Here is a 72,089-nt window from a genome sequence, read left to right as displayed (position 1 = left end):
GCTATTGGGCATTAGTAAAGTATTAGTAAGTGCTTAATTCATTTAGAAAGCATTATTCCTCCTTAGTCTGTATCAATACAGATATACATGTGATGTCTCATCACATGGAGCAAGGTGTGAAAAAAGGCATGGGTCATTATCAGCAGAGATATTGGGTGAGGTGACCTCGATAGGTCATCATGTGACTTATTGAGGTCACCTGATTATGTCTACTGCACATATGCATTCAAAATTATAACCCTAGATTCATCAATTGATGTATGATGTGCTGTTCTGAGTTTTTATTGAATTTGACTGAATGAGGAGGAGGAGGAGGAGACCATCCAATACTTCTTTTATTTCAGCCGTGTTCACCAGACACCGTTCTTTCTAATTCAGGAGCACTCTGGAATTGAACCTGACTGGATGCTGACTCATCTCACTAAAAGCTCACTAACACAAACCAGAGCAACACTGAACCTCAGGAATGAACTAAAGAACTTTCAAACATCCCAGTAATCCTCACTAATGTTTTATCATGACCTTATTCATATTTTATTTTAAATGAAAAACCTTAAACGTTACATTACCCAGTTACCCAACTGCTCATTTTCTCTTAAACTCCTCTTACAGACTTAGACTCTCATCCTACCAATGTTTTAGTATTCTGCAAACCTCAAGTGGACTATGTTTGCATCACTCATTTTAATTATCTATATGTGTGTGTGTGCATTTAAATACTTTGTTAATCACTTTCTTAAACTTTTTAAATGATACTATGAACATGTTATACATGTGACTGTTAATGGAGAATAAATATTTATATCTGGTGATTGAACTGGTTCTTATGTAGTGCTCTTCTATTCTACCTGAGCACTCAAAGCGCTTTATAAAACTTGCCTCATTCACCCATTCACACCCATTCTTACGAGCATGCTTTTTTAAGTAGATGACTTACTCTACCTCCTGAGCCACAGCTACAGACTAAGGATGACTAATGCTTTATAAATGATGAATTAAGCACTTCCTAATATCTTATTAATGCATAATAGTGTGTCATTATAAAGTAACTACCTGATAAAGACCAATATGTGTCATTATCCTTAAACCAAACTTACACTGAAGAATTAAACAAATAAAATCTAGATTTTAGGTCGTTTTGTCTTCTAACTTAATGTATTGGGGAACGCATGCAACTATTCTGATAAATCTCACAAAGCAAACGGCCATGTGAACATACAAACCACGCTCAGTGGTAACCTTTTATGTCAAGGTATCCCTCTTTCTGATGACTCTGTGTGGACTGGTGATGTCTAAAAGAAGAAAAGAGAAAAGAAAAGAAGAAAATATCCTTTTCTAATAATACCACTACTAACATTTATCTGCAGGTAGATAGGACAGTATGTTCTGTGCCTTCTCAAACAGCCACCAGTTGTTTCATATTACATTCCTGACTGTGCCATATGGTGGGATTAAAGGGGAATTGCATCAATTTTACATGTCAAAATTAATGTATTTGCATGGGAGGAGCCTCATACAGCTGGAGGAACTGTGTCATGTTTGAAAGATGTTAGCGTTTAGTTAGTCTACAAATTGTAAAATCAAGGTATTCAGTTGAGTGGGTATAAAATCCAAATGCAACATTTAACTGAGTGGCTCATTACAGTTTCCGTTTGGATTTGTCAAGCAAATTAACATTTGATATTAATAGATAGATGAGAACACAGTCGATGTTAAGAGGTTAAATATTTATACTGTGCTTTCCGACTCCACATTAAAGTAAAGAGACCCTTTCATGCCAGGATACGGAAAAGGTGAAGACATTAATTATTCAGTACAACCTTCATAAATCTCACTGGTAACTGCTGTGTTGGTGGCTGTCATGATAGCATAATATCATTCATGAAAATAGTTTGAAGAAAACAGTTCTTAAATTGTTTAGCACTGACTTTATTGTTTGTTATTAATCAAGTGAATTCTAGTGATTAAAAAAAAAAAGTATATCTTCTGCCCTCTAGTGGTATAAATTGCACACAACCCAGACAACTTAGAAGACCCACTAATTTAAAGACAGGGATGAAATGAATAAATAAAAGAGGTGAGCTCCTTCACATTTTGCACATCAAGTATTTTCCCACTAATGTTATTATATGAAAAAATGTTCTGGGAGGCTTTTGTGCTTTTCACTGAATTTCACTTTTTGGTGTTTCTAGTTATGGAAATAATTGTAATTGTATTGTATGTAATTATCATAATGTAAATTATGTATGCACTAAGCAACATGAGAAAACAAATACAGGCTGTAATTATTATATCTGCATCAGCTTCTATGTTTGATTCATTTACTCATTTTATTTTAGGAAATACATCCAAGTAAACAAATTAATTTTCCATCATTGTTACAGAAATTTGCTGTAGAACTGATAGATATCTTTGGAGTCAAGGATTTCATCAGTTCAGTTCAGTTCATTTTTATTTCAAACATATACATTCACCAACATTTCATAAAATCATTCCATGCAGTTGTTTGAAAAGGAGTAGGCTGAAGTATATACTTAATCACAATAACAGCTGCCTAAAGACACTTCACATTTTAAGGTAAAGACCCTACAATAATATAAAGAAAACAGAGAAAACCCCAACAATCATATGAACCTCCATGAGCAAGTGCTCTGACAACAGAGTAAAAGGAAAAACTCCCTTTTAATAGGAAGAAACCTCCAGCAGAACCAGGCTCAAGTAGGTGCAGCCATCTGCCACAAATGGTTGGTGGTGAGGGGAAGAAGACAGGACAAAAGACACACTATGAAAGAGAGCTAGAGATGAATAATAACTAATAATTAAATGCAGAGTGATGTATAAACACATAGTCAGTGAAAAAGGTGACTGAAGAAGAAGCACTCAAGGCGTCACTGGGAGTGGTGCCTTCACAATCTGAAATAACCCACATCTAACTTTGAGGTTTTTCAAGAGAGTGGCGACCCCTGCTGATCTTCAAGTGCCATGAACGAGAGGAGTTTCATCTTCCCTCTCTTTGGATCGATTTCACAGTGTGTTTTGCTACATTAATACTGACTAAAGTAAGTGCTTGTATCAGGAAATGCAAACCATTACATTTGGTAATAATATCTCTCTCTCTCTCTCTCTCTCTCTCTCTCTCTCTCACTGTGTACATATAACCTTTACAACCAAACTTCATGTTTCCACAGACTAATTTCACTTTAGATCCACTCTCACAGGTCATGGCGGCCCACTACGATTATTTATACCATATGCAAAAGCACATCACATACCAGAGGATATATGTGCACTCTGTGTGATTTCAAAAATTAAAATAAAGTGCAGCAGCCTACAAGGAAGAGAGTAACCATGCTAAAAATTGATATGCTCTTTCACTACTCAGGGATTCATGTTTGGAGAGATGGCCACAGTGTCACAATTCTCTGGTGAACCTATCAATGATAAATCATCCATTTCACCAGAACAAAGTTTTACTAATATTACATGACAATATTAACTGTAAGCTGTAACACCTGCAAACTGTAATTTTATGGCAAGCTAAAATATCAGTAAGTTGGACACCAAATCTACTCATAGCGTTATTTAAAAATGAAGGCTGTAAAAGCAGTTCTCTCTCATACACACACATATAACTCTCTAGATGAACAATATATGAATGTTTTAAGTCTGACTGAATAAAATAAGTCTTGTAATACTTTTCTATGTTGAGCATTTGCATACTTTTGGCCAAGCTACTATTCAGTGAAGACGTGTCTCTAATCACTTTTTATCATTCTAAAATTGTATAAATTCTAGCTCTTCTAACGTGTTTCCTTCTTACGTTTTCTGTTTTAATTCACTATTATTATTGTTTCATACATTCTCTGACTGTTGCAAGCTTACGTGTAGGCAACCCCCGACCCCCCCCTCCCACTTGTTCTCAGAAGTGCTCACACACACACACACACACACACACACACACACACACACACACACACACACACACACACACACAACTCAAAACATGCACCCTCTGCACTGACTGTGCTTCTAAAACTGGAGGCTGGTTTGAGGAAAACCTCATCTGAACCCACCTGTGATGTCCAGTCCTGAGGCATAAGGGTCACTGGACAGACCAAGCTCTCTGATAAGGTCTCAGGCAAACCAGATGTCGAAATATTTGCGCGGTGAAATTTGGCTACCTGTGGTAAGTAAGGAAAATATTAACCCGACAGCTTGAACATGTTCTTCCCGTGATACCTACCTGGTGTCAAACAGTTTTCCTCTTCTCATTCTTCCTAATCACCTACTGGGCTCTATAGGCGTATTTTCTCTAGAGTTTTTGTTTTTTCAGGGAGCAGGTCAAGTTCCTGATAAATACCCCAAACTTTGAAAACGCCACCTACTGACCAATCATTTCTCAGGAAAGATGGTGGCAGCAGATAATCCTGAGGACCGCTGTGTGGAGATGGTAAGAAGGTATCTCTTTTTAACAAACTGTCTAAAACTGACGATTTGCGTGATTAGTAGAGAAAATTCCGATTCAGAAGAGAGAACCTTTTCCTTTATTTAGGTCTAAGTAAAATACTAGTTTTAAAGTAGTTTAATTTGCTCTAGAGCATTAAAAAAAATCCCAAAAGAGCACAAAAGACTTCCTCCCGTGCCTAAGTGAAATAACAGTGTCACTGATTAGGCATTTACCCCATTTAGACATTGCTATCTCTGTTTCTGCCGTGGGCTGCAGCACCTCTGTTTCAGAAAGTTTATTGTTAAAGTCATATTTACTGGTTATTCCCAGTAAATATGCAGCTCTGGATCTGTCCCTGTTTGACAGTCATCCTCGATTGGGAATAACCTGTAATAACCAGCGTCTAGTGTTCTTGTTGGCATAAGTGAAGCCACACACTAAAAAGATGCACCCAGTATGTTAAACTTGATTCTTATGACTGGTCTAGACTTGCAAGTTGAGTTAAACATATTTAAACTGGCCTACTTTCACTAAAAGACCTGTGCTGTAGTTATTGTTGGATCTGAACCTTACCACTGATCATGCCTACCAGTTAATCAGTTTGTTAAATGGTATGACCAGTCATGATAAATGATGAGCATTTAAAAGTGAAAATATTTTTCCCTCAGGTGAAGAGGTTGCCTTTGCTCACAGCTTAAAAATATGTCTTGCTGAACCCCAGGGGTGCAGTTTAGGCTGATGTTGTTAAAGGCAGATCTGAAAATATGAGGTGAATGTTTTAAGATAATAGATATTTTATTTTAATTGTCTCCTCTCCCCAAAACACAAATGCTCATTTGGTTCCTGCTTATGCAAGAGGCAATATTCAAGTTTATTTCATTGTGACTCTTTTTGCATTTCTGACTGCTTAGACAGAAAATGGTGTCCGATGGCAAGCTGGATCCGTGGCTTTCAATTCAGAACCGACTGATGTTCAGGATAATGAAACACCTCACTCTTCACCATTTAGAAAACACCACCAGAGCCTGCAGACTCTCAAACCTTTTCGATGTTCATCAACACAGTCAGTTTCAGTGATGGCAAACTTGGTTTATAGGCTTTTAAATATTTGTTAAATGGTTATGTGTAACATATTCTAGACGCTCGGGTATGTAATTCATTCTCTTCAGAGATCATTTTCCCCTATTTTTTATATCTAGGTCCCATCCTGTGGAAAATGCGAGTTTCACATCCTTTTCAACTTTTACATGGCTGATCCCCATCATGTGGGGCTTGTTCAGGAATCGGCTGGATATATCGACCCTCACACTATCTCCTTCAGATGTTGCTGACGTTAGTACGCAAAGGTCTCCGATTCCCATTTCTTTACACTCATTTATCATATACTGTATTACTAATGCATAATAGACCTAGTTGATGAAATTTGTATTTGAGCCAAAGATTCATTAAAAATCAGACTATACTGTCCACATCAAATGTAGGATGTTTTAATCATGGAAAAAGACTTGATTTGTTGTTAAAATGAGACCGCTGAGTGTGAGTGTTTGACAGGTTTCAGAGACTCTGGAAGGAAGAAGTGGCAAAGAGAGGCCCGGAGAAGGCCTCGCTAGTTCGTGTGGCCCTGCGCTTTCTGAGAACCAGGCTGATTCTGTCGACTGCTGTTTCTGTCTTTACGACATTGTCATTATTTCTCGGGCCTGTGAGTTATCTGTCTTACAATATATGATACACTGGTCCAAAAAATTAAGGAGAATTTTATAATTAGAGTATAACGTCAACTAGGATAAAGCTCTGGGATATTTATCTAGTCAGTTAAGTAGCAGAGGGGGTTATTCATCACTTTCAACTGCTTTGGTATTAATGAAGTTAACAACAGGTGGACCAGAGGGGGAAAATGAGAAACAAGAATGGTTCTACTGGTGACATTTACACTGACATTTTTTTCCCTAATCTGTTCTGACTGATTTTTTTTAAAAGTTCACCAACTTTGCTAGGTTCAGTGTCACTACTGGTAGCTTGAGGCAGTATGTGGACACTAAGGAGGTTACACAGGTAGTCCAGCTCCTCGATGATGGCACATCAGTATGTGCCTTTGGCAGGTTTGCTCTCCCAACACAAATAAAACCATCTAAGCGATTAAAGAAAAAAATATCGCCTTAACAGGATATAGCTATATGGAACTGATAAATTACATTAGTTGGAGAAGTTACCAAGAGTGGCATGGGGTGCATGATTTTATTTTAAGTAGAAAAAAACCCCAAAAATCACACATTTCCATTATAGAGCTAAAATTATAGAGCTAAAAAGCCAAAACCCCTCTCTGCTACAGTTTGACATTAATTACACCCCAATCATGTGAATTTTACACCCACCCTAACTATGCACCAAGCTGCAGTTTAAATGATTCCTGCTCTTTAAGTAACTCAATCCTTTCTTTCTGGCCTTTCAGACGGTTTTGGTCTATCACATTTTAAACTGTATTGGAGAACCAGGACAGTCTGGACTTTTGAGTTGTGTTGGTTTGGCCTTCGCTCTGTGTTTCACAGAGTTAAGTAAAATATGGCTAGCCGCCCTGCAGTGGGCAATAAACCTGCGTACAGCAGTCAGACTGAAAGGAGCATTCTCGTCAGTTGGTTTTCAGAAGGTCATGTCTCTGCAGACACAAAGGACCATTTCAAACGGAGAGGTATTTGTATCATCTTATTTCAGTTCACAGGTGAATGGAAAACTTAAATGTTTATTTTTTTTCTCTGCTCTCACTTTCATCTAGATAGTTAACATTTTGACCAATGATTGCCACAGAGTTTTTGAGGCAGTAACGTTTGGGTGCTTAGCACTATCTGTCCCTGTTGTCTATCTTGTGTGCGCTAGCTACGCCTGCTATATTCTTGGCTACACAGCACTGATTGGAGTCTTTATTGAAGTTTTCATCATGTTTTCACAGGTATGTACATATTTCTTAGACTGAAATAGTATTATTATACAGAGTGAAAAAGAGACAAACAGTATTTAAATGGCTCTGATTTTGGAACAACAGTCTCCAAATGGTTGAGAAATTTTAAAATGTAAATAAAAACTAAATGCATTCATTTAAAATTTCATTTTTCATTTGAAGCATGTTGTGTTTTTTGGTTTTATTTTGCAAAAATATAGGCTAATTCTAAAATTGATGCCTGCCACATGTTCCAAAAGACTGGGAAAAGCTGTGTAATGCTGCAAACTGGGGATTAGCAGCTATACCATAATAGAGGGGGGGCCTTCTGTAGGTGTGACCCTAGTCGGCATGGTCCTGGTCTGGCTGTGGCTCAGATACATGTCTATTGTTTATGGGTCATTGGTTGCTTTTCATACAAATGCTATTTTCTCATCTTTTCGTTTTATTGCCAGTATTCTTTAACTAAGTTTAACACGATTTTAAACTGCAAAATTAGAAAACAATAACTTGTATTTAACTCAGTTGTATATTTAAAATGTTGCTGTCTTATTGCTTGTTTTCAATAGCCACTAATATATTGTGTTTGTGGTGTTTAGCTATTTTCCGGTGTGCTCATGAAAAAAAAGAAGTTGAAGGCTGTAGCGATAAAAGATGGCAGAATTCAAACAATGGGTGAGATTCTCAACAACATTAAACTTATCAAGATGTATGCCTGGGAAGACTGTTTTGAGAAGAAGATTAAGGGTAAGTTAAGTAGCTGTATGTTGGCCAACAGAATTATGTTATGTGTATATAAATAAAGAATTGACACATATGTAGTCGTGCTGCCAAAACCTCCACAGAATAGGGGCGAGACTGCTGTCTTAAGACCTTTCACACACTCTAACTGTCACACCCACATAGAAATGTTCAGAGAATGTTCAATTTAGAGCCCCAAAAAACACATTTAGGCTTTAATAGTGTTCTTGTCTAACCAATACATGCTCTCAGCATATATTTATTATTTATTTTTACCCATTTTCTATTTGTCAATCTCTCTTCATTAGTGTTTAGCTGTTTATGAAATAACTGGAAAAATGCACAGATTTTGATTTCTGTTGTGTTCTCTTACCAGCCTTGCATAAGAGCACTCAATGTGATGTTTTCCCCATCTTTAAACATTATAAGGAACTATGCCTTTATTTGTCTGTAATTTTTAACATGAATGTTCAACTCTAGCAGAATTGGTCTGAGCAAAAAATATTATTGAAGGTAAAGAGAACCGGCAAACTTTTTCTCTCACAGGATTTAGAAAAAAAGAAAAGGAACAACTAAAGTTGGTGGGTTACATCCAGGCTACAAATTGTACCACTACCCTAATCTCTGCCACCTTTGCCACCGTTCTGACCCTCCTTATACGCACTGTGATAGGCTTGCCACTTTGTGCATCTAGTGTGAGTACCACAGAAGTACAGCAGTAATAAAAATTTTTAAATGTGGTTTACCACAAATTGAAAGTTTCCTGTATTTTTCTTTATTTCCAGGCCTTTACCACTTTTGCCATCTTCAACTTCATGAGTTACTGCCTTGCTCTTATGTTTGTGTCTGTGAAGTGGATAATTGAAGCTGGAGTGTCACTAAAACGATTAAGGGTAGATATACTGTAAAGGCTCTTGATCCACTGAATCATATAAACATAATTGGCCACTTGCAGGAATCTGTTTCAGGATGTAATGCTGACTTATAGTAAAAACCTTGTTTTGTTTCATTGCTAAACCTTGCTTTTCCTCCTCCCAGAGGGAGGGCGTATGTATAGGTTCTGCTTGTCAGTTAGTTAGCAGTCTAGCATTTACAGTTTTCAATATATCATTTTCAAATTTTGTGTGATGGTAGATCTCAATAAGAGCTTAAGCATATTTAATTTTGGTGATAATTGGGTCAAGGTTGCTCACACCTAATGTCAAAATTGGTAAAAACTTTATATTACCCAGAATTTTTTATGGATTGTCTTCAAAGCTTCATAAAAGTACACTAGACCTTTGGGGACTTGAGTAACTAAGTTGGTTAAACAATGTTGACTTTGACCTCCCAGAAATCATATGGAGTAATATATGAAAGTGCATGGAAAGAGCTGTATAATACACGTTTTTATTTTTCAATCCAATGCCCTAAAACATCACAATGATACCATAAAGTTCTCAAAATCACACAGTGCATGACTATATCTTAAAATCTAAAGTTTTTAAACCTTATAGAAGCCAAGGACTTTTGTCAGTTCTGCTCCAATCAAATGGGTAAAGATATTCAAATACACCATTTAAGTATTTAATGCTTCAGGGCCATAGGTCAAAGGTAGGAGTCACGTGAATTAAGAAAAGCTCTATGTTCCATTACATTGTCTCCAATTGAATCATCTGATTGAAGATTGAAGAAGAAGCACATCATCTGAATTTCCCAGCAGCCTAAACCTATTGCAGCATAACTAAGGGAGGATTCAGGGTCAGTCCAGCCCTAACTATATGTGTTATCAAAAAGGAAAGGTTAATCTTAAAAGTACAGAGGGTGCCTGTCTCCTGAATCCAAACTGGGAGCTGGTTCCACAGAAGAGGGGCCTTAAAGATGAAGGCACTGGCTTCCATTCTACTTTTAAATACTCCAGGATAGCCAGTAAGCCCTGAGAGCAAAGAACACTAATGGGGAAATATGGTACTATATTCATTTTAATTAATTAATCTAATTAATTTCCATATTAATATTGCTGACATCAGCACAAATGATCTACTTATTAGTAGATAAGTTTAAGTATAGCTATTGCTGTTAGTTGCGCTTTCTGAGTGTTCTCCTTTATTATTATTATTATTATTATTATTATTATTATTATTATTAGTAGTAGTAGTAGTAGTAGTAGTAGTAGTAGTAGTATTAGCAATTGGCAATCTCAACCTTTAAAACCTGGACATAAATTCATAAATTCTGTCCATTTCAGACAATACTGCTTATCCAGAGTCCAGAGCCTTACCTGAGGAAAAACCAACACACGGGCTCTGCTATCGAGGTGGAAAATGCAACACTTTCTTGGTCCGAACTTCACAGGCGGTCAGGCCCTGTGTCTAGCTCAGAAGAAAGTGAGACAGAACAAATGATGAATGAAACATCTCTGAATTCAACAACTGAAACCTTACCAACTCTCAGACACATCTCCTTCACACTTCCTAAGGTGTGCTTTACCTATTTATTTTTGTTGGCTGTTATGTTCTTCTTGTAACTGAGGTCATCTAGGCTCTGGATGAGTACACAATAACCTCAGTCGTATTTCCAAAAGGGAAACCTCCTTGGTATCTGTGGGAATGTGGGCAGCGGAAAAACATCACTGATTTCCAGCATTTTGGAACAGGTTGGTTTCTCATTTACTTTGTTCTTTCCTGCTTTTACCTGTCTCTGCTACCCACTGACATGATTCATTTGATTTTTATTGGCTGGTGTGTTTCAGTACTTTGTTTTTTCCCGTTGCTGTTATGCAAATTAGGCTCTCCAGTTAAGGTTTTTTTTCTTCAGTTTAAGGGATATGTAAACACAGCTTTTCTAAACACTACCTGCTCGATTTTTAGATGTACCTCCTTGAAGGCTCCATCACAGCTGATGGGACATTTGCCTATGTTTCCCAGCAGCCTTGGATTTTCCATGGATCTGTTCAGGAAAATATCCTTATGGGGCAACCTTTTGATCAGTCAAAGTAATTATTTTCTAATGTTTATTTCCAGTTAGTTATACCATACTTTAGTGGGAATTTGTTGTCATATAAACAGTAACTACCAAATCATTTCAAAAGTAAACTAATATGACGTTGAGTAAGTAATAAGACATTAAGGTAAGTAATCTCTAAGTGAGAACAACAATGCCTATTATTGCATGTTTTTTTGTGAAATGTGAGTTTTGTAATTATTTATTTGGTCAAATTGGCTTAAAACGATCACTAAAATGTTTTGTTCTATAAACTATCAGCTGTCTTTCATTGTTACTTCACAGATATGACAGAGTTGTACATGCTTGTAGTCTCAGAGAAGACCTGAAAACCCTGCCACATGGTGATCAGACTGAGGTAGGTGATCCCTACATTGACTTGATGTAAATACACTGAGATCATTTAAAACATTTCCATACAAAGGAAAATTTCTGCCTATCATTTATAGAAATCTACTGATATTCTTTTGGTTTATTAATCTCAAGATGCAAACTGGTGTAAGAAAAAAAATGGATAAGTTTGTATGTACTATTTTGAGAAACTCTACCTTCTAAGAAGGTAAAGTTTCACTGCGTACTTTGTCATTCACTATTAATTTTGCTGTAAGTGGATTTTGTGACATAAAAAGCTTGTGGCTAATGGGCTTATTGGTTTTTTTTTCAGATTGGAGAGCGTGGGCTGAATCTGTCAGGAGGACAAAAGCAAAGGATCAGTCTGGCCAGAGCCATCTACTCCAACAGGGACATCTTCCTCCTTGATGATCCACTGTCTGCTGTCGATGCTCATGTAGGGAAACACATATTTGAAGAATGCATAAAGAAGGAGCTCCAAGGCAAATCCATCATACTGGTTACACACCAGCTCCAGGTAGAAAATTTTACTTTTATTCTTCATAATAGGCTGAGTCTGAGCTTTGATGGTTTGAAGTTTAATGGCAAAAATGCATTCGTAAGGAATTTATTGACTTTCTCTCCAAGAGTTTGGAAAAAAAAATCTTTGAAATAAGTAATTACAACACCTATGTCAAAGAATCTTACAATGGTACAGCCATAAGCTAGCTGTCTTGATTTTGCACAAAGACAGAAAAGGGCTGAAAGCTGACTGGAAATACAGAGACTGGCCTCCCATTCTGTGTACTAGTCATTGGTTATAAATGTGGATACATGTAAAAACAGAATTTTTTTGTTGAATAAATTCAATTATGGCCAGAGTTATGGTAAAAAGACTGTAAACAAGGTATGCTATCTAAAAATAAGATGCCAGTGGCAAAAATGATTGAGCCCTAAATGTGGCTACAAAGAAATGGGTGTCACCAGTTGTATCTTGCATTCAGTAAAGTCTGTTAGAATTATACAAGGATAGATCATGATGTTGCATGACTCAAAAACCATACCTAATTTAATCTTGGATCCTCTCTTCTCCCCTTCAACTTTAATTTATTCTGCACGTTTTGACTGCTTTTTTCCCCCTCCCTGGATCAACTGTTCTCAAACTTTGTTCATCAGCAGTCCTCAGAGTCCACTGAAGGTTGTTCCCTACGAGCAAAGTATAGTGTGCATTGGCTTTCATCAGGAATTGAAAGAGTCTGCTGAAAGGGAATTTCAGGTGGCCAGAGCAGGACTTCTAGGGACTAATCTAAAAGCAGTCATGTTTGAAGCAGTGCAGCCTTCCCCGAAAAGGCCACCTTCAGGAAATTTAAACCTGTTTAGGTTTTTGCCTTGCTTTTATAGGCAGTCTCGGAACTTCTTGGTCACACCTGGTATACAATCTCAATAAATCACTGTGCTGTGATTGTTGAAACTTAAACTTAATGGTATTGTTTTAATCACAAATTGTGAACCATTTTGGTAAGTCACTCCACTTCAGATGCAACAAGAGTGTTTGGGGGGGGCATTTTTCACAGTTGTCTTAACTTATGTCTTTTAGTATTTGGAGTTCTGTGATGATATCTTGGTTCTGGAGGATGGTGAGGTTCAGGAGGCTGGAAACCATCAAGCCCTGATGAATGCAAATGGGCGCTATGCTCAACTCATCAGCAACTACCAGATGGAAGAGTCTAAAGTAAGGATTTCACACAAACTGCAGTACAAATGTTTGTAGCTCTGTTACTCTTACTGTTCACTTAGCTCAAAAGCCTTAGTATCAGTTCTTTGTTGCTTTGAATTCACTGCGTTCTGTAAGCATTATTATGTTAAGTATGCAGACTTAACTGTGAAACTATTGTTGTTCTCTTTTCAGAAGCAGATGGAAGATGAAGTGATGTCCCTGGATCCTGCCAACTTGAATGAATCTGAGCTCAGACCTGGTGAAGATGTTGGAATGATGAACAACGGTATTAAAAACATGAGCATGAAATTATTATTATTATTATTATTATTATTATATGATTTGTAATGCACCATTTAATTCATGGTGAACTATGATAGACTTTTGTACGAAGACACATGTAAGAAATGTTTGCAATAACAGATGTTATGGGACAGGTGCACCATTGTGGCACATTTCTCAAAGTCCATGTGTGACAATTTCTGTGCCTTCAATCTAGCTGTCATGATATGACTCTGTTAGCTACTTTAACTTTTATTGATGTCTTAGAACTTAGAAAATAACTGCATTTTGTGCAGGTTTATGTTCATATTGGAAGAGAGATATCAGGTGAAACTGAAGAGCTTAAAAAGTTGTGCTGTCCGAGTATAGTGTTCATTGATTGTTTTTATAATCTCTAAAATATCTATAATCTGACCATATATATATATCTTTATCAACTCTCTAGAGATACAACTGTATAACCCAAATTATGTCTCATCCTAGTGCTTAGTTACTTCTGAAGTAGTAAATTTGGCAGTCTGTATTTACAATAGTGATTGGCACAGTGGGGTGGGGGGGGTGGGGGGGGGGGGGTGGGGTGGGTGTCTGAGCTTCAATATCCATGATCTTGACCAAACTTTATTAAAATCTTGTGAACATCATAACTTTAGAAACATGTTGCCTATCTTTAATTTGATCCCACAGGTATGTCTACCAGGAGGCTGAAGGGCAGCACTGGCACCCACCAGTATTTTTTGAATACAACATTTCTTAGGTTCTTCTGTGACCGAAATCTAGTCTAATTAGTCAAGATTTAAGCGAACTTACTGATTTGATAACTGTTTTTCTTTAAGCTGTTGTCACACCTGGTGATCAGCTGGTCAGTCAGGAGTCTACCGCTGAAGGCAGAGTCTCTTGGAGAACCTATCAGAAGTACTGCCTGGCAGCTGGAGGTCTGATATACAGACATGCATGTGCAGTGATTAAAAGTTTACTTTTTAAGTTAAATCTACTTAATTTCTATTGCATCAGAGGAAGGGTACTTATGCAGTTTTATTCTGATAAATGTTTTAAATTTGGCAGTGAAGTCTTCTATAAGCTGTAGATGCTGATAATCCCAACATTAAACATGCATTTTTATGACTGTGTGCTGTACGGTTCACACATCCCACCTGCTTTAAAATTCTAACCATGTTCCTCCAGGATATATTGTCTCCTTCTTCACGGTGCTAAACATTTTCACGATGGTTGGTACTACAGTCTTTAGTAACTGGTGGCTCAGTTTCTGGCTAAATCAGGGTGATGGGGTGAGTGTTCTTACTGTTACACACGTTTGATTAGAACATAGTGATATTTTATTTCACTTGTGCATAGTCCTGTCAGAGCTACTTTTTTACATATAAATGTATATCCTTCTGAGAACTGAGGAAAAATGTATCTTTCAGTTCAGCTCATTTTGTGCACTACAGTGGACATAATTAATAAGCTGGGTCTCAGGAGGATATTTTCAGCTGTGTGAATCTTTGCTGTGTATACATGTATTGCTTAACTCACATGGTTAAACTCTGTACATGTGTGTGTGTGTGTGTGTGTGCGTGTGCGGTTTAATTTGGGTAGAAAAAAGAAAACTGTGGATTAGTACGTTTGTTGTCCGTTAATGCTGTGTTTTCTGTTTTGTCCCAGTCACCCAGTAACACAAGCAGCAATGCAACTTTCATGCAGGGTGACATCTCTCAGAATCCACAACTGCGCTTCTTCCAATTAATTTATGGCATGACTGTGATCATCACGGCACTGTTTGCTACCATCAAAGCCTTTGTTTACACTAATGTCACCTTGAATGCTTCCTGCAAACTCCATGACACAATGTATAAGAAGGTACTGTAAAATCTCTGACTCATGGCTGTATACTTTCAAACAAGCATCAATGTTTACTTGTTTAGTATACAAAGAGCACAGCAATTTCAAATGATCATGCTCAGTGGCTAATAGTAAGCGGAGTTTTTGTTTTTGTTTTTCGTTTTTTTAACCTTGCAGATTATTGATAGTCCGATGAGTTTCTTTGACACGACTCCATCGGGCCAAATTCTAAATCGTTTCTCTAAAGATCAAGAGGATGTGGATGCTGAGATTCCCCTCCACGTGGATGTTTTCTTGCAGTATTCTCTACTCATCCTGTACACCATAATGAACATTGTGGCTGTCTTTCCAACCCTGATGGTAGCTGTGGTTATAATGGGAGTCCTGTGTATCCTGCTCCTCTTGTGCGTTTGGTTCTCGTTTAGATTTAACTGGCATATTAGTTTAGTTGGAAATTTGAGCAATTCGCAGGTTGTAGGCTTCCATGGTAATGGTTACATGTTTTAATCAGTAGTTAAATGAATATTTAGCCATGACAAGTCTGTTTGTGATCCATCTGCAGCGTATTGAATAGGAGCACATGTCAGATAAAGAAGATGGAGAACATCAGTCGCTCACCATGGATCTCTCACACCACCTCTTCCCTGCAGGGCCTCAGCATTATCCATGCTTACAAAATAAGAGACAAACACATAGAACAGTAAGATAGCAAGAGCTTTAAAAGGAACATAAATCTCAGCATTGTTAATTTAATGTAACAGCAGTATGTGAGATCTTCATAACAATGTCTTTTGATATTGGTCTTGGCTTTTTTGTGTCATAGGTTCAACTACCTGAATGACGTCAACTCCAATTACTGTTACCTGTTTTCCTCTGGCATATGTCTGCTGACTTTCTGGCTGGATTTCATGGCTACACTGATGTTCACATTGGTGGCTCTATTTGTAGTGTTCAGCAGTAATGAAGTAATCAGTCCAAACAGGAAAGCCCTGGCCTTATCCTACACCATGCTGGTAAATCTTGATAGCAAATGAAACATTTTTTAATGTGACACTGAAAAGTAAATTTGTTGAAATCATGTTTGGATGATACAATTGGTACTTCAGTTGACAGGCGTGCTTCGGCTTGTTGTAAAACGGTCACTGGAAGTGGAGGCAAGATTCAACTCGGTGGAGCGAATCAAGGAATACATCATGGTCAGGCTTTTCTGCCACAATCACATTTTTTTGTTTGTTTGTTTTTCTTTTTAAATCTCAAAGACTTAAATTTCAATATACAGATCATCTCTAACCTCGAACTGTTAATTTTTTGCAGGACTGTAAGTCTGAGGCTCCCAGGCACGTAAAGGAGGCTCAGATCCCACAGAACTGGCCTAGCAGTGGGGGCATCACCTTCAAAGACTATAAGATGAGGTATAGAGAGAATACACCAATCGTCCTGAATGGCCTTGATTTCTTCATTCAACCTGGAGAGAAGCTGGGCATTGTGGGAAGGACCGGCTCTGGTAAGGCCCTGGATTCAGCAGGTGTTGTTCTCTTTGACTTTTGTTCAAATGTTGTGTGTAAAATAACCTAACCTGGATGTCAGTCACTATTTGTGCAGCTCTGGCACACTGTAACAACAGTTTCAGTGTAAATTTTCAGCTATTTCGTGCTTTGCGTCTGTAGGGAAATCGTCTTTAGGAGTAGCTCTATTTAGACTTGTGGAGCCTGCAGCAGGAACTATACTGATAGATGGGGTGGACATCATGTCCATTGGCCTGCAAGACCTGCGTAGCAAATTGTCTGTGATTCCTCAGGACCCTGTGCTATTTGTTGGTACAGGTAACCATGGCCAACCCATACATCACATGTTGGTCTCACCACTGTGGATCAGTAAGTGGTTAATCAGCCATTTTCACAGGTACAACTTGGATCCATTCAATAAGTACACTGATGAGGAGATCTGGACAGCACTGGAGAGGAGCTACATGAAGGATTCGGTATGTAAACAGTGCAATAACTTTCCTTTGCTTAACCTTATTTTTTGTTTTTGCTTTTTGTTTTACAATAGTGAGGTAATTGACTTTTGGAAGCCGTAATGCTTTTTCTTTTATATAATGAAAATGACAGGTGCATAATCCCATCAGTTGTGTTCTTTATTTTCTTAAACATAACTTTTAATATGAGTTTCATTTTTACCCCTTTAGCACAAATCAGTGCGATATTTGTCAATGGGATATAGCTCAGATTTGGACTTGAATGCTACTGACTTGTCCAGGGTCCTTTTTTTTTTGCTTTTACCTCAATTATCCTGGGATTCTGATTGCTGCCACTCTTAACACTCCTAAGAGGAGGCTAATTCAGCAGTAAAATTGTGTTGTGATTCCATCCCCCCCCCCCCTTAGATCTTCAGCCTGGAGGGAAAGCTACAAGCACAGGTGTTGGAGAATGGAGAAAACTTCTCTGTAGGCGAGAGACAGCTGATCTGTATGGCTAGAGCTCTACTCCGTAACTCCAAGGTGCATATGTGTGTGTCTGTGAGAGAAGTTGTTTCTTTCCATGCGCTCCTCCTTAAATCAGTACTTTCCTGCAGTAACAGAGGCTCATATTGTCTGATAGATCATTCTTTTGGATGAAGCCACAGCCTCCACAGATCCAGAAACAGATGCTCTGATCCAAAAGACAGTCAAAGAGGCCTTTCAAGACAGCACTGTGCTCACCATAGCACATCGCATCAACACAGTGATGAATGCAGATCGTATTCTAGTCATGGACAATGGACAGGTAACAAAGACGGTTACACAAAACTAATCCATATGTGATCTTCAGCCTCAACTTACCAAGTGTTCTCTTTGACAGGTGGCAGAATTGGACCACCCAGATGTCCTGAAGCAAAGGCCAGAGTCTCTGTTCTCTTCTCTCCTGGCTGCTTCTAAAACAATGAAGAGATGAACCGGTGTAAAGCTGTGATATCAAACAAGCACAGTAATCCCTGTAATGTAATACATTTACACAACATATTTTAATGTTAATGAAAAGGCAGTGTAACCTTTTTATAATTTTGATCACTCACAAACATATTGGAGTATGTCGACCTGTCCCTCACACTTGGCTGCTATTTAGTTTTCGCTTGTTTAGTTCTCTGTTTTATTAGGTTTAAGCAGCAAAGCTTTTTTTAAGCTTGATCATCAAGCTAACTATTAGGTTCAGGTTTAGGTTAAAATGTACTTTCACAGTATAAAACACATGTTACAAAGGTATATCTGTTAGTGTTTGTGTGCATGTGAATACAATTCCCATTAGTATTCACATGCACTATACACAGTTGTCTGATGTCTCTGAAATAACATTGCTCTGTTTATTATAAATAACTACTGATGATGCTGCCCTATTTGAATGACAAGAAGGCAGAGGAGGGTACACAATGGTGATAAAAGATGATGAGCATTCACTTATCAGTATTGTATTAGTTCTCCTAGATAAGCAGGATGCGTTTTTGTTTTTAAACCTTGAAGTTTTTATAAATAGTGCATTTTACTTTTTTACTTAAATGCATGTTAAATGTTTCATGGCTTTAAACAGAAGTGAACACGAGTTTTTTGATGTAAGTTTTGAATCTATTGTGTAAGTAGGGACGACTCGCTTTAAAAAAAAGAAAGAAAAAAAGAAGCATGGTGAGGGTGAGGGCTAACCTAATACTAAGATAGGTTTTTTGGTTTAATTTAAAAACGTAATTAGTTGATGTAGTAGCAGACACAAGCTCACAAGAACCTTAAAAGAACCTTTTGATAGGCATATAAAAGATTTTTTTTCTTATTTTAAATAAATTTCAGCTGTTGACTGGTTAAAAAGTGCCACAAACTGACCCACATTAAGAGGATGTGTAGCAGGTGAAACTGCTGTAAACTAGGGCAAAATGTTTACTGCCACACATATTAATAGATGCCTTTTCTTAAAATTGAAGAGCTTAAAAATCATTCATTTTAATAGAGGGTTATTTGGAACTTATTGTTGGAAAATGTATCAAAATTGAAATTATAATTAATAAAAAGTCATCAAAACTTGTCTGTCAATTAAGCGGAGGTCAGATGGTTATAAAAGAAGTAAAACTTCAGTGAAAGAAGCTCGAGTCAAGTGCACTTCAGCTGTCATGTGGGGTAAGGACACACGAGGGCACTACAGGCTTCTATACTCATATCCTTGAAGGACTGGGTTTCATTTTTAATATGACCGATCTTCCCTTGGCACAGACACATGTTCTCAAAGAAATCCTCTGTGAGGTTACCTTTTACCCACTGAACTATAAAAATAACTCATCTCTCTGAAGAGAAACTACAAGCCTCTAAATATATAATCATGTATGGTTCAGTTAAAGGGTATGAGTCTTTTTACATCACTTAATTGTAAATATCCACACCTGCTGAACAGATTAGACTGGCCTTAATAATTCATTGCAAGTCGTTGCATTAATGTTGGTTTAAAAAATAATTTGGTTTTCCTAAGCTACATGGGAAAATATGCCATTTTATTGAAACTAGGAGAGGTTTTCTTTTTCTAATCGGTGATTGTATAGAATTCTTCTAAAGTTTTCTACAGTCATTATTTCTAATACTACAGGTGTTTAGATTCATCTGAAGTCAATTATAATTGTTTATAAATAAAATTTATACAGCAAAACTCTTTTTGTTATCATCTTTCGTTTTGTTTGCAGCATCCAGGATCTTGTCTTATCTGATCATATGTAATGCTTGCTTCAGTCTTTTACTATTAATGAATTGTGACTTGCATGAGAGAAACTGAAACATCAGATTAGCAATGAAATAGTACTTGAGGTATACGGACAAGTATTGTACTTCAGACAAGTATTGCACAAATGTTAAGAATTTTTATCTTTACATTTGTGCAGAATAAACTGAAGGTTGAATTGCACAGCAGGCACTGAAGGAAAAAATATACTGGTGGCAGCTCAGTCAGCACAAGGCCTGCTGTGTGTCCTCAGGTGTGACTCAGGTGTGACTTCTGTTTTAATGTAACTAAACTGAACTTGTAACATATAACAATAGAAGAGAGAAGGATGACATGCCCACAGTTTTAAAACACTTAAAAAATTATTTACCCTTATGCAAGTCAGGTCTGTCTTGGAGTTTGAATGATTTGGTTTATGTTTCTTAACAATTAAAAATTTCCATGCAGAGAAATCTCCAGTGGTCTTCAGGCAGCATCTAAAGATTTCAGCTGGGTGCTCAAAGCTTCACCAGCAGTCTTGTTGAAGGAGGAATGTAACACTGAATGTTCTGCTTCGAGCAGATCTTCTCAGCTGCCTTAGAAATTTAAACCAGTGACCTCACAGTCACAAGCTTTCTCACCCCTCCTTGAGGCACAGGCTAAATTAAAATATCAATGGATCAATTATTATACTGGGCCTGTGTTTGGGTGAGTGCCGACTCACATGCTGTGTTTTCCGCCTAAAAAGTCTTATGTCTGCATTTTTTAATATCTTGATCTCCTGTTTTTGAAAGATTGCATCTGTGATTTAAACTAATAAAGTACTAGACTGAATACACCCATGTACAGATGAAATATCGGGGCCTGGGCACCGACATGAAGACCCAGCTCTCCCACAGTAAAGAGTCACTGAAATGAGAACAGATACAAAATTAAAGAAGAAGACAAAAAGTGATGACAGAATGTTTTGCATGTTTTTGCGGATGTTTCATACTTCTTTAGTGTTTGTATGTTTTGCTGTTGGGTTGTATGGTATACTGAGTTGGTCTTTTTGCAGCCATATCTAGTGTAGTTGTGCCTTTATTGTAAGTTTGTGCCATATTTCTGTAGTTTTGCTTCATTTGGAGTCATTTTGCATCTCCTTTGTATCTTTTTTTGCTGTTATTTTTGTCATTTTTAGTGGCCAATTTGTTGCTGCTTTTGGTTGTTTTGCCCTTTAGTGTAATAATGCAGTAGTTTGTCTCTTATTGTTGGCCTTAGCCAGATAGACTACTTGCATCTGTTTGGAATTATTTGTGTTTTTTTTTCACATTACAGTGGCCATTTTGTTTCTGTTTGTGATTGCTTTAGGTGTGTACCAATTTGGTTTTTTTTTGTTGTTGTCATTTTTAAGTAATCGTCTCTTTATTCTTGTCTTTTTTTTATTCATTTGAATGGCTTTTGTGTGTGTGTGTGGGGGGGGGGGTTGTAGTGTGTCTCAGAGTTGAAGGTCAACTAACCCTTTGTGCCCCTTATCCACCAAAGAATATCCAGATTGTTTTCTTGTTTTGATTTGTTTTATTCGTTGGCGAGCTACTTACACTGACATTTTTAAAGTATAAATGTGAACTCATATTTACAGCCCTGTTTCAGACACGTACACACTGCAGTACACAAACAAATCGTGTATGCCTGTCAGTGTGAGTGTGTTGGAAGATCCAAGCACACACGTACAGACGCTGCTATACACACACTCCGGTGGGAGGAGCCAAACCTTTCGCAGCTCTGAGTTTGTCAGTTTCCTAAATATAGCGGACAGGATCTGTCCGTGTCTTTCAGCCGGAGACACTTTGATAAAAAGCCCGTATTTACAGAAGCACCGGGAGGCCAGTGGGGGTAAGTGGAGCAAACACGACTGTCTTTATATGTGAAAGTGTGCTGACTGTGTTCTGTGCTTTGGAGACTGAAAGGGAGGGGAACCACGACCCTTCTTGAAGTGCTGCGATCTTCTTTCAGTGTTTGAATTTCTTCCAAAACTGCCTTAAATGTTGCTTCTGCACTGCTTCATCTCTGTCTAGGCTATATTTGGTAGCGGTTCGTGTTTGTTGTGATCTCATGTCTGAGTGTCGTTTACTGTGAATACTGTACGCGGAGGCTACTGTACATGTTGTGATAAGTGGTCTGAGTGAGAGCTGCATAAAACTTTGATTGGATTGGACTGTCTTTGACAAAGCGTTGCCTTTTCTGCGTATCTCGCTCCGAATATCGCAAAACCCGAGGTGTCCTGAACAACGTGTGTTATTTCCTACAGGTACACAACACCCAAAACTAAAACCATAAATTAGCCTTTACAATAGGGTTCAGCAAAGCAGTCATGTTGGAAGTCCCCATCTGTGTACATGATCACTGATCGAATAGGAGTGAATTATACAAGTTTAAATAGTTTTAAGCCAAACTATCCAGTAGTCTAAAGCAAAAATTAAAAAAAAAAGTCCAAACCATAATTTGTTTAAAAACTAGTTGAAGCAGTGGGATGATTGAAGAGTTTTTACAACTCATCACAAAATATCTGCTGGAAGATTTCAAAGTACACGGTGCTGGAGATCCTGTGATGACCAGTACACATAGCTGCGGAACAAAAAACGCCCCTTCAAAAAAACAATAGATGTACGTCAATAAAAAAGAAAATTTAACAGTAAGTTTTTCAAAAAGGTTTTCGGCTCTCTAAAGCTGACACATTACGCTTAAGTATTTTACCTAAATGGGAAGTGCTGCTTTAACCCTTATTTTACTGCACATGCTCATGTTGACCCTTCTCATATTGCCAGATTTGAGAAGTTGTCGCTTTCAGTCAAAACCGAAAAATTACGTTGCTTAGTAGGTTTATGATTTACTTTCAGAACCACCACACATCAAGAGGGTGAGGTGCTGCTCACAAGAACTGGGTGCTGCCCCCAGGCTGGCTTCCCAATTATGACGAATCAGGAGAATATAGGGCTTTTAGGAGGCTTAAAATCTGGGCTAATATTGCCCTTTTCAAGCAGAGGCTCAACTAAAGGGCAACAGAACAAGTAATGTGAATTAAATAAGAATCTTTAAAGCTTTCAATCATGCAAATCTACACATATAGCACCCTAATAAAAATGTATAGCTTTACATGATATGTCTATTAAAATAGAGTAAACTTCAAATCAGGCTTGAAACTCTCTTAATAATATATCTGTTATTATAACCCTAGTGCTAGAACACCTCGGTCTTACTTCATTCATTCCAAGAGTAACTCATCAGAGCTGAAAAAAAAAGAAGAAGTGTGGCAATCATTTCAACTAGAGATATGTCATGTAGGAAATAAAGCAACAATGTGGAATAATGGCTAAGAAAATCAAATGAATTCAGTGAAACTGATCATAATTTTGAAAAATAAAAGAAACTATTGCATTTGTGTTGTCATGTGAGACTGTAGCCTGTCAGATTTTAGATGTTTTAGTCTGATCTTAGGGGGGTTAAAAATATTTAAAAAGTTAAAAAGTTCTCTCTCTCTCTCTTAACATACAATTGAATATAATGAAACCAGTAAAACTGAGTTCTGAAAAAGTCTTTTAAATATGAAACGTCATGAAATAAATAGTTATGACTAGGGCTGGGCCATATCATACCGTTCACGGTAATACCGGTATAATGTTAAGCAACGATAAGAAAATGAAATATCGCGATAGAATATGGGTAAAACGCGCATGTGCAGTGCCTTTGTTTTCATACGCACATGGTGGCGACGGAGAATGAGAAGGGCGAAAGTGGATCGTTGAATGAAACGGATGAACCAGAATTGGTTTGTAAAAATGGTGCAACTTCAGTGGTGTGGCACTGGTTTAGCTTTCATCCGTCAGATACACAACAAAGCACTATTTTTGTAGAGCATGCTAGCGGGCCGTCGTTATTACCGTGTTTTCTGGAAAAGACGGCACACTTAAAATTAATCCTTTGATTTTTCTGAAAATCGACAGTGCCCCTTATAATCCTGTGTGCCTTATGTATGAATTCTGGTTGTGTTTACTGACCTCGAAACGATTTTATGTGGTACACGGCACTCGAAAATCTGTCAAATGTTTTAGTACGCCTTTGCTAAGCTACGAAGCCGCACCGCTGGATGGATTGTCGGAGCATTACGGCTATCGTAGGCAGGAGCCTCGCGGAGTGATACGTACTGTGCTTCAACATAATATTACCGTATTGTGTGTGTATAACCTCTTTTTAAGTTTTGTGGATATTATACATGGTTATGCTGAGGATATGTCGTCCAATTTTCACTGGAAATGCCTTTTGGTTAAACTGTCAGCAAGGAATTTGCATTTGCACTGTTACATTTTTATATAACTTTAATGCACATAAAAAAACAGCTGCTTGTTTAAGTGAAAATACATTGATGGTTTTTTTTTTTTGCACTAATACAGTTGTGGAGTTGTAAAGTATTTTATCTAGTGTCAATTATATCGTCAGTTATATCGTTATCGCAAATTTTCAAATGTATATCGTCAAAGGGGGTCATATGATTGTTGGTGTTTTCTCTGTTTTCTTTGTATTATTGTAGAGTCTTTCTCTTACAATATAAAGTGCCTTGGAACAACTGTTGTTGTGATTTGGCACTATATAAATGAATTGAATTGAATTAATGGATACTTTACCTAGCAACAGTTATAGATGGCAATTTGTATTTTTATATGTATTTTCATATATTTTATTGAATCCACACAAAATAAACCTCTTTTTTTAAAAAATATTTTTACTGTAGGCATCACACATTTGCACAAAGGCAAAGTTGATCTTTTTGGTTTTTAGAAAACAGTCTGCTATTTAGAAAGCAGCATGTCACTTAAATCAGTCTCTCCAACAAGACAGAGAATGACAGAGTTCAGTGTCCAATTGTATGATTTCTATTAAACAGGCTGTGGTTACTTTATTGGTGTCTGGTAATTAATAAAACAGCTAGCTCATCAAATCACTGCTTATCACTGAGATAAGGGATAAGTATTGACTAACTCATGAAGTTTAAAAACATGGTTTCCCTCATTTTGTCGTAACGTTATATTTAAAGGATATATGAAGATTATTTAATTTGCTAACCTAAACTTGAAGTGTGGTGTGTTTTTAGTTCAATTCTACTTGGTAAAAGAATGGTTTTGTTAAGGGTGGTGTCACTGATGCTGGGTTAATCATTTCTTTGATAGTCTAACTTTGGCACTATAAGGAGCACTGTGGAGTGTGTCAGCATTTAATTGCTAAACTCGTAATACAGCACTTTTCCTTTGATAAACATGAGATGGGAAAAACAGAGACATAATATAATGTCTGTGGGAAACACCTAAAAACTTTTCAAATGTGTTGGCTTATAAGAAAGACCAATCCACTGATCAGAGGTTGACATTTCTTACACATCTTATTGAAAGGCAGATTGTTAATAGACAGAAGTTATTGGCTCTGTAGTTCAGGCATTCATCCTTGTCCCTGCTGCCTCATTCCTGCTCTTTGTTTTCATATTTCATTAGCAGGGCGAGCAGCATGTACCATCAGCTTCAATTATCCTCCCTGTCAGCGGACCGGCAGGGCCTGTCTGCTGGCTTTAGTGATTACAGGCTTCAGGGGACAGGTAATCAGGTCATGGTTACACTGTCACCCTGTCAGACTGCTGAGACCACGGGGAGCAAATGGGATGAAAGAACTCTACCATCTTTAGTCAGTTAAGGCTAGATATTGATAGTGTATATAACCTGAATACTGTCTGGCATCATTTTGGTGCAGTATCACATAGTGTATTTATATTTTCTTTCCATTAAACATGGTTGAAACTCTGATGGCATCTCACTGGTCAAAACTAGTCATGGTAGAATGCCAAAAAAGACCATAAGCGAACAAATGTCAGTGTTGTATCCATGTAGCATAGACGTTGAGTCAGACCATTTCTTTAAAAAGTGAGAAATATAGATTAGATGACTGCAAAGAAGGAACCAAAATCCTTTTTCCATGATGGCTAGAGGACGAGAAAAGATCACTACCTGATGGTTCTTCAGCGTTGAAATGTTTTTTGGGTTCTTCTAAGAGTTTAGTTCAGTTTTCCGCAAAGAGCTTTCAAGGCATACTGTACAGGACTTGCTAAACACCAGATGGAAGCTGGTGATCATAGCTGAGTATAGCTGAAAAAATTCTTAGAGACCAAAAAATGTGGTGTTCCTCAGTTTCTTGACTCCAAGTTAACCTTAATGTTTAACATCAGCCACATGAGTTTAAAGTTGCTCCCTGTTTTTTTGCACAGGTTCAAGTTATCTGAATTTCTTAATAGCTGTTATCCAGGGTTTAAAGTAAAGCAGTGTTTTGGGACTTGATGGGAAGTAGTGCATTCTTAAAAACACATCATATGTTATGATGGGTTTCACTCGGGACTGTTCTCATCGCCCAGTTGCATTGCATAGTGTTTTCATGCACATCATGATCTGATTATTTTAAATCTGATTAAAATACATGTTTCTATTGCTTATGTTTAAAAGAATATAATATCTCTTGATACTTATGTCAGCCCATTTGGAGAACATGGACCCTGCCTTTCATCATTGTTTAACTTAAAATTTGCTTTAATGCAGCCCACGGTGCTGCTTCTAAAAGCCATTAAACAGACTATGAACATGTGGATATCCAAGCAGAAATGATAGACATTATTACTGTGTCTGCCAAAATAAAATGGGAACCCACCCCCCAAAAATATCTAAGTGTTTTATAAAGAATGATGCAAGGGTTGGTGCTGAAGATGCTACTAGGGTGTGTCCAGTACATGCAGAAGAAATTCAGCACCATCATATTTTCTTGATTTATACCAATGCTTCTATAAATTTACACCTAATACAAAAGACTGTTCAAGCCTAACAGTCATTTATTTACTTATATATTATTCAATATGCGCATACAGCCTGTGTGACACTTGCAAGGCACGGTCCCAGATTTTACTGATTTTACATTCATCATTGAGCTACCCAGGGTAAGTATGTAACCAATGATAAAAATATAAAACATAATTTCCCAGAAAAGAAATTAATTTATCTGACAATGTGTGTTTTCAAATATTTGGAGGGGAGAGCTTTTAAATACAGTTATATGTAAGCTACATCTAAAGGCATGCAGCTGTCATCACTGGTACTCCAGCTTCAAGTACTTTTTAGCTACAGTACCACGAATCTGCTTGACTCAGTCATGATGGTATTTGCTAGCCTTGCATTGCTATACAAATGTAATTAGTTTATAACATGTCAGTTCAGTTGTGATTTCTAAGACACATTATCACTGGGCACAGACCAAAGCACCTCTGGAAACAATTGGACGATTACAACCAATCAGTGCAAAAAAAATGTGATGTATTGCTAATGGATGGAAAAATGTCATTTTATCAAACCCGCCCCTTGTTGGATTAACAGTTGTCTCAATGCCAACCAGGCTTGGAACAGTGACTTTCCACATTCATATTATTCCCAGGCTAGGTCTTGGCCATTCATGCACATTGTCTAGTATTCAGTGTGACTCACCACAGACCAGGGGTGGGGAACTCTGGTGTCCTGCAGATTTGCAGGTTTTAGTTGTGTCCTTGATCCAACACAGCTGATTTAAATGGTTAAATTACCTCCTTGACATGTCTTGAAGTTCTCCAGAGGCCTGGTAATGAACTAATCATTTGATTCAGGTGTGTTGACCCAGGGTGATATCTAAAACCTGCAGGACACCGGCCCTTGAGGCCTGGAGTTCCCCACCCCTGCCATAGACCATGCTGTGTTTATTTTATTTATTTTTTTTCGGTGTAAGTCTTTCTCAGTTGAAGGTAAACTTTAAATTTCATTTTAAAACTATTGACCTTTACTATTCTATCAGATTAAAACAACAAAGAATTGAAGAATTATACATCAGTTTTGCAACAGGAAGCATACAAAACCAATATTGGTTGTATAATACGTTGGGTAAATCATTTAATAGTATAATGTTAAAAAAACTGTGATTTCTTATGAGAAGTGAGGAAATATCCTTTTTTGACATTTTGATGTAAATGAAGATGTGAATATAAAACCTGTTAGCAATAACATGACAATCTTTAATCTTGTATCCACTCTGTCAGTTAGGTTTCTTTGTGTGGCTGCACCGAGTCCATGTGTTCCCAAGTGGTATTTCCTTCCCCTCCTAGTTTCTCTAATGATAGAATATTTGGGGCCTTGTGGTAAACAGAAATAGCAACACTTCTAAGGGACAGGCTTCTCGTTTTTGCACCACATGCTGAAGAAATAGAGGCTGCACTGTATGCATTTGTATGTGTGTGTGTGTGTGTGTTTTTTTTTTTGTTTTTTTTTTTATTGAAAAGCTATTTTAAGTTATCCGTGACTGACTGATTTGAGTTTTTCTTTCCTAGTCAATTAGATGACTTGCTTTAGTGAATCCAAGCTAAATTACGTAGGTTTAATGTGGATAAATGCATTGAACCTGATGAGCTTGATGACGACTGCCTAAACGTTATGCATTTTGTATCACACAAAGAAGAAAAGATGAAAGCTCTAGCTGATAATTCTTGCCATAGAAGCTTGTTGTATTTTGCTAACTGTCTGTGTTGATGTTGGTGATCTGAGTGTGGAACAGCCTTCTTGTTCTAGGTGTGAAAACGTTTGCAATCTGTAATGTGATTCCTACAAATCATATCTGTTAAAAAATAGATTCTAATTGCTGGTTTCATTGCATTCAGCAGATTTGCTTCATAACTCTCATAGAGTTATGACCCGTTTCAGCAAAAAAAACAAAAAACAAAACAAACAGTCTAAATGAGAGAAGTGCTCTCAAGATTTCCTCTCCAGAACAAATTGACTGGACTGCATTTACAAAGCACTCGTCTAGCTTTAATAAGCACTTTACACTACAAACCATGCTCGCCCATTTGCACAATGCTTTCTATACTATTCATTTAGCACTTTTTCTATTATATTTACACACTGTCACATTGGGGTTAGTTTTAAGGTTCAGTATCTTGCAAAAAGACACTTGAGCATGCAGACTGGATGAACTAAGGAACTATTGACTCACTGAGCCGCATTCATTCAGAAAAAAACTGTAAATAATGGTTTCATCAATTAATTGATATGTGTAGTTATTTAGATTTGTATTAGTAGCACACCAGTAATAGCCAGTAACTCAACAGTCACCATCAGCAGTTTTACCAAGAGGTGCGTCACTATTATTGGAGGCACCATACACAAAATAAAGGCACTGCCAAATTGCAGCGCTTCAGCTCCTGTCATTCAATCAATATACTTTGAGCTTCAAAGCACCATCTATTGACCTCTGCACATCTTCGTTTACTAGTCTGCTAGCATCTTATTTCATTGTAGAGCTCTAAAGTTCATGAATTTAATACTTATTGTAACAAAAAAGTGACACAAACCTAACCTTTCTAAATCTTATGACTGTGCCACCTTCTCTGTATCCATTCCTTCTCCTTTCACTTGCCATACCAAACACTTCTAGTTTCTATCTGACACTTTAGACTTAAATCAAAGAATTCGCTCTGGCCACTCTTGTAGTGTCGTATAAGGATGATGACAAAAAAACTTTAAAAAATTCTTTGTCTTTGACTGTTTGAAACACCAATTGAGAAACATTTTGTTGATCCACCCATCCACCCTCCACACTGCCGTATGACCTGGCTTCCTAAGTTTGCTCCTGTCATAATTACTTTGGCCATCAGAGGGCTGTGTCACATGTTTTGAGGTTAGTGATGCTGTTGTTCATTTGAGCAACTGAAAGGTTCTGTCAGCTCATTTGCTTGTAATGCAGTGACTGATGATTATGAAGATGTATTTGGGCGTTGAGGGTTTGAAATGGTGATATTAGTTAATTAAAATGAACTACAGTGAGCCTGGCTTGTGACAGGTGAGCACATTAAAATACTTATTTGATTATGTATCTCTGCTTGTCCTGATTCAAATTACTTTCTGGCAGCACTGAAGGGTCAAGGGAAATATAAAATGTGTTTTATGCGTATTTATATATGGAGGTAATATTGAAATCATGTTTATTGTGTTGAGCAATACTTTCTAGCAGTGAAGGCTTTGAGTGATCTCGTCTCTCTTCAACTCTACCCTACTCCACTCTTCTCTGCTTTCCTCTTGCTGTGGCTTTTGGAAAAGCTCCTAATCTGTTGGACTTGAGAACTCTTCCTGCGGGGTCACCCCAGTAATCGGGTTTGAGCCAACTCTTCCTAGCCAGCCAAACCTCTGGCTGCCTGCCGTCTGACCACAGGGCCACACACCCGCACGTTTGATGCTAAATATGCTGCAGAGGAGCTAAGAAATTACGCTCAATAAATATAGAAATCAAATAAAACAATTTCCAAATATTAGCCTTGCAATTTACTTTCCTGCAATCATATAAGTCTGCCTTTGTCGCTCACAGTAAATAGATTTCCCGCAGAGCTGCCAGGTTAAACAGTAATGTTGAATCAATAGCAGCATGGCTTGGCTTAATTAAACTCACTGTTGATTTGCAGGGATGAGAGCCAGACCAGAGAGTGGTTTGGGTCTGCTCAGTGTCCTGACACTGTTCTTAATGGTGCCAGCACTTGATTAATACTGGCTGTACATGAAGACACTGTCACTCCATGCTGAGTTGAAGACTAGGTTACACCAGCAGCTTCCACACTATTCAAGTGTATTCTTTATTGCGAGTGTCTGGCTTTTAGAGTTTTCTGCTGATATGTGTAGGATTGCATTTTCCATACTGTGCTATGGCATGTCAAGCAGTCGTGCTGTGCATTTGTACTGTGGCCTCAAAACAGGGGATAGGTGACTGAAGCTTCTCTTGTGTTGCTCTTTTTACATTTAGATATCAAACTAACTTTACATTAGTATCATCCACGCCAGTGTTTTGCAAAGTAACTGTTGATATAGTAGTGGACTGAACCATTACTGCTGTTGCTGCTTTGCACTAAAAGTTTTCCACTGGTGAACTTGCATGAGTTTTTTGTGAAGTAATAAAGAAGCCATGGTGTGTTTGTTATGCAGTTAGCAAATCTGTTCAGATAAACTGCTTTACCACCTTTCTTGGGGTGCTAGCAAGGACAGCTTCATCTCACAGCTGTTCTTAGCATGGCTTGGTCTGACTAACAGGGAGTTTATGTTTTTTGTTTTCATTGCATGGCTGTGCAAAAAGACAGTGAGCTCTCAACTGCTTGTATGGCATGCTTTGGTGTCATTTTTGCTTGTTGTGCACCTCCCAGTATTTCTAACCTAGTGCGTGCAGTGTAGCCAGAGTGTTCAGGCATGAGGTACAAGTGACAAGTCACTGGTAGTTTTATTTGCCTGACTTACTATCTTTTTTTTTAAGGAAATAAATGTTTTGTATTATATGTGATATCATTTGGCGGGTTAGCCAGTTAGCTGTGATTGGTTGTTGTGGTTCTTTTCATTACTTGGCTTGGGTCATGCACTTCACTTATACTGGGTTCAGTTATTTATTTATTTTTTAGTAGGTTTAGGCAAGTAGCTATTCAAAATGTAGGAAACAAAAAGAAGAAACTAGTTTGTTGATAACATTGTTTGAAGCACTGAAGTTGGTATTAAGAGAAGCCAGGATCATGGATTTGAGCAATTATTTCTCATAATCACAGTAAACCCAGAGGCTGATTATAAGTAATGTTAGCATAGGCACCCATATGGTCTGAGGGTGAATCAGCTGCTTAAAAATTCTAAAACACACAAAGACGTCATGAAGAAAAAGTGGTGTACTATTGTTTTATCATTCAGAATATTGAGTTGACACCTAATTAGATGTCTATAATTAGAAAGACTAAGGCTTCAATCTGATTAAAATAGGCAAAGTGCCTTCATTCAAACACTGCAAAACTGTAGGTTTGGAAATCAGGCCAGTTACAACATGTGTTGAAATACTAGCCAGTTTTCAGCATCTGCATAAACTTATAAACTCATCCTGCAGCTCTACACCGTCCATCTGTTTGCACAGCGTATTCTGAGCACTTATTTTCTTGCACAGCCTAACGTGAGTGTGTTCAAAGCACCCACGTCTTATCTTTCTATTCAACAGGAGACAGTTTTTAGTGTACAGCTTTTTTTAGTCTGACTTTGTTTTATTATTTACACTCACTAATCTAATGATCTGAAAAGCTTTAGAGACTCACCTTTTTATAGAGTTTTCTATTACCTCTATGTGGCACTTTTGCGAGATCGATACAAATTCAGTTTGTGTGGAGGCATTCTACTCGTCCAGTACATATGCTAACTTAAAAAAAGAGCTCACTGTTTAACCAGTATTTTCAAAGAGCCAGAAATGCTAATGGTGAAATATATGTGTGTATATGTAAGCAGGGGTTTTGGGTAGGGGATAGGAGATTGCCTAAAGGAACCTCAAGATGGAGGCCTCAGATCTTCTTACCGTTACTTCACAAGATAAAAAGGAAGTTATTACTTTGCTGAAAGCGCAGAATTTCAATGAGAGCAGGAACAAACAAAATGTTAAAGAATTCATTATAATATCATTTAATAGATCAAAAGATTGGGCTGAGGCTACAGATATTTCTCATTTTTGGAGCTATGTGGCTCGGCAAACTCATTTGCTTTTAAGGACTGCAAACCTCATAAATACATGCACTAATTGATGGTGTGATGTTCGCAAACTTTCCAAATGCGTCCCTTTCGGGAACTTTAGACTCATGTTCACTTCCCACATCTGACGCCAGAGCCCAAAAGTGACTAGTCGATAAGTGCATGAACAAGACACTCGGATAGGCTACCTCTCAGTCATGACTGAGTGAGAAACTCATGCAGTCACATAACTTGTTAGTGATGACTTTTTAGAGTGGAAACTGATCAGTCAAACTACAATCCATGCAACTTCTATGTTGGTTGCCTGACTACTAATAGTTGCGTGTCAGTTTAGCCTTAGAAATCGTGAAATTCTGATCACTTATTTGGCATACTTTAAGGCATGATCCCATCACTCCTCTCTCCAGCTGTACTGTACTGTACAAAATCAGCAGCTATTGCTTTTCAAAAAGTGATAATCAAAAAGTTGCCTTTCTCAGATCAACTCATAAATAAAGCTGTAACAGCTAACTTTGGTGGTCTTCTTGTTTACTTCTACTCAAAAGTGTGCTGAATGTAATGACTGTTGCTGTTTTGTATTGGCCTGAAAAAAAGGGACCAATAAATCCACATTAAACACTAAGCACTTATATGGTTGTAAGGCTTGCAAAACTCTCTCATAAAGTCAGTTGCATCACCTCAGTTTATACATCAGTAACTGAATGAGAGTCTGTTCTTTTGGCCAAATGGTTAGTACTGATTGAGCAAAGACTAGAGTTTCTGGTCTTTCTTTTTCTGTATTTATTTCTGCAGAGAAATGTAATTTTTATTTTCGTCAGCTCTCCATAACCCACAAGCATTTGTAGATAATGTGTGTCTCTGTGAGAAGTTTTTGAAAGGCAAATACTAAATGAGCTTCAAAGTTGTAGCAGTAGTGTTTCCATATAGAAAATATGATTGGGGATTCTTGACACTGAACTGTGTGGGAGCAGCTCAGATTGTAATTTGTAAATGTTATTGGCTCAGCAAACCTTCAGCCTGTTTTTCTTGTTAGAAATTTTACACTGTACGATTACAATTTGGAAACACAAGCAGACACATAACCAACATAATGACCCTTAAACACAGCCCAGGCTCATCTCACCTCGCAACCTCAGCTGACAGCCTTTTAAGAAAACATGAAAATGGCAGACAGAAAAAAAAACACATATTTTGTCAGGATTCAAACTTAATTTGGAGTGCAATTAACATTTTTTTGTTTTCTTTTTAATGAAAGGAACAGAGGGTATGGAAGTGTGGCCGTATTTTACAAGGCAGCTTGTGTTTCAATCTTTGTTGCAGGCATGACATCAGTGTCTCTGTGTTGAGACAGGAAAATCTTAGCCCACTGCCACTGCCATAAAAGCAACACAATAATGAAATGACATCACAGTGTGCCAGTAATTAAATGAGCAGACTGCTGTCTTGGAGTTTTTACAAGGCTGGGAGATTGAGAGTAACATTGTGGCGCGCAGGAGAATGGGGTGTCAGTAAATGAAGCCTTCAAGCTACGGGCTTTTTTAATGTATAATTCACAAATGTATTATTACATTTTTATTGCATTATTCTTATGGTTTGATGCACACACTGACATGGCCTTTTATGTATTCTTGCCTCCTTAAAGAGAATCATACTTAACAGAATAACACAGCTTCTTCACGTGCTAACTGGGGAGTCTGGTGGTACGGCGGATGACAGTTTAAGCCAACTAATCTGCCTGGCCTTCAGCCTAGCTTTAAATGGCCATGCTGCTGGTGCATGGAGTTCAGTTTAATTATTACATTTCAAGCAAAAACCCATTAGCTTCATGACCTGCAAAACAGCATAGGCCAATGTCGATACTCTGGCTGCTTGATACCAGAGGCTAGCTTGTCTGACTGTGGGTGATGAATTAATCACAGTGCATGTTCCTGTCATGCCTGGCAACAGACAACAGCATCATTTGGTTTCCTTTCTCCTGACTCACTATAAAAGACGTGTTCCTGTCTCACTAAGCCACAGGAGAGTAGCTAAAGTGGAACATTCAGAAGACTTTGACTCTACTGAATGTCAGGTTTTGTCATTGGCCACGTTTACAAGGAATCTCATTTGCAGCTGTTGTTGCTGGTAGTAATATGCAAATTATCATTCTTATTCAAAAAACTGTGCATTGTGCCAGAGCATGATTTGCATAACAAAATGTTAATTCAGTCTCTGCTTCTTGCCATGATATTTTAACATAAATTCTCATTCACTTTCTTTACATCAAAGAAGGTATGTGCACATCTGGGCTTGTGTGGAGAGTGGTAATATAAATAGGGAACTGTTAAACACTTCAGCCAGTAAATAAGCCCGATCTAAGTCCTGCTCCCTCAGGGACCAGGTCCAACATATAGAATGTTTAAGATGCATACGTTCCCCTAGAACCTTTATGAAAACTTCATTTATTAGAACTTCAAAGAATGTCCAGGCTTGCTGGGGAGAGAGAATCTTCTGCCTTATTTTGCCTTGAGCAAAAGATCCTCTCTTCTCTTGCTGGTGGATACCATGCAAATAAGCTGCTAGAAGGAAGAAGGACGACGCTGAGCAAAATGCGAAGTAGGAGACAAGCAAAGCTGCAGGGAAGGTAAAGATATGAATAAAGCAATCTCTGTCATCAGTTCTTAACACTTTAGCAAACAGTAATGAAAGAGCAACTCTTTCATCTTCTAGCAAATCACCACAGATCTCACCATGGTTGTTTCTGCACTGACTGCTAGGATCAGCTCCATAATCTACTGGAACAAAATGATATTCAGAGACAGTGATTTCTTTATTCGGCTGGTAGCAGAAGATTGGGGGGCTATCAAGTGGTGCCTGCTGCGTAGCAACAGCTTGAAGCCTTATTGATTTAATGCTGGAGTGACTGGAGCAGAGGTCACAGTGGGGTCAACACAATTAGAGTTGGACCCATGCTCTTTAATGAGGAGAAGTGATGAAAGGGTTGCCAATTACTCTGCCAGTTTGTACTGAAAACAACCTGTTAAGAAAGAGCATGATTAACCTTCCACAGCTCTAACGTCTGCTTATTCTTTACATGAGGAGATGGTGAAGGGGGGCATTAATTAGTGCTCATAATGTTAGAACTACTGTGTAGAACTTTCTATTTTTACAAAGCCCCTTTACTAAGACATATTGAGGTCAACAGTCCAGTGTTAGATGGGGCCCATCATATTTATGTCAAAGGTAAATACTGAGGGAGGAAATGCATGGTACTATGTGCACTCTATTACAATTTTTAAATATGCACAATTGCATACACTTTAGCAACATTTATTTGACACATAGTTGCGGTATGAACTATATTGTGCAAAAAAATCTTGTGTAGCAAAGGTTGCTATAGATTGAAGAAAAAGGCGTCATCTTTTTTTTTTTTTTTTTGCCTTCCGCTCAAAAACAGTCTTGCTGACCAGCTACACAAAAGTTCAACTTTGTCAGCTCCTTTATTCTGAGAGAGAGAGAGTCAGTCTTTCAGGAAAAAAAGTTGCACATCTGTTGTGGATTTTAATCTTTTTCTTTTTGCAGTGCAGTAAACGCAGAAGTGCATTCCATCATGGATACAGTGGTTTTTTCACTGCATGAAAACTAGACTTTATGATCTTCCTGAAGGCTGACATCGATCACCTCTACTGGTGTCTAAGAACACTAGGCGATTTTGTTCCTCAGAGACTCTTATTGGCATTGAATGGACCAGGTGTTACTATTGACAAAGATCCATTATATTATATTATATTATATATTACATCTATGAAGCAATAGGCAGTATATTAACTTATAGCCTATACATTAGCTGTGCCTATAGAACATTTGGAAACAGAGGGAACGGCTATCATGTCTCTTCCCAAAAAATCAGCTTACCAGCAGCTAAGTAACTAATTTGATCTTGTTTGGCTAATCTGTACAACACCCCCACCACCCCTGCAAAAATGCCACGTAGTTCCATGTGGGTGTAGCTGTGTTGAAAGTCCTTGAAAACAAATTCTTACCAAAAATTGTTGTCAATTTTATATTTTATGTTGACCAAAGGCTTGCTTTTTGTCTTATTGGTTCATAGACATCACAATAATTGTTTTAATGTGATTATATGATATGTGATAGTGTGATGTGTATTTTTCAGTTTTCACACATGAATTGCAACCGTGAACTTCTTGAGACATTATCTAACAAAGGTGCGTGTGAGAACACAAGTTGGACATTGAATGCCCTTTAAAATGCCATCTCTCTCCATGTGGTGTTGACTGATGTGAGAACATGGCAAGTAAATTCAAATGGAATAAGTGGAATGTTTCCTTTTTCCACTATCTAGACAGCGCTTTCTTCTAAACTACAATGAGTAATTTAAATACAAAAACCAGGGGAGTGAAGTTTTTACCCTTGTGTAACAGATATGGAAGAAGGAAAATCTGGACAATTATAGGGTTTAATTTTCTAGACACTGGCCCTTTGGAACAGTGGAAACCAGCTCCAACCACTAGTATGGATCACGCGCTTTGCCCTTAAAAATTTGTTTGGTGTTTTTTTGTGTGTATATATTTTTTAAATTCAGAGACAGACTGCTAAATAACTTTATTGTTGATAAATAACTTATAATAAAGTTTACCATAAAATAATTTGATCTATTTGACCTTTTGGCCTGACTTCTGGCTTCGGATGTAGCAATAAATTTATGTTCAATGGAATAAGAAAATGTTAATGGTGGTTTGTGTGGGTTGTAGTGTTTTGAAGGGTGATTTACTCAAAGCTCCTTCCTTGCCAGACAGACTGATCATGAAACAGGAAGTACTGTAGTTGACAGAGCTAACAGGAAGCTGGCAGCTTGCAGGGGTTTTACTTCACTCTAGTTTAGTTATGTCCAGCCTTCTTGTCATCAGTGTGGTAATAAATAATTTTTTCATACTTTTAAATATAGACTTAGTTGAAGTTTTGAGACGCGCACAAATAAATGCTAGTAATAGTTCCAAATCATTTTTAAATGACTGATGAATATTAGATGGCTTAACCTGCATTTAATCTTGGAACATTTCAGTGGCCATGAGTTTGAAACACTGTTGCTGATGAACTACGTGGGTGACACAATGTTTCAAACTCCCACACTACACTTCACTATTCATAAGAATTGCTCAGTAGAGTCATGGGTCATGATGTTTCACTGTCAGAAAATGTAGATTTAAGTGAGCTTAAATTTAAGTGAGCTCTTCATAGTGGATATAGGTTATTGCTTAGTATATTTATAAATTATATACAACCGGGAAGTATTTTAAAGGAACAGTTTAACATTTTGGGGTATATACTTTACTTTCTTACTAAGATTAATGATATCATTGTCATGTTTATGCAGCAGCTAAACAGCCAGCTGTAGGGTGGCCGCAGTCTGCCTAAAAATCTACGAGTACCGATATATTTTCAGAGCCAAACCCGTACCCCTTCACCCCCTATATACCGTTAAGTGATCCTGGTGGCGTGCGCAACTTTTGACATGTAGAAAAACTTGCAAGACAAGTGTCATATACCCATCATGGGCTCTGATGATTTGCCACATCATGTTCATGGATAGAACTTGGCCAGTGCTCTGCATATGACTTATTTAGCCATTTGCAAATATAAAGCAGTGGTAGTAGTGATTGCAAGCTTTACAGTTTAACTGATGTTTATGTGCTCTGCCACAAGTTAACTGCATTGCCGTCAACTCAGTAATTTGTCAGACACAGAGAGAGGGACTAGTGCATTGTTCCAAAGATCTTAACAACAACACTACAATGCCAGGTGTCCACAGCACTACATTTGCTTACAATACATGATAAGAATCTCTGTCACAGCAGTTTCAGTGTTTGTGCAAAACTCTTCATCCTAGCTTAGTGCCTCAAAAAGGATGGCACTACTCAGCAATTCCGCTTTAAAGACTTCTTGAAACATCTAAACAAAATCAGCCATAAATAAATAAAAAACAGTCAGCGATGTGCTCTGCTGCTGGGCTCTGCCAAACCTAAGCAGCCCATATATTCATGCACCATAGTGTTCAGTCACCCAGCACTAGCTTGGTGCTGGGTATTAACAACTCCAAAAATAAGTACTGCTACAGCTACATTCGCCTACACTAACATTCACTAAGCAACATCATTTGTTTGAATCATAAAAATAACAACTTGCATTTTTTTTAAAACTTGATTCAAATTTAAACTGACAAACAAAAGCACAGAGAATAATTATTAAAGGTAAAACCTACTTTGGCATTTCCTTTTTTATTTTACAGACCACAGTTTTGTCTTTGGCTGAGCTCAATATTCTTTACTTCTGCCTTACGTCCATGTGATTATTCAAAGATTTTCTCACTTTGTCTAACAACTTAGAACTATGTGAAGTTTTAGCAAATGTATTTGGCTGTCAGCTATTTTTTTTTGCAAAGAGGTTCCAATGTGTGTACTCCCCATTCATATGTACTCTTGTGTGGCACTCATCATACTTTATCTGTAAAACAATATAGGTGGAAGCTCTTTGACTCTTATTAACCAAATCAACAAGAAGTGAGATTCTGCTATTGAAGAGACATACGAGATAAAATAAAATCCAGTGCAATCCAACCTTGGAAAAGTGTGTTTCACACCCTGACAAAGCATTGTCACGCTTCAGAATATCCACAGGAATTGGATTTCATGGGCGAGATAAGGCGGAGGGTTTTTGACTGTGAGGTTCGCTCTAGGGTTTAGCGCTCCCTGTTTAAGGATGTATCAAGAGGAAAGCATCTTCTAAAGTTAGAGAGGTGCTGAAAGGGTCAGAGCAAGTTTAAATTATGAAATGAAAGGGATTTTTTTAATTGATGTTTCCCCATTTTTCATGTCGGAATTTATGCGTATAATTAACACTTTATTATGATCTGATATTTGTGTGTTACTTCACCACAAGAGGAGAAATTCCACAGCAATATCACATTTGTTACTAGTGTATGAAACACATCCTAAATTACTGTAATTTTCTTTTAGGCAAGGGAAGACAGGTTTATTTATAGAGCACATTTCGTGTACAAGACAACTCAGTGCTTTACACAAACATCAAGAGCATTACATAAAAAAGCAAAGGAAATTACAAATAAAAAATAAAACAAAATAAAATAACGAGAAACTGTCAACAGGACGCATGCAGTGAGTTACCTATGACACAGACATACATCATCATTGCCATCATCACCACCACCATCGTCACCACCACCCTCACAATCGCCATCATCACATTCACCAGTGTACATACCTAAGAACGTATATTCAAAAGGAAAAAGAACATCTCTCTATCTTAATTAAAAGCAGTAGCGAATAAAACAGTTTTAAGATCTAACTTCAAACAAATTTAAAAATGTACTTAAAATTAAAAGAACTAAGATTTGGAGCACATTAGGAGCACAAAAAGTAGATGCTGATGTTCTTGTTTAGTTTGAACTCTCAGAATGAAAAAAGCAAACTGTTAAAGTGATCTGGTTACTCACTGTTTTAGAATAGATGGGACTTTTTGTTTGAGTGTAATAATATTACAGTACATGGATGATTTGTGTGTTTGTGAGTGCTGGTTGTCTGTGGGGTCATCTCTGTTCGTATTAATTTTCATATCAGCCAGATAGTTTCTGCCATAGTAACATTGATCAGGACAGCTTGTCTGGGAAACATGTGAATGAACGGTGTAAAACAGACTCCACTGAAGCATGGGCAGCCTGAAACAAAGCAATTGTTGCTATTACAGAGAGGAAAAAGTGTCTATAAGCATTTGGCAATTTTGTGTTTCAGTAGTATTGCATTGTTTCTGGATCCAAGGTTGCATCATCTTTCATTCTTTTTAAAATGTCAGCAATAAAGCACTCAGAGGAAAACATATGGAGACTAGACATTTACTGCCAGTAGGGCTGCCACAAACGATTATTTTTGCGATTAGTCGACTAATCAGATCATGCATCCATTGGACGTAAAACGTACAGCTTATTGCACCAGCAGCATCTGCTCTTATATAACTATCATTAGCTTACAGCTTTAAGTGTTTAAGGTATGTGCTAACTAAAAATAAAGACAAGATGATAGTTTATTAAATTTTAATGACATTTGCAGATTGTTTCGGTGAAGTTTAATAAACTCCTTGCTATCTAAAATATAACAGGACACCGGAGTATATTCTGGAGCATCTCACACTTCTGATAATCAGTTGTCTGCTTGACGTTTATTCAGCTGTGTAAAAACTATAACTTTAATCTCAGCCAAACCGATTTACTCAAGAACAAATAAAATACTAAAAAAAGCCAAACAATATCATTTTTAAGTTATCTAAGTGACTTATATATCATTTTTAACCTGAGTAGCGAAAGACGGCGGTGGGTTTGAAAACGATTTTCCGGGAGTCCGGTGTTCTCACCGGCTCTAGTGAGCCTTGAATTCCGGCTAGCTATCGAGCTGGTGGGTAACAGACGTCTCCGAAAATGTCGGAGCGCTTTTGAAAATATGTGGTGTCTTGATAAACTGAGCAGATATTTGAGGTTTACACAGCTACATTCTCGCCTGAAAATATATTAAACATTTATTTTGTGACCCAGAAAGAATAATAAGAATAATATTAAAACTAACTAGCTGCCGCCATTGTTGGAAACTGAGCTGGGCTGCGCTATGAATTCTGGGACAGAGCTACTTCTTCTTCTTCGGGGTTTAACGGCTGCTGGCATCCTTGTACATGCAGTGCTGCCATCTTCTGTTTCAGTCCGTTATTACACTCTTAAATCCTACTACTTATTCCTGCGTCTTTTGGGATCTTACAAAGCGTCCAACGACGCGTCGACTATTAAATTAGTCGTCGACGATTTTAATAGTCGACGTAATCGTGACTAGTCGACTAATCGTGGCAGCCTTAACTGCCAGCATGAACAACAAATCTTAGCCACATCTTTAATATTTACCATCATTTACCTATTTGCAAATTATTCACTGACATCGATTTTCTAGCTTATAATAGTAGCACATGGCAGCTACAAATTATTCACCTTTCTATGACTATATTTAGGCCCTTGACTGACCTTTTTTGGGGAAAAAGTCAAAGCGTTGGCTAACTAATGATAAAGTACTCGATATGTTGCATGTATTAATATTTCAGGGAAACCACAATCTTCCCCTGATCTCCTTCAAAGTATTTTTGTAGCCAAAAAATGACAAAACACAAGAGAAGGTGAACCCAAGTCTGGTATCAGAGTCCTGTGCTGTGTCCTCCTACTATTAAGTACTTAATCCAGCTGGATAGTGTAGTGGTAAGACTACACACCTTCGGAGTGGGAGTCACAAGTTCGATTCCCACCCGGTATCCAGTAAGGGCCCTGGCTAGACCCCCCATGCTAAAAACCAAGCCCTGGAATGGCGCGGCTATGTCTGCAGCCTGTCCGCAGCTCGGACACAAGAATTTCACTACATGTTGTACTCTGTATAATTGTGTATGTGACAAATAAAGGTTGTTGTTTGTTAATGTGTGAGTTGCTAAATATATTAGAAAAGAGCACCGGTCCACTATCCAGTCCAGACTCTAACCCTATAAGTGTGTAATAAGTAAAGGGGGTCTTAAAAACAAACTTTAATTTGTCTTTAATTATAAAAATATCCCATTAAAAAGGTTAGCGTTAGTGCAATTCAAAAAAGACAAACAGACCTAACATTTGTCTTTTTTTGGTAAATTTTTCCACATTTTCTTTTTGAAGCAAATAAAGTGATAGGAAATATTCCCACAGAAGGCATTTTGTGGTAAGAGAAACAGCAAGCTGTCCCCTGGTAGGAGGGTCAGTGGTTCAATTCCTGGCTTCTCCAGTCCACATGTCAAAGTTTCCTTAGACATAAGCTGAACCCTACTGCCTCTGATGCATCAATCAGAGTTTACTTGAAATAGGAAGGATAAATGCAGCTTGTAGCATAGAAGCACTTTGAGTGCTCAATTTCAGTACAAAGGGTTGGATTATAACTAGTTAAACTGGTTTCTAATGTAAATCTTTGACAGAGTTATATATGGATGCAAATTGCTTCCACAACAACACTTCTATTAATTTGGCAAGTTGGCAGCTTGGTTCAAAGTAATTATTGTACTGATTTTAGCCACCATATTTTTCATATCATAGGCAGCATGGTGGTGCAGTGGCACTGTCACAACACGAAGGTTTCCTTGTTATTCAGCTCCCTCCCACAGTCCAAAGACATGTTGGATTAATTGGTGATTATAAACTGGTCGTGGGTGTGGATGCGAGCATGAATAGTTGTCTGTCTGTCTCTGTGGTAGACTGGTGGTCTATCCAGAGTATACTCTGCCTCTTGCCCTGTGACACCTGGGACAGACTCCAGCCTGTTACGAAAATGGATAGATGATTAGAGGTCATTAATGACCAGTGAAGCAGCAGATTCATGAAAGATTTTTGCAATAATGTCAAACTTTAAATCTGCTACAAAATGAAAAAGCACCATCTCAGGTAAGTTTTCAATGTTATTACATAAGATGCATTTATGCTGAACACATTTATACTGATATAAATATATAATAGCAAACAATGAACACATTCAACTGTTTCTAATTCAACAGGCTTCCAAATTGGAAGACTAAGCATTTCCCGTCTTAACATTTAAGATCTTCTAAAATCATTTTACGCCAAACTAAAGTAATTGCTGGCACCAGCAACTACCGTGTCAGTCCCATTTATTCAGATTTCCAGTTAGGCCGGCTAAGAGGCCAGTTATGGTTATGACTTTACTTAATGTGACCTGAAGTGTTAAAATTTAGCAGATTTAAGCAGATCATCATGTTTTAACGACAGAACGCTGTGACTAAGGTAGTACAAAGTCCAGTCTGTTATCCTAATAATACCAGAGCAATACTAGGGTTTATCTGATTGAAACTTATAACACTGCAAATATTCATCACTCAAAAGCACAGGCTGAAATAAATATCTGCATGATGATGATGTTTGCAGGGACAAGTATCATGGAAAGGATTTTCTTTCTCTCTTTTTAAAATATTTGTGTCTTCCCATCAAATCATCCAGATTGTAAAACCGATAAATCCGTGTGACCTTTAAATCCCAAACATACAAGGAGTCTTTGTCTGTTACAGTTTATATTCTGCCGTGACTTCTGAAGGGTCAGTTGGGATCTCGGCTGATGGTGAACAGGAAGCATTAGAGTGATAGCGTGCCTTTTCTTGCAAATTAATTGTGATTAAATATAACTTGGCTTTAAATGTTAAAACAAAAACAGAAAATGTAGGGTTTCAAATAATCATTTAAATGGAACAAGAACAAAGTGGGCTAAGATACATTTGGAATTAAAATGGTATTTTGGAAAATTTAAGTGTGTGTGTGGGTTTTTTTGTGGTATTTAACTATATTACCATTTAAGATATGTGCACTACATTTAAATCTACAAAAATAACCAATACATTTTCTCTGGTGAAAGACAAATGCATTTGTTCTATCTCTCAACCCTGTGAACTGGGTCTGCTGTGGGGGTTTTGGTGGCTCAGCGCTGGGCTCCACATGCTGCAATAATCCAGGGAGGGTTAGGGTAAAGCCTGGCTTCGTCTCACTCTCTGCCTCCTCCCAGATCAGATGAGATTAGGTAAGAGCTAAGGAGCTCTGCGGGAAGGCAGGGCTCAGAAACACTGAGGTTGAAGAAAGGAGGGACGCATCAAGGCAGGTGGTCACTCCTGCAAGAGGAGAAAGCCAGAAAGCAGAGGTGAATTCACTAAAGACAGCTGGCCTGGTTGGTGCAGATAAAGAAGAGGTTGGTGCAAGCTACAGTATACAGAGGCGTGTGTTGAAGTATGGTACATACAGTATGACGCTTATTCTCTATGTATTACAGTGTCTGTGCTCATGTGTCTCTTTATAATTATAGATTCAGCTCCTGAGTGAAAGGAACGCTCTCTAGAACAAACAGAAAGTTCAGTCTTTGGCTCAATTGTGTGTTCCAGCAGTAGTAGTTGAGAAGCTGGTGAGGGATCGTATCCTTGTTGTTGGACCAGCACGTGTTTAGTCAGTCTTGCTTCGTGTCCTCTTAATGGCTCTCTTTATGGTGTTTTGAAAAGATGTCCTCCTTCTTTCTACAAAACTGCAATCAACAGTGACAGCAAAATGTGAAATGCCAAACTGCAGAGGAAAAATTCAAAATGGTAGAAATGGATTTTGTGTCCTTGACTAATGTATGTTTATTATTCATTCTTCTTTCTGTTCCTTCTTTCCTTGCATAACTGGCATTTTCAGTGTAAGCAGTGTGCGACCCTTTGCACTCTATGATTTGTCCAAGTATTTGAATATCTTTGCTGAATAGAACTGTTTCTGTGACTGCTCGTACACAGTAAATAAATGATGATTAAGTTAACGCTGATTGTTGCTCTCTTTCAGAAAGCCATGCTAAGCTGATGGACTAACAGGAGCTGACAGGGGGACTATGTGTTGAGGATTGTCTTTTAAATTTTTAACTACTTGGAGCCCTCTGATATTCATCTTTGGTTGTTGGTGGACGTTGCTTTAGCAATGGGAAGGAAGAAGATTCAAATCACCCGTATCGTTGATGAGAGGAACCGACAGGTGAGTGTCTTCTTCCTTTGTCTTCTTAAATGTCTTTAGTTTTTGCGCAAAATATCTTTGCGTTGTTGCTTTATGTCAGTGCTGAAATCTGCTGTGTATTTTAACTGTTGAGAACAGCTTCTAGTTTTAGCATTTATTTCATTCTTATGTTTAGTTTTCGTGATATCTCATGTGTCGATGTGTGGCCCATGTGGCGCTCCTGCTCAGAGCACACTCTAAAAATGTGACGTTCACTGTGTTGATCCCAAAGAGCCGGATAAAAGTAGAAGTGCCATTTTAGTCAGGTACCCGTTTCTAATAAAAAGACACATATTATGTACATGAGCACGTACTGATAGGTTCATTAACACTTTGTAAAAGGATCCTGCACCCAACCTTTTGCTGGTACACTTTTGTTTAAATCTAAGAAGCTCCCAGAGGTTTCTTTAAGCTGTTTCACTTTTGAGAGTGTAGTGGTCATAGCTGGTGGCGAGGGCAGTAATTTGGGGTTAGCTGGGTCCGGACAGCACCCTGTCATTAGCAGGGTGGGTCAGTGTTAGGGACACACAGTGGCCTTCTCTCCTCACCGTCTCCTTACGCAGCCACATTGCTGCCCACTGGAATCCCTCTCTGTCTGTCTCCTCTATATATATCACCCCCAACAGCACAACAAATACCAGCCTGTCTGGAAGGAAGGCACAGGCTCTGGAAATAGGGATGTGGCTGGAAAATAAATATCTGGGATAATGTTTATATTTGATGTTTGGTTGTCTTGGCTGAAGCATTTTTAGATAGACACTGCTTCAGTTGTGTGGCGTGCACTATCACTTGAGTCTGCCGTATATTTAGGTTCTTGTACTCTATTTTGGGAAGTTGGTTTGTGTTTTTTTTTTATCTGTCAAGTGCATAAAGTGTTTTCAGCAGTTTTTCCTCTTTTTAATGTATCAGACTATCACACATCATGCACAATATACAGCAATGACTTTGCTGTAGTGGAAAGATGCACTAGTGATAGATGGTGTTTATGCAGCCACACACTCTAAAAGAGGAACAGTGTAGTTTTTGGTAATCTCTTTTCACATAAATGTATTTGCAAGTTATGCTCAAGAGATAGTATCACTTGAAACTTGTTTTCTGAGACAACAGTTTACAAGTTAACTGACCTTAAGCCATTGGAAACTGATTATTTAATGTTGCTGAATTTGCACGTTTGCTCACTTGCAAAGAAATGAACAGTTTGTAATTTTCATGGTTTCATTTTAATGGAGAGGGGCAGAATATGAACCAATGATCCAGAGAGAAAACATTAAATAATAGTTATACATTGATTTGCATGTCATTGGGTGAATTAAGTATTTGATTCTCTACAACCCAGACAGAATTCTGGCTCCCATAGATTGTAATTCCTGTTCCACATGGGCACACAGCCAATCAATCAATCAGTCAGTTACAGGTGCTCCTGATTTCATCTCATTATGTGGATATAACACACTTATATACAGAATCAGTTTCTTCCATTTCCACCTATCTACCACTGTGGGCAAGACCAAAGAGTTGTCAAAGGACGTCAGGGACAAGACTGTGGACTGCTGGAATGGCTACAAGACCATCAGCAAAAAGCTTGGTGAGAAGGTGAACTTCTGCTAAGATTATTAAAAAATGGAAAACAAAGTGACCATCAGTCACCCACAGTCTGAGCTCTATGCAAGATCTTGCCTCATGGGGTGAGAATAAAAATGAGAGTGTTGGTGGATTAGGCGAGAACTACACATGACAAGGTTGTAACTGATCTCAAGGCAGTTGGTACCACGGTCACCAAGCACTTCATTGGTAACACAATATGCTTTAATGGATTGATGATCCCAACAGCCCCTCGCAGGCATGTGTACAGGCCTATCTTAAGTTTATCAGTGAACATCTAAATGATTAAGAGAAGGTTTGGGAGAAAAAAGCTGTGGTTAGATGAAAGTTTTGCATAACATTCATTTGCTGTGTTTGTGGAAACACTGAGTATAACCCAAAGAACATCATCCCCACAATCAAGCATGGAAGTGGAAACGTTCTGTTTGGGGGCTGTTTTTCTGCTAAGGGTACAGGATGGCTTCACTGCAGTGAGGGGCCAGTGGACAGACCCATGTATAAAAAAAAATCTTGGACGAGAACCTCCTTCCCTCAACCTGAACATTGAAAATCGGTCCTGGATGGGCCTTTCAGCCTGTCAATGATCCAAAATAACTACCAAGGCAACAAAGGAGTGGCTGAAGAAGAAGTACATCAATGAGTTGCCAAGCAGGAGCCAAGAAAGCTAAAATAATTTATAGAGTTTCTGTGAAGAGGGGTGGGCCAAATTCCCTCCTGAGATGTGTGCTGATCTGGTGACCAACTACAAGAAACATCTTATCGCTGTGCTTGCCAACAAGGTTGTCTCTACGAAGTACTAAGTACTCAAGTACTAAGTGTGTTGTAAGGGAATCAAATACTTATTGTACTCAGTGACATGCTAATCAATTTATAACTTTTATGTCATGTGTTTTTTGTTGTTATTTTTTTTGTTTCAGTTCTGTCTGAAGCTGTACAGTTGTTTTGTTTTGTTTTTTTTTTTTACAAGTGAGCACACTTACGAATTCAGGACGTGTTTATCTCCCAAACTCTAAGACTGTGTCATTCAGTTCACCACTATCATTTAATCTTGTTACTGTAACATGTTTGCAAAAACGATTCTGTGAGAATTACTATACAAAATATTGTGACTAGACACACATTACATTATAGCAGCCCGGATGTGAAGAAAATAAAAATGTTTATGAATGCTTGTGTGCAAATAATTCAGTCCCAGTCAATGTCTATTTGGCGTTCTATACTATAAAAAAGAAAAGTCAATCTACAGTCCATTGAGTAAAATTCGTCAAATGAGGCTTAAACCAGAGACCACATATTTACCCATCTGAGGGTTTACCATGTAGACTATAGTCAAACTAGCTTTACAATGTCAGCTGTCGATAAATGAAAGAAAATAACATCTACAGTTAAATACAGTTAAATACTTTGGTAACAGTAAAGATATGAATTTTTTAGGACTTGCAGTTAGATCAAAGTTAGTCTGTCTTATTTCTGCTTTGTAACTGTAGTATGTAAAGCAATGACATACTGTATATAATACCAGGATATAAAATGGTTTCCTCACTTCGGGAATGCATAAAACAGGAAAAGTAAAAAAGAATGTCAGAGGAGTGGATGTTTTCTACTAAACAGGTACTGTGCACACAGTTTCTTGAAACACCACTAAGCCATCACTCAAGTGGTATTATTTAGAATTCCCATCAATTAAATAAATCGTTTGGCAGAAAAGCAACTAAAAGCTAAAAACAGAGAAAAAGATTTTTGTTATTTGACTGTGAATAGTTTAGATTTTTAGCTCTAATAATAATGTGTCCTGTGTCAGTATACATTTTCGTACAACTGGGCTGTTTTGAAAGTTGTAAATCTGTCTCTAGTCCCAATTATATTTTACAGAGGTAATAATCAAGACACTTCCTGTTATATTTTTTGCCCATAATGATGCTTGAGTGTCATGACAGCGTTATGGTAAGATCTGTAAAAGTGCTCAGAACACCAAGTGTAAAGGAAAGTGTAAAGAACTGAACTACAGAAATAACTATGTAAAAAGAAATACACCTGACACTCAACATTGCCAGAAAGCTTTGAGATGTGAGTCTACAGAAGCTTCTGGAACTGAAAAGATATGAGTCAGGATCCCAGAAGCTATGACAGAAGTAAGACATACCCAGATAAATACAGATGATTCATTGCAGGGAGTGAGCTACACACCAAAAAAGGGATAAGAGCATGATCCATGTATGACCTGTGGGTTATGTGTGGGTTTACACTGAGCTGTAAATGGTCCACTCCAAACAATATGTTTTAGCTTTATGGTCTGGAGGAATATGGAGGTGTCAAGAATGACTGTTCTACTTTATAAGCCATAGTGCAATATAACACTACAGTATGAGCTTAAAGGGGGGTTTGACTGTATTTCTGCTGAAAATGTTTATGCACAACCCTCTGTCTTACTAATAAAGATGAACACCTTGATGGTAATCATTAAGGGAGGTGAAACATTACATAGTTTCTTTCCCCACCTACCTTTCCCATCCACTCCACTCATTCAGTAACATTCCACTTGAAACTGCAGTGTTACTGAATCAGTATTTCCAGATTATTACTGCGTTCTTTCAGAAGTGCAGAACTAGAGAACTAGAGATCCCCCACCCCTTGTCTCTTCCTGTTTGACACTTACACGCACATTTTAATTCTCTTCTCTTTTCTCTGAAAACTATCTGCCAGTGAACATGGCGGTAGAATGAGCTGACAAATGTATCGCTTGTTTTGGAAGAGTTGTTTAAACACCTAAAATGAAACATTTGTGTTAGTGCAGATTTGTATTACTATTGCTATCATTGCACCATACATTCACATCAGAGGCCACGGGATAAAAGCACAGCGGATTACCTGTTCAGAAGCCCTTAGATGGACTATTTAGATTTCACTGCTTTAAAAGACAGGGTTTTTTTTAATATTATCGGGTTATGAAGACAAAAAAAATTAACTGTTACTGTAAACAGGGTTTTTTTGAAAGATTTATTACATTTTCAACACACAGCACAGAGTACAAATCAAACGGTGATTTACAACTTCAGACAGAACACATCCAAAAATATTTTTGGATGCCGTGTAGCCTTAATTTTATAAATACTCTGACTTTCTTGTGAAAATTTAAAGATATGTTAGTTAAAGAAATTAAATAGAAAAAAATGGTTTGGTTCTAGAAAGAACCAACAGGTATGACCCTCTATTTGACCTGTTGTAGGTTAGCTATTCTAGGCTGATCTCTGGCTTTTGTTCTTCCAGGTGACTTTCATGAAGAGAAAGTTTGGCCTGATGAAGAAGGCCTACGAGTTAAGTGTTCTGTGTGACTGTGAAATTGCCCTCATCATCTTCAATGGCTCCAACAAGCTGTTTCAGTATGCCAGTACCGACATGGACAAAGTCCTGCTGAAGTACACAGAATACAACGAACCCCACGAGAGCAGAACCAACTCTGACATCGTCGAGGTACGTGGTAGGACGCTGTTGTTAACCTTTTACTCATGTCACTGCTTTGACCTTTTTTTTTTTTTTTTTACTTGCTAGATACGGGACAGGGGAAAAGAAAAGGGAGAAAGAAAGAGGGGGAAAAAAAAAAAACAGCTGAGAAGAGGGACGGGGATAAAGGGCAAAAAACAAAAACCAACAAAATAAGCAGACAAAAAATACATATATCGATCACCTGGATCACCTGTTGAGAAAGAAAAAAGAAAACAAGCAGAAGAAAACGAGAGTAATAGAATAAACAACATCACAATGATATATGGGAATATAACACTAAATACTTAATATTAAACATTATTGTGCAGCACGTAAGATCGACAGCGCACAGTGTGCTTTGAGGTAGGAGCCAAAAAGGGTGTAGTTTGTGTGTGTGATCACCTGTGTGTACACCTGTGAGCATGAGCGCGCTTGTATTTAAAAGGTTCCTTAATGTAATGATCTGCTAGAGGGTGTGGGGGGCCACAGTCCCATCCTCCAGGGCATGAAGCAGGTATGGAGGAGATCAAAACTCCAGACATCCAGAGGCCCCCAGAACACAAGAGACCAAGGAAGACCAACAGAGGGGCAGCCGCGCCACTGTCCCAGAAAGAGCTGAGGAGAGTCCCAGATGAGGGATCACTCAGCAGCCGCGGAGCAGAAGCCAGGTGGGGTTGCAGTGACGTGCCCGTGAGCTCCGCCGGCAGCCAGCTGTGCCTGAGTGACCGAGCCCAAGGCCGAGAGGCCGAGGGCACCCCACCCCCGAAGTGGCCCGAGCGAGCCCCAGGTTCCAGGCCCCGATAAGCAGCCATCAAGGAGTGAGCCGGTGTGTACCTGGACGCCCACCCCCGGACACAAAGAACCACCAACCACTGCTTTGACCTTTGGATAGTCTGTTTGTAGAGACGTCTTTTGATGGGTCATTTGTTGAAACCTGTTATGTTGGATCACTCAGCACTAATGACTGTAGTATGCAAATACACATCACATGCTGCAGCTGATTTTGAATTAACACTGATGAAATTTTAGCAAGACTATAATGCTGGGTTTTGTTATTTCATTGTGTACGCAAGTGCATGGATCGACTCTTGCAGCATCCATTCAGCAGATTAGGGAAACAAATGCCTGCAGTTGTGTTTTAGAAAGATGAATTCCTAAAAAGTGTAACTCCAGAGGATTTGTTTAGCTGTTGCCTTCAGTATTGTCTTCCTCTTTATGAAATATTGAGAAATAGATTTTCCATTGCTTATGATGTGTCATTTCATTGAACACATTAGTGCTGATCTTTATAAAGTAAAGGCCAGATGTAACACTTGAGGTTCAGGAGAGACAGACAGGCATGCAGCTGTTTCCTTCTACTAGTTTACACTGGTGCATTCTGTGAGGAAACTGTCCCCCATCCGACACAAGTAAAAATGAGAATAGTCCTACTGATCAGTCAAAATAAAAGAAGAATTCATGTAGGTGATGCAAGACGAATAAAAGTGCTCAAGCAGTGTGCTCATTTCATGCTGATTACAGTACAGTACTACAGTTACTGCATAATAGGAACTCTAAAGGTTATTAAGATTTAAAGTGGTAAAACCAAACTGGCTGAGTTCCACTATGAAAGAAGGCAATAAAATAACTAAAGAGGTCATCTAAGAAAGTCTCTAAACTGGTCCAAATGTTCAATTTAGGGGATTTAAAAAACATGTTTGGTGAGCATCAGGAAGTACTGGTACATGTGTAAAATGTAACTCAATCCAAATAACTGTGCAGCCATAAATTCCACCTTTGTAAACTCTACTGATGATGAATGTAGCCTGTCATTGAGAATATTCGTTTAACCGTATGTTAATGTCTACTGGTTACTGTGTTTACTGTGGCATTAAAATAAGTGGTAATTGGACTGGCACTTTCCTAATCTCAAAGCATTTTATTACTATCACAGTCACCCATTAATACAAGTACCTTTTTCTATGCCTTAGTCCTTTTAACCTACGATTCACACATTCATACACTGCCATTCATACACATTCATACACGGCGGATACATCAGGGGCAACTTGGGGTTTTGAAGAATAGCTCTCAGACTGAAAAGCCAGGGATTGAACCTGGAACCTTCTGATTAGGAGAAAGAGTTGGAAAGTGGTGAATGAGCGTAAGGTAAAGAGTTCTGATTACAAATTCTGTCTATAGCAATACATTTCAATATACACCTGACCCTAAACCAATTCACATAGCAGAACAAATGCCTTACTAGGCTTATCTACTTAGTCTACTAGTCTACTTATCATTTTTTTCAGTGTCAGTGAAAAAGGAAATACAAAAAAATGGTGAAACATAGGCTGGACCTCAGAAAAGATCTCTTGAGACTGTTCACAGTGATAAGACCCAGCTATCCACCCGCTCTGCTTGGTCCCACAGCGTCATCAGTGTGGTGATGCTGTTGAGACTGGTCCCTGAGCAGCACTGTTCTGTTTTCATGGCATTTAGTCAGTGTCCCTGCCATTAAAAATGAATGGTCATTGTGACTCATTTTGTAACTGTTTATGTAAGCTTCTAATGCGTGTTTTTCTCTCCGGAAGCCTGAATTTACTGCTCCCACACTCTTTCCTCACACGCTCAGTATTGTTTCCATCCCTTCAGAGGACTAATTTTCATTTTCTTTGGTCTTACACTAATTCAAACCATAACCACTGTCCTCCTAACCTAACTTTAGTTAGGCTTCCCAGAACCTTAATCAAGTCTTCAACTTGCAATCTTAAGGAAAGAATTGTATCAAAGTGAACATCAACCAAACTGTCTTCAGTTTCATCACTCTTATGTGATCTCATAAAGATAGTTCCACGTGTACACGCTTGGCAATGCTGTACCAAATGCAAATTGTAAGGAACCCAAGCTTCCCAAACTAATGTATTTACTTCCAAAATGGCTCCACTTACTGGAAAAGAGAGGAGCTTCGGTTTTTAAGTTTGTTTCAGTAGAGTCTGGCCAAGTCTTTTTTCCAGTGTGCTCTAAATTTACTGTTATTTCAAATGTTTCACCTTCCCCGGGAAATGTGACATTGTTTTTCAAGGGTAACTACAGGCACTGTGCTGAAAAGAAAAATAAAACCATAAGCCAGTGCAGAATAGAAACGTGCTTGTCAACGTGGAAAGTCACGTCAAACTCTACAATCACCGAACACGGAATTCATTTTCGATGTGGTGACAGTGGTGGTGGTGGAGGCAGTTAATATGCATCATTGATGTTGCCCATAATGATTCTAAGGAATATGACCCTGTCTATTCTGCTGCTAACCACAAGCAGACACCTGTGAAAGCTCTCTAGGCCAATAGCCAACCTTGATTTGCCTGCTTTGAGCCTTTATTTGTTTATTCCCGCAAATGTCACGCAGACAGACAAGCTGGTTAAAACAAAGCTTAGAAAGTGAGAGGTGTTCTTTTACATATCGGTCAGTCTATTTGCAACATTTAGGCATGAAATTTGACTATGTGTAAAGTAGGACCCCACTGGCTACAACAGTCTTCCCATGTTTGGAAGGAGAAGCGGAAAGCTTCTTTGGATTCATTGTCGTTGTTTGATGGAATATTATGCTTGCTGATGTCTATCTCTTAAACACACAGATAGCTCGGCTGGTTTTGACACACACAGGAAATCTGCACATGAGCAATGCTACTATAATACCAGCATACTTTGTCTTCCTTTACATTGTTTGAAAGAAAGTGTAGGTAAATGTTTTGATATAAAGTTTGAATATTTCACATTTTTCACACAAATATTTCATATTTTAGGGCACATTTTTTGGAAAGGGTATCCATGGCATTGATTTGGATGAACTAACTGACAAGCTGCATTACCGGCTTCATTGTCTTGTTGCATTACTAAGCATAAAGTGGAAGCATCATACCTAAGGGTATTAATAAACTTCCCCTTTTCAACAATACCACAAAGTCAGCCTTCCATTATTAGTGCTTTAAAAGAATAGATGAACATTTAGAGAAACGGCATTAGTCCATTTTGTGTTTGAATTAAATTAAAAGAGTGATATCATTCATACTTTTGTATGGTAACGTTTTACCATACAAAACCCAATTTTTTTTTTTTTTTGCCAACTCTCATGGTGTCAGTAAAGCTCATGACACAATAAACAGGAAGCCATGAAGTCCCTGCCTTACAAAAAACAGTTTTTTCTTTGCACGTAGGATAAATTTGACTTTTAAGCTCATTCAAGCACCAGCAATTATTCATAAATGTCACAGAGAGTATGCAAGGGTTGGGTGCATATATCCATATGGCACAACAGCAGCAACTTCCTTAACCATTAATAACTAGTAATTATTTGACACAGGGCTGACATCTAAAAAGTAAAAATGTCAAATATGGCAGCAGATAACCTGGTATAAATGAGAGCATATTTTATAAACTCCAAAGTTTCTGTGGTTGGATAAATTCTTACACATGGTTATAATTTAGTGTTCAGGAAATCGGGAAATTTTAAACTAATAAAACAGTTTTGGCAGCAGAACAAAGGGTCATTTTCTGCTCATAAGTCCTAATTAATCACTCGGATTACTAACTGTATACTTCATGAAAGTACAATTTCTTCACATTCAAGTACAAAGTGGCTCCTGTAAGCTATTTAAAGGACCAGTTCACTGAAATTACAAAAACAACTGTACAAATATTCCCGTGGATAGGCCTTCTCTCCGTGTACTTGGTTCTGATGGTGTTTCAAAGAAACTTTCTTTTCCATGGATTGTGTTCATTCCACAACCAGAGTAATTCTGCAAACCCTATACTCCATGCCTAACAACGTGTTTGCGATAGACTAGCATACACTGTTACAAGCACTAGGCTTTTGAAATGTGTCTCCATGTGTGTAGATGAAACTGTAATGTCAACCATAAATGGAGGTGGAAGCAAGCAAACCTGTAATGGTAATGGTCTGCCAGCTAAAACAGCTACAAAGTCCTCACTGTTCAGCTACTATCACTAACAGATTACTTTTGTCATAATAATAGAGACAAGTTTGTGTCCAGCAGACTTGAGTTTCAACAACAACAGAGCAGTTGTCCAAGGTATGCAGCAGTGCAGCCCTGTCAGCCTGCAGAGCCCAGAGATGAATGAAAAGCATAACAGAAAGAGAACGCTACAACACAGTGAAACCTGGCACTGTGGCGAAAAGCACAACAGCTGATTTGGTTTAGTTCTGTGTGACAGGATGCTTCATGTGAAAGCAATCTGTGAAATGTAAGTGTGCCTTTCAAAGTATGCGAGCTGTGCGTTTTCTCTCTGCCAGAGATGCATTGGATCACTCCTCAAGCACTCCCATGCCTGGCCTATTCTTAGCCTATAGGGCAATCACCCGACTGGAAAAGACTCGCTCCAGAGAAAGAGGGGGTCTTATTTTATCTGTGATGTTGCCCCGAGAGCAACAAGACGTCACCCTCACATGTCAAGATGCTTAGTGGTGCAGCTCGTGCCTCATGGTGGCAGTGATCCAGATGCCTTTGGAGATCTACTAAAGCCGACTTTGACATTTGAGATGATAAGGACACACATACACACTGTCATATCCTCTAACAGCCACTTTAAGATAGTGCCCAGACATGATGTAGTGGTTTGAACCAGCATCTGTGGAGATACATACTGTGGGGTACTGTATCCACTGTCACATCTCTAATGAAAGCTGTTTGTTTAATTTTTTAAAACTAGTATGTAATATTCAAAGAAAGTGTGTGGTCAGATAATTGATAACAGCTGGTTTCCCTTTCCTTCTGTTGCAAGGTCAAGCACAGGGCACACCTGAATCAGAGAATGATTGCAGACTAATAAACTTCTGAGCGGAGCAACTAAAAAAGCTCATGTCAAGCTCGTGTCTCCTCACATCATTAATAATAATTACACATTCATTATATGCTTAATCTCATTGCTGGAATGGTACATTTTGCTCTGGTATTGTGTCACATATATTTACAAGGTACTGTGAAGACTTACAGTGCGTATACATTAGAATGCCAGTATTTTAAAGCTTTAAAGCAGCCAGATAGGGGCTTTTCCTGCATCATTTTTTGTCTGTTGTTAATGTGACACTTGGACCAGAATAGATATTAGTGTGATCATTTGATCTTAATCAGCAGCTAAGTCAAGGATTTGTGCCAGAGCTTACTTTCACACGACAGACATTAGTCTTTGAAAGCACAGATGAATTTTTAAACAACATTCCTGGCCCTCTTGTTTACAGAGACACGTTCCAATGCCTTTATCTCAATATAGGTTATGTGTCACAGTGTTTTCCTTTGGTAGTCTTGCCAGAAGACAGCTGTATAATATTTGCAAATGTATTTGCAAATGTCTGCACCAGACTCTTTGTATTGGACATCATTTGTTTGCTGAAAAAATGCACAGCATGATGGTGGATAGTCAAAGGGTTTTGCAGCAGATCTGCAAATTTGGATGCATTTTGCATCCTTTTTCCTTTTGTTATTTACATCCCTTCTATAATTTACAGCACTTTTAAATCCCTGATGGTTACTGTGTTTGAAAGCTGTCACTTTGAATAATTACAAGTAATTGGTTATGTAACCCACATAATATACCGTAATATCTCTTCCCATAATTAGACAAAATAACATAGTTGTCAAACAATAGCATCCAACAAACAAGCAGTCAGACAGGATTAGTTAAAGCTTGTGTTGAACTGAATGAACAGAAAATATGTGCATCCTTTGTCATTCTGTTTAGCTTGAATTTACTAGAACTGAAATGCAGCAGCCAGGATTGTACAGGAACTGAGTGAGTGACTTTTTAAGCAGTCAGCGGTTGTGAAAATAGATTTGTGTGTGTTTTTAAAGCTTTAAGTAAGTACTAGTGTCTGGGAATGCAGAGCACATGTGGTGGACCAACAGTCAGCTGGGTGGTGTGATGCCCTGATGGTCCTTTCATTTCACGCTATGACGTGAGATGAGCAGAGATGAGGCGATGGATACCAGGGAAATTATGTAATGGTACAGGCTTGCATGATATTGGCATGATTTTTGTTTATTTATTTATTAGAGTGACTCATCTGCCAAAGGCCAAGTGCTGAAAATGACCAAATATCAGTTAATCGGTCTGTATTTCAAACTAGTCAACTAAACCTAATCATTCAAAACCAGCTTGCAGTGCAAGTGCCATGCTTCACTTGATTTTATGTACAGTGGGAATTACGTATCTTCTTCTATTTTAATGCATGACACATGTTGATGTTAAATATTTGAAATGTACCATCACTTATTAATGTGCTTATGGAGGCCTATAATCCACCGGAGAATTACAGCATCTTTTAGGTAATTGTTTTGTTGTTACAGGGTCTTATTTTATCCCAGGCTGTAGCAGACGGGTCTTTCCAGGAATATAAAATGTCTGAAGTACTTGTTAAACAAGTTAGCATCAAAAAAGATGAATAGGGCTGCATAGTGAACAGAATATTCAGATACTGTTTGTCCTTAAGTACATGGCGGAGATCAAAGTACTAATATGAGAGCAGCTCCAGAGAACTGCTGCTCAATGAACAGTTTGTCTTATTCAGACCATTCTCTTTATAATGTAGAGATGGTTGTGTTGGAAAAACCCCAGTAGATCATCAGTTTCTGCAATACTCTGACCAGCCTGTCTGGCACCATGTTCAGAGACACTTGAGTCATCAGTCTTCCCCATTCTGATGTTTACTTTGACCACTGGGACGTCATTTTGACGATGTTAACATGACTACATGCAGTGAGTTGTTAGTTGTTAGTGTCAGATATTTGTTTTAATGACTTTTGTAACTAAAAGAGTGGCAAGTGAGTGTTTAATAACTATAATAATTGAAGAATGTTGATGATTTGTGATACTCGTCTTGGCCTCTAGTCTTTACCATGAATGGAATTCCAACCCAAGATTTAGTTCCTATTCCAAAGTACCATTTTCTTTACCAGCACTGCCTTTGACAGCACTGTAGAGATTTGTCTAAGCTACACTGCCAGTAGTAATATAACCCTCCACAGACACAGGAGTTGTGAATCTAATTTGATGGCTCACTCTCAGTGACGCTCAGGGATCCATTAACAGTCAACTCTTTGCCTTTTATTTCCCTGTCTGTCTGCCTTACATAACTAAAACCATCGAACTACATTCAAAGTTGTTTCTGGCATGCTCTAAAAAACATATGTGTGTGCTCTGGTTCATTGTGTTTAAAAGGTTGCTACAGAAGATCAGCAAGTCTGCTTTATGGAGCAGCCTCTCTTTAGAGGAAGAAAACCCTTAAAGTGCAAACTACACAGAGCAGCGGCTTCAAAAGTCACAGAGTCTTCACAGTAAATATGGAGGCAGATAATATTTGTCTCCACAAGGTGCTATACTGCTCTAGAGCTGAGATACTGAGACATTAAAATTTTCTCACCTTAGAAACTGAAGCTGAAATAGGTGTTGATGAGGTTCAGTGTCACATCAGTGTCTTCCAGTAAATAATCAGGGACGTGCTTAAATATCTTGCTTAAGACCACTTTACAGTTTCATCTTGTTTGTCAGTGATTGTGCAGATTAAGTACCTTTATTTCCACAGTGGTGCAGCTCAGAGATGAGGTTTATTTTTATGTGTGTAGACTGAGTAAGAAACTGTGTACAAATGGTGAAACACATTAAAAAAAGCCTAGTGTGAAGTAAATGGACTGGTTCCTATATAGCGCTTTCCGACATTATCTGAGCACTCAAAGCGCTTTACACAACTTGCCTCATTCACCCAGAGCCTGTACTTCTTTACTTAAGTAAAACTGAAAATGTTTTTTAACACTAATATCTATACTTCTTCTTAGTTACAGAATGTCTGCACTTTTGCCACCTCTGCGACTAACACCTTGCCTGAGAAGCCTGTATAGAAATATCACTATCTATGCATACTCAACGGTGTTCTCCATGCTCAGTGCATCAGGAAAAAAATGTTTTGACTATAAACCTGTAAATTTGTAAATGTGCTCTCAGTGTCTGAGAAGCAGCTATGTACAGTGAGCGTTACGAGACTTGAATCTGATTTCTAGTGTTCTCAGTGGTCAGTTACCCTTCCTGATTTCAACCACATTGCACACAGGGAGCAACCAGATCCATACACATCCTGTTTTTGGTAGTACCTCAACTTTAATGTTCCACAATCAATTTAGGTACTGACTATGCATACTCTTTCTCTTCTGTCTCTGCTCTCAACAATCAGATTATCAGTTCATTAAAATGCATGTTTTTACTAATTTTAACCTTTTACTAAAGAACTGGTGGTGAAAGGCTTTTGTTTGTTTTTTTAACCAATGCTCACCAGTTTGCCCCTTCTTTTAATGCTACTCTTTCATAACCATTTCACCTACAGGCTCTTAACAAGAAGGAACACAGAGGCTGCGACAGCCCTGATGCTGAGGCATCCTATGTTCTCACTCCTAATACTGAAGAAAAATACAAGAAGATTAATGAGGAGTTTGACAACATGATGAAGACTCATAAAATTGTAAGTTGCATTTTTTGTTTGATTGTTTTTTGTTGGTTTTCAACATTTTGTTTAGTGACTGTATCATGCTGGCTTTTCCTCACCCCCATTTTCTCTGTAGGGTCATTAATTAAGAAGCTCAATATGTCTGATCATGCTCACAGACACCAAGATGGAGGCAATACGATTGATAAAAGACAATTGCATTTTACCAGTTCATGTATTTCATTTCAACATTCATTGGCTCTTTTTGTCTCTTGCTGCCTTCTTAGTCCACAGGCCAGCAGCAACAGCACTTCATGCATGTAGCACCAGGCAGCATGGCCTACAGTCACAGTGGAGGAGGGGCAACTTCCCAGGCACTAGCTGCAGCCACAGCAGCTTTGGCTGACGGTGGGATCCTCTCCTCACCTCACACGCACCTCCACAGAAACATAAACTCCTCACAAAGACCCCCGAGTGCTGGAGGTGAGTAAAATGAGCTTTGTGTTGCTCTTTGGTAACTAAAATTACTGTTAAACTGCACACTGAGCCGATGACAATAACAGAGGAGACATGAAAATGAATGTGTGCAAGGATGTCCAGATAAGCCTTAGAATTATGAGTAGAAGAGCGACTATGTAGAAAACTATGTATTTTAATTAGACAGTATCGTAGTTTTTAATGGAGATGCAGGAGATGAGCCATGCAAACATTCTGCGCAGGAGGAATTACTGATTTCGAATTTGTTTATTTATTTTTTAACATTGAGTTGAAGACAGCGTATCTGATAAAACAACAGTTTGACTGTTATTGTTCTGCTAGTATGTCACATAAAAAGCCCCTGCTGGTGAAAATACATTTGAGCAAATGGAAAGTGAACGATCTAAAGCAATCTTACTTAAAGCTGCAATCTTATTTAAAATCTTACTAATAAGATAAAAAGATGGATGCATGCAGAGTGGCTCCTAGTGATTACAGACCATTAAATGCGAGAAAAATGTAATAACGAATCCTAACGAGTGTGTTGTGTTTATCCTCAGGTGGCCTGCAGGGCAGTTCCGAGCTGGCTCTGCAAAATGGATCTGGACCGACTGGTATGTATCCAACAGGAGTTTAACAAACATGCTCTGACATGTATACTGCATATGCACAAACACAACTCCCTGCATGTGGAGTAGTCTTTGCAAGCTTGTTTTGCTTGTGATCCCATGTGAGCAGCTGCATGTGTTAACTGTGTGTGATCTGTTCGAACAAATGGTTATTTGTTTTCTTGATTTTTTTCTAGGGCCTTAAGGGATTAAAATTAGCCAATAAATTACAAAAGAATGAAATATAAGAAAGAAATTCCACAGAAATAAACATCCCTTTTCTGCTTTCTGTTCTGATAATTAGTTCATGGCTCCTCTGAGGTTCTGTTAGTGCTTCTTAAAATAGTGGGAGTTGATGTAGGATGGTGATGGATTTGTTTTTGGTCAGTTAAGGCCAGTGGAGGGATGTGTTCTTCCAGGAGCCTGGCTGCACCTCAGTTTCATTCCTCCTGGTTTTTGTTGCTGCTCTTCTGCCCTTATGCTTTGGTCCACAACCCTTTCTACAAACTGTCCCCTCCTGCCATGTCCGTCCTCTCCTTCTCAGGAACACTGCCATTATGTAATGCCAAGAGAGAGAAAAGATGAATTATTCATGATTATCTCCTGTATAATATATAGCTGTACTTACTCCAGTCTGCATGCAGAACTTGGCCGTGGACATGTTGATTTAATGGATCTAATACATGAGACTGTAATACCCCACTCCATTTTCAAGTGCATTCCAAAGCTCTAAATATTAAAAACTTGTGCTATATGCATGACGCTTTCCATTAACAAAAAAATATCCTTTGCAAAATTCTTACAAAAAGTAGCTAGAATCAACACTTAAGTGAAAGTTGGAATTGAATTACCATAACTTCTTAACATCCTCCACGTTTCTGTATTTAGTGAATGGATTTGGAAAGATCATACCATCAAAATCTCCTCCTCCTCCTCTTCCACCTCATGGGAACAGCATGGTCCCTACCAGCCGCAAGACAGACCTCCGGGTCGTCATCCCCCACTCCAAAGGAATGATGCAATCACTGGTAAGTATGTTTTCTTTTATATTTAAGACTAAAACAAAAAAAAAGCCTTTATGACGAGTAATATTCTCAAAAATGTTACCTAAAGCTTTATGTATTTATTTAGGTCCAATACAGAACAACAATCAAGCTTGTAACATGTGATGTAGTTTTAGTTTTGACTGGAACAAGGAAGAGTCCTCTAGCTGCTGACAGACAGCTCTATAAAACCATGAACTTTTGATTCCTGAGTCTGGATTTTATTAAGAATCAGAACAGTACATTGTGTTTTCTAAGCCTGTGGGATGCTGTAGTCAGGCATGAACAGGGTAAATATATGACACAGATTACCACAGAGTGGGCCAACAACTTTTGAGAACAATTGGTTTGACACTATTTGGGGCAGATGGTTGGTGGTTTTACAGATGGAATCATAGTTCCTTTGAAGAACAGACAATACTGGCAAAAACTTGCATGCCTCATTTGACCGACTTCACTGCTACTTCTTTATAGTCCCTTCCAGTAGACTCAACAAGATTCAGTCCTATTGTGAACTAACACCCTTTTGATTACATTTAAGGTTCCCGTAATCTCTTTAAAACACACGTGGATGTGCAGAATCTATAGGCAAGGCACAAAGTTCTGTTAGTGGTCCACTTCTAGTCAGATTTTTCCTTTGGAAACACTAGCATTTAACTAGTAGCAGTAGGCTTTAGGTAAAATTTCTGTGTGGAGAGTAAAAGGGGAGTGCAACCTCAGAAAGCCCAGATATCCACTGGCTACGCCAGAAGCTGTGAAAGATCGCCCATTATACTCAGAGGCTAAGTCAACAGACTAGCCTGAAGGGTTTCCAGACTGAAGTTTGTCACACATTTGACTAAATGCATATATATCTCATCATAAAATCTATGACCTAAATTGGTGTTCACACTAAATAGCAGCTTAAACTAACACAGAAAAGAGTTTCTATTTCAAAGACATAACATGGTATTAAAGAGGTCATTTGGATGGATTTGAAGCCAAGATAGCAAAGGTTGGCGTCGGCACTGTTAATTATAATGTGTTTAATATTTTTTATTACAAAAAATTTTAGGCATTTCAGTATTAGCAGAAATTGAAGTTAAAATTAGTTTAGTGTGACTTCTGCTTCGCTTGGCACCCTTGCTTGTTCACACAGACACATCCCATAATCCTTATCTCAGACTGAATGTAAAAGCTTATTAGTTAAAATTATGCCCCAAAGTTTTGGAAAACAACAGCCTGTTCATCTGAAAAGACTACTGACAGTTTTGTCTAAGTTGCCAAGTCACATGCCTCTTTGTGAGGGCAGTGCAAATTCTTTATGGAAGCTCAAGTCTTGTTTAGACTCAGTACCAGTAGAACTGAAATGCAGAAATAAAATCAAATTTGAAACGTGGCATAAAAAAGTGCTTTAAAAGCTGCATGGTACACGAAGTTACGGTCTTTATATACATGACATCAGAGCACCAGTTCATGGTTGTGTAAGATGACTCGGAAGACTGTAGAAGGAGTCTGTTTTCCTTTCTTATTCCACATTCTGCAGCTGTGCCGGGTCGCTGAAGTCATTGATTTGCCCTTAAATCTCCTACTGTTACCCTTGCCTCCCACACTGTGCTCAGACATGATGTAACAATTAGTAAACAATGCAAACTGACACTCTTTTCTTTGTATTTTTCTTTTTATGGTGACCGACCAGCTCCATTATTCTACTGGTTGCGGTTTCCAGGGGATTTTTACATATTGCAGAAGGATATGAGTTTCTATTTTCTGGTGTTCTAGAAATTAATGTCAAAGTTTTTTCATAGAATAAGGAAGAGTTTCACATATGTGCGATATAAGAAAAGAATATCCGGACTATTTAGAAATTAATAGTAAAATAAATATATTAAATATAATTTAGATTACAAATTCAGAGCACATTATAGGTAGCTTTTAAAGTTTTAATAGCGATGTTTAATGTCACTGAAATTCAGCGTGACTAAATTTCTTCTGGAGAAGTGATGAATCAGCGGCCATTCATTCCACATTAAGTAATCATAATTCCTCATCATTCTGTTGATCTTTTCTGTTTGTCAATTATCGGTGACTGGGTGACAAATAATTTATTGTTGTCATGTTTGCAGGAAACAGAATCTGGCAGAGTCTGATTTAGTTTTCAGGAACTGTGCTGAATGGGTTTGCAGTCGTTTGAAGCTGGAACACTTATAAAAAGCGAACCATGATATGGCTAATGCCTCTACCCTGTTTAAACCAACAGAAGAAGCCACTCATATTTTTCTTTCTGCTTTTCATTCACTCCAGCAAAAGATGTTGTGTTGTGGTCTCACAACTCCTCCTCAGTGTGATCATTTTGAAACTGCCTTTCACTTCCTCCTGTATGCATGTGTGCACATGTTAGTGTAAGCGGCATGCTTTGTTTAGTGTGTTTTGCACAAACAGGCGAAAACAACAAAGCAAAAACAACTGAGGAGGTCTGCATTTCTTAACAGGATGTCTGTGTCATTGCTAACATCACTACTCACTACCATGATAGCTTTAACTTGGATTCTGTAGTGCATTATCTGTAGTCCACAAATGCAAGGACACCATAGAAAACACAGGGAATGAGACATGTATGGGTTGGTTAACCCATTGTTTTTATGTTTGCTGAGTAATGAATGACCTGGTTCAGGGTGACGTGATTGAAAGATGAACGAAAAACAACTCCTAAATTCAGTGTGATAAGTTGAGTTCATGAGCCACCTGTTCTGAACCGATAGGCTATTTTAGGACAATGACTAATTAAGAATGAATTACCTGCTGATATTCAGTTGATATTTCAGTTGTGTGTTTTTTAAAAGCAGACAGTCAAATAAATTGCACTGATATCGCTTTTTGGAAAAAAAGAGGATTTCATGTCATTAAAGGAAACTGACTGATAAATTAGACTATCAAGTCTTGGGTTAAAAATAAACATTCAAAAAATACATTTTTTAAACTAAAGATCTTAAAAACTAACTGCAGTTTCTGAATAGTTAGTGGATTTCCATTAGACTTCTGTTTTTACAAAACATTCAGTTTTGTTGAGAAGAATGCAAATCCTTGTTCAATTCATGTGCAACTTCTGCTAGCACTATGGGAAGTGTAGGAAATTCAAAAATATATATTTTGAACTGCTTAATGTTTTTTTGTTTTGTTTTTAAAACAGGGGATGTGAGCCTATACTGACATCTTGTGGTTGAAATGGGGCATTACAAGTCTAGTTCTAGCGAACACTATAATTGCGATCTAAGCACAAAAAGCAACAAACTAAGAGAAGACTAACATTTCATGAGTGAACTTAGTGACTTTATGTCTTTGTTTATTATTTGTTTTCAGAATAACCAAAGGATGAGTAGCAGTCAGTCCAGTCAGCCTCTTTCCACACCAGTGGTCTCTATCACCACACCCAGTCTACCCCATCAGAGTCTGGTCTATGCTGGCATCGGCTCTGCCTACAACGGTACAAGTTCTTTTTACTTTTTTGTGTGTATTCCATTCATTTAACATAAACGCTGTTAGATCTTAAAAATAAAAATAACATAAAGCAACAGCAGCCTGAAGAAATACAAAATGCTAGATTTAAATGCTACTTGGATGGAAGTGAAAAAGTGAATGTGAAAAAATGAATTGCTCCCTGAGCCTAATAGCTTGCCAAACCGCCAGCTTTAGCAGCAGTAGCTGCAACCACATACTTTTGATATCTAGAGATCAGTCTCTGGCATTCATGGTGGCAATTTGACCCACTCTTCTATCCAGAAATGCTTTAGTTCAGTCACACTGGAAGGTTTTCAAGCTTATTAAGCGGCTTGAAAAATAATAACTTTTTTGTTTTAGTTTTAGCCTGAATTGTTTCTAATAGTTCTTGATTGTAAGGAATTCCCTGAAAAAATAACAAACTGCAGCTGTGAGATTTCATAACGATATGGGATGGAATACAAGAGTAAAGGCTGCAAATATAGGTAAAATGAAAATGACTCAGGTGTTTGGATGCAAAGGAAGAGCCTTACTAACAACAACAAAAGTCTCCACGAGTATCCACAAATTGCAGTTAGCACAAACTTCTATCAAACAAGAGATGGGTAACTGTTTCACATGGGGCGTTTTTGCTCATTGTGGTCAAGTGGAACAAAACTACAACATTAAACCTTGCCAAGGAAAATGAAAAGAAGTCTTATGAACACTGGCAGGACATTCTCTGGTTAAATAAAACCAATTTAGTCTAGATCAGATTTTGTACAGTGTGTGGTTGTTGTTTTTTTTATGTTGACCTGGCCAGGACTACTACACTGGCTGCACAGTGGTAACTGTGAATCATGGATGTGTGAGTGTGCTAATCTATGGCAACATGAGTGCAGAAGGTCAGCCACTGAGCATTGCTGTTATGGGCTGTGTCCTTCTCCCATATGCTTCTCGCATATCCCCTTCAACTGAGGGGATACCTTGGATGGTTCAGTAGAGTATAGCTGGTTTATTCTCCTGCCTTCTATCTCTCTGAAATAAACCAAATCACTGTCCAGGATGAGACAACAAACATCAACAACAACATTGCCACAATTGACCTTGTGCTTAGTGAATACCTCAGGCAGCAGAAACCCGAGAAAGAAGAGGTGCAAGGAGACAAACCATCATGGGAGGACAGGCCCGTGCACGGTTTGCAGCAGATAGAAGTGGCTGACATTTAGAAATACTACCAGTGTCTGGACAAAGCTGGATTGAAAGACATCACAGAGGCACTAATCATGGCAGCACAGGAACAAGCTCTAAGTACAAGATCCATAGAGGCTGTGGTCTACCACACCAGACAAGACCCCAGGTGCAGACTGTGTAAAGATTCCCCTGAGACAACCAAGCACATAACAGCCCTGCCTTCTAGCAAGGCAGATGAAATCCCACAGTTAGTTGGAAATTACTTTTTTTCTGGCCTGAAATTTTCTTTAACATTTAATTTTTTTCAAAGCACTCTATCCAGTCTGTATTCAGTTATATATATATATATATATATATATATATATATATATATATATATATATATATAAAACCCTGAAATAGCTAATTAAAGTTAGTTAACTAACTAAAAACACTGTGATTGTTGCCAAATGATATAGTATTGAAATATTTTTCTAATGCTACACAACAGAGTTCTCTGTGTTGTTGTGTACTATAAGTATTTTCAAACACAATGATTTAATCCAGTGATCAACAAAATACCAACTTTCAAAGCCTCTCAGCTACCTTGTGTCACAAAACTGAGTATAGAGGCCTCTATGCATGTGGGAAAATACAGGGCTCTAGTGGGTTAGTTCTGGTTTCACTTTTACAAATTTTCAGCACATTACTAAAAGTGAAATAGTTTCAGGTAGCTTAGCAGCTCATAACAAGAGTGTAAGAGAAGTTGTGGTGCAGCGTTTATACTGTATTCAAGTGTTGTTAAAAAAGGTCATGTTTGACTTTTTACAGAAGTGTAATGCTTTTTGATCAGCATGATGTTGCATGTAGTCTCTCTCTTTCTGTCTTTGTCAGATTACTCCCTGAACAGTGGAGAGTTATCAGGCTTTAACTCTGCTGCAGGGCCCTCTCTGAGCTCAATGGCAGCATGGGAGCAACAGCAGCTGAACTCCATGGGGTAAGAGCCTGACACAGTTAAACTGTCTCCCTTCATGATTTACAGATAAAATGTTTAACCATTTCTTTACACTGTTTTTTTTTTGTGCAGACATACTGTGTTGTTGACATAAAGTTAAAAATTACCTGATCATACAGTGTGCAATAAACTGAAACAGCGTGCACAGAGTTGGAAAAATGCAAATATGTATAACTATATACATAGATATAATATATATGATAACAGATTCCATGACATAGATAATTGCCCTAAAATATGTAATAAAGAGGCATTTTTTTAATAACCATTCTTGTTCAAACATCACACATTTTTGCTTTTGTGTAAGACCATGAAGTTATGTACTTTTGGGTGATGTATGTAATAAAAAGCTATTTTATAATCTCAACATATCTGCTATATGTTACGTCTATTAGACACATTTTACTCTAGCTATGAAATCAATCAAATTGTAAGTACAATACTGGCCTCTTAATCTGTGGTAACGTAGATGTTTAAAAGAGCATAAAACAGAAATACAGTTATCTCCACTTTTTACTTTAAATACATTATTATTAAATGTACTCAATAGCCACAGTTTTCAGACAAAATGTTTCTGTTTACAGGCCGATTACAGCCATGTCACCACCAGATGGCACCTTCACTCCAGAGTCACAGCCTCAAATTTTCTCTTCCTCTGTCTGTAGGTCAGGAAGCTCCACTCTCTCCATCAGCACCAATCATAACATCAACATCAAAGCTGAGCCAATCTCTCCACCCCGCGACCACCTCAGCCAGTCTGGGTACATGATCCATCCACATGTTCACCCTCATCATCACTCCTCTGCCTCCTCATCAGCTCGAGCAGAGATGGGGCGGTCCCCTTCTGACAGCGTTGGTTCCTCCTGCAGCTCTCACGAGGGCGGCAGTGACCGGGAAGAGCAGCAGCGACCTGACTTCCACTTGCTCCCTGTGAGTCGGTCAGAGGGCAGGGAGAGTCCGACAGTCAAGCGAATCCGAATGGACAGCTGGGTGACATAGAGCCTGGAGCTACATCGAGAAGCTGCACCAGGGCAAAAAACAGGAAGGACACTGTTGTGCAAATGAAATGTGGTTTTTATTGTTCTGTTGAATTTGCTTTAAATATTTTTTTTGCTGTTGTTGTGGTTATTCAGAATTTCTTGAGAAGGGTTGAGCGACATTAGTCTGAGCATTCTGGATTGGATAAAGCTGAAATTACAGTGGCACTTCATTTAATCTTATTTTCTTCTTTTACAAACAATTAAAGCTTTGCAGATTAAATATCTGGGTCCAAATGCAGTACAGTTACAGTAGAGTACAGTTATTTCCATTTGCAGTGCACTGTGGCGCTGGATGGAAGAGAGACAAAGCATAAAATCAACGTTCATGAGTGGGTAAAGTTACTAGGTGTCAACCAATTCATTTCTAATCTTCTCAGGGTTTAAAACCATTAAATGCGTCCTTCGTGAAAGCAATACTCCCTCCACATCATCATTTCTGTTACTCCTCTTTATAAAAACACGTATTTATATCAGCCAAAGCAGTATACTGTTTTCTATGTTGTGTGTGTTTTTATATTGTGCACAAAATTATACAATATTTCATTCAGATTTGAAATCGAAAGCCATGGACACTTGTATATGTACTACCAAAACATGTCACTATTGTTTGTACATAGTATCTTTAATATATATCACTTTTGGTGTAACTATAGCGTTTTGTCAGTGTGTTTTATCTGCCTGCCTTTACACTTTGTCTCCTGAAACTCCCATAATTTCTTAGATAAAGCTACTTTCAGCTGCTCCTTTGTTACAAGGGGTCGCCAAAGCAGGTAGGTCTGCATATTTGACTTGGCAGTTTTATGCCAGATGCCCTTCCTGGTACAATCCCAAAGGGGATTTGTGTCTCTGGCTGGAATTTAACCAGCAACCTTTTGCTTGCCAAGCAAAGTTGTTAAAGACTACACCACAGAACCACTTGTATCCTTTCTTAGATAAATAGATAAATTGGCTTTGTGAAGAAATCTTAGGAAACAATTCTAAAAAAAAAAAAAAAAGGTTACTGGTCGAGGAGGCGTCTGTTTGCCTTACAGCTGAAATGCAGTGGCCCAGGTTCGAGTCGGATCTCTGGAGACCTTTGCACCCTCTCCCCCTCTTTCCTGTCTACTCATCACTGTTAAACTATCAAATAAAGCCCAAAACCCCAAAAATAAATGTGAGAAGAAGACGACTCCTCTCTAGAAAAGCTTTATTGATTAGTTAAAATATATATATCCCTGTAAAAAGGATTTAGGAAAATGGATGCATTATAAAGAAAGATAAAACTGCTGAAACTTTTTAAAAAGCTGCTGAACACACGCACATCAACTCCTGCTTGGCTGATGGTGTTAGGTGATAAAACATAATGTCATAGATCAGAAAACAAAACGGAACTCTTTAGAGGAATTTGTTCTTAAATCTGTTATCGTATATATGTACCTTTGACTCCCATACCAGTGTCTTTTGATAGAGTATTTATCTGTTTTGGTCTTTAGGCACAAGTTACTTACTTAATAATGATGGTTACACACTTAAGGCCATGTGTCTTTGTGAGATTAAGGTTTTTTTTTTAAATATACGTTTACTCATGTAAAAATAGTTAATATAAATATTACTTTAATGGCACTGAATCCATACAATAAGAGACACATTGAATTCTTGTGCTGAGAGAAATCTTACCTCCAGAGAGATGGGAATTTACTGAATGACTTTATGACTGAGCAGAAGATGATTAAACCTGAGAAAATGCAACATGTGGGTAAGTACAAGGTAGCACATGTGGTGAGAAGCAAAAGCTGCAAAAGACTAACCACAGTGCTTCCACTGAATGAGAGCATGGCTGGAAAATGTAACAGCTTTGACTCTGCAATGAAAGACGGATACAAAAAAAGAGCAAAGTGAAAGTTTTGAAACACATTCATGATGCAGGGTTTTAGAACAGGATACTGTTTCTATGTTTCTTTGACACCAGCAATAAAATAGGTGTCTGGTACCTGGCTGCACGAGGCCAATGAATTGTAAATTACAATTGTGAAAGAAGCTGTGATGCTGATGGGAATGCAGCAGCGACGTGAAAACAGAAAATACAGAAAAAAGAAACTGCTCAAAAGCATTTAGGGCTGGCAGCAAGAGACATAGCAAAATCATAAACATTAGCAGTAAAGTACTGGATAATAATGGATTGCATTTATATAGCGCTTTTCGAGACCCTCAAAGCGCTTATACAATTCATTCACTCTCACACACTGGTGGAGGCAAGCTACAGTTGTAGCCACAGCTGCCCTGGGGCAGACTGACAGAAGCGAGGCTGCCATATCGCGCCATCGGCTCATCACCAGTAGTTCTTGCCCAAGAACACAAGCCGGGGCTCGAACTGGCAACCTTCCGATCACAAGACGAACTGCCAACTCTTGAGCCACGATCGCCCCCACTTAACCTCCTAAGACCCGAACTCTTCCATGGCATTTTTAATTTCTCTTTGATATTTGGGCATATTGGGACCTCATGAATGTAAAAACAAAGAATTGCCAGATATTTATTTATTTATTTATTTTTTTTACCAGATTTTTGTTTCTGACAAAAATGAGATCCACATATGAGGACATTCGTTTTAAATTGTGATAGAACAGTGGCAGTAGAATGTCCTCGTAAGTGGATATCAGGCCCTTGTAGAGAAAAATATGTGTTTTTAGGTCTAGACAACCCAAAATGTGATGTCCACATATGTGGACGCCAGGTCCTAGGAGGTTAATGTTAATATTTCGTCTTTGTTGAATAACTACATTATTCCAATTAAATAGCAGTTAAAAGTGAGACTGTTATGACTGTGATTTTAAAAAGGTAAAACGATTCAGTTAATATGAAACGAGTAAATGAACAGAGTAGTCATATGAGAAGTGTGCAGTTTTTTTTCTTTTTAGCTCAGAGAAATCCACAATGGGCAACGACGTCAGTTACTCGGTGCACTGGGGGTGGACGAGGGACGGATTAAATGTGCCAAGGTTAATGGGAATTATGAGAGCAAACAGATGTTTGAGGGAAGGATTAGTTTAAGATCCACAAAAAGCTGCCTAGCCAATGAGCCTAGCCAATAAAAATTATTATTTTTATTTTAATGGTGGCTATAGCCTACTGTATCGGTAAGATGAATGCATCTTCACCTGAACATATCTGCACATACATTTTGCTGTTATCTGAAGGCATTTCAACAAATGTTTCTGACACACTTAATCACAGCCATAACCACATTTTATTTTAGTGGGGTAATTTCGGGGTGTGTGACACGAACAAAACGAATGTAAAATGACATTCAATATGTTTCACTGCTGAAGACAAATACTTTAAAAGAGGCTGTTAGTTTGATATCACAAATGTCAGATATGTTCTGTTTAGGTATGGTAGTGATTAATCAGACCAGTTAAGTTAGCTACGGTAATACTCTACCGGAAAATACTCATTATTTTAATAAAGTAAACTTGTAAACTTGTAAATTGAACAGCCTTTATTTTACAAAGAGTATACTGCTACTCTGGTTTTCGGA

At 38.1% G+C, this 72,089-nt stretch overlaps 2 protein-coding genes across 5 annotated transcripts; both read left to right on the top strand.

The window, feature by feature from the left end:
- The first annotated feature begins 4,408 nt into the window (after window positions 1–4,408).
- Window positions 4,409–18,203, top strand: LOC134626541 (ATP-binding cassette sub-family C member 12-like). The gene is made up of 29 exons (XM_063472495.1): window positions 4,409–4,450; window positions 5,359–5,510; window positions 5,647–5,793; window positions 5,999–6,146; window positions 6,897–7,133; window positions 7,218–7,391; window positions 7,979–8,126; window positions 8,667–8,815; window positions 8,906–9,013; window positions 10,348–10,578; window positions 10,684–10,755; window positions 10,970–11,094; window positions 11,388–11,460; window positions 11,767–11,970; window positions 13,030–13,164; window positions 13,342–13,435; window positions 14,265–14,363; window positions 14,614–14,717; window positions 15,094–15,288; window positions 15,448–15,674; window positions 15,833–15,970; window positions 16,094–16,283; window positions 16,377–16,466; window positions 16,585–16,774; window positions 16,938–17,091; window positions 17,167–17,251; window positions 17,657–17,770; window positions 17,871–18,035; window positions 18,111–18,203. Exons 1-29 carry the CDS (start codon window positions 4,409–4,411, stop codon window positions 18,201–18,203), a joined length of 4,083 nt encoding a protein of 1,360 aa, XP_063328565.1.
- Window positions 18,204–21,745: 3,542 nt separating this feature from the next.
- On the top strand, window positions 21,746–69,224 carry LOC134631562 (myocyte-specific enhancer factor 2A-like). Of its 4 annotated transcripts, none has more exons than XM_063480029.1 (10): window positions 21,746–21,851; window positions 45,009–45,194; window positions 50,082–50,285; window positions 59,662–59,796; window positions 60,048–60,243; window positions 60,798–60,851; window positions 61,734–61,873; window positions 65,228–65,351; window positions 67,412–67,514; window positions 68,198–69,224. In XM_063480029.1, exons 2-10 carry the CDS (start codon window positions 45,141–45,143, stop codon window positions 68,529–68,531), a joined length of 1,344 nt encoding a protein of 447 aa, XP_063336099.1. In that variant the 5' UTR covers window positions 21,746–21,851; window positions 45,009–45,140; the 3' UTR covers window positions 68,532–69,224. The 4 variants fall into 4 exon arrangements, with proteins under 4 accessions (XP_063336099.1, XP_063336090.1, XP_063336116.1 ...); XM_063480020.1 differs by lacking the exon at window positions 21,746–21,851 and adding an exon at window positions 44,243–44,388; XM_063480046.1 differs by lacking the exon at window positions 21,746–21,851 and adding an exon at window positions 44,275–44,340.
- The last annotated feature ends 2,865 nt before the right edge of the window (window positions 69,225–72,089 follow it).

Source organism: Pelmatolapia mariae, linkage group LG1, assembly GCF_036321145.2.
Source record: "Pelmatolapia mariae isolate MD_Pm_ZW linkage group LG1, Pm_UMD_F_2, whole genome shotgun sequence".
Classification (NCBI taxonomy): Eukaryota; Metazoa; Chordata; class Actinopteri; order Cichliformes; family Cichlidae; genus Pelmatolapia; species Pelmatolapia mariae.
Note: the sequence above shows the minus strand (reverse complement) of the source record. Positions and strands in the feature narration are given on the sequence as shown.

Excerpts from the sequence above, each read along its gene's own strand:
- LOC134626541 (XM_063472495.1), top strand. The coding sequence starts at position 4,409 with ATGGTGGCAGCAGATAATCCTGAGGACCGCTGTGTGGAGATG. Across the intron at positions 5,794-5,998 it reads GCTGACGTTAGTACGCAAAG|GTTTCAGAGACTCTGGAAGG; the intron begins GTCTCCGATTCC and ends AGTGTTTGACAG. Across the intron at positions 10,756-10,969 it reads TTTCCAGCATTTTGGAACAG|ATGTACCTCCTTGAAGGCTC; the intron begins GTTGGTTTCTCA and ends CTCGATTTTTAG.
- LOC134631562 (XM_063480029.1), top strand. The coding sequence starts at position 45,141 with ATGGGAAGGAAGAAGATTCAAATCACCCGTATCGTTGATGAGAGGAAC. Across the intron at positions 50,286-59,661 it reads CCAACTCTGACATCGTCGAG|GCTCTTAACAAGAAGGAACA; the intron begins GTACGTGGTAGG and ends TTTCACCTACAG. Across the intron at positions 60,244-60,797 it reads AAGACCCCCGAGTGCTGGAG|GTGGCCTGCAGGGCAGTTCC; the intron begins GTGAGTAAAATG and ends GTTTATCCTCAG.